The 59352-nt window shown below is 38.0% G+C and overlaps 1 protein-coding gene across 2 annotated transcripts; it reads right to left on the bottom strand.

Moving 5' to 3' along the window:
* Positions 1-23099: 23099 nt before the first annotated feature.
* On the bottom strand, positions 23100-43540 carry CNR1 (cannabinoid receptor 1). 2 transcript variants are annotated; one of them, XM_087943651.1, is made up of 2 exons: positions 42124-43540; positions 23100-27220 (listed from the first exon to the last, which is right to left on the bottom strand). In XM_087943651.1, the coding sequence occupies exon 2, from the start codon at positions 27170-27172 to the stop codon at positions 25751-25753; it is 1422 nt and encodes a 473-aa protein (XP_087799777.1). In that variant the 5' UTR covers positions 27173-27220; positions 42124-43540; the 3' UTR covers positions 23100-25750. The 2 variants fall into 2 exon arrangements, with proteins under 2 accessions (XP_087799777.1, XP_087799788.1); XM_087943662.1 differs by lacking the exon at positions 42124-43540 and adding an exon at positions 41898-42087.
* Between the last annotated feature and the right edge of the window lie 15812 nt (positions 43541-59352).

Raw genomic sequence — 59352 nt, 5'->3', positions numbered from 1 at the left:
AAGATCTCCTGGATTAGATCTGCTTTCAGCCCATATATCAAGGCCCAAATTACTTCCAAGAAGCCCCACAAACTGGTTCTCCTTTCTCTGCAACTGAAGGAAAACTGTGTCACAAAACTTATTTCCTCTCACGAAAGATGTTCAGCAACTTGGCCACGATATTAAAAGTGCAGAATATGGACCAGTGTTGAAGACGTTACATCTTTTTCTCAAAGCGATCTGGTGGCCAAGATGATAAGGAGACAGTCAGAAAATAACTGCAACAGTTTTAAGCTGAAGAGGAGAAGCAAAATATCAGATGAAACACTGACTGGATCAAGGGAATTAAGTAGGGATGCCTTACTTCTTTATTTCTGATGTGTTTCAATATCATATTATAGAACAAATCTTACAGCTGCCTCTAAAACATAATAAAAAAAGGACTAATAATTCTCCTAAGAGTTAACTCAGATATTTAGATAGTTTTCCCTGTCAGCGAAACAAAAACCTGCCAATCACTCTCCCTAATGTAGGATGGGACTAGGGAGGAGCTGAATTATGACAGATGGTTAGAATAGTGGGCTGCTGTCTGTCAGAACCTATTCCAAAAAGCAGTGGGATGTTTTTCATTCCTGCTTTGTCAGGAAACCCCCGTTAGCCTGTGGATCAGCTGCTAGGAAATTTACAATAAAGAAAGAGAGGCTTCCCTGTCCTGCTTTATAGAGAAGCCGTACCATCCCCTGGCAGCCACCGGGCTCTTGTGGATTTGGTGATGCATAGGGTGAGAAAGTTCTCCCTGGCAGACCTTGAATCTGTGGGGTGCATTTGCTGCTGGCAGCTCACACAGTGCACAAAGTGCCCCATGGATCAAGCTGCCTATCAGTCAAGGCTTTTATTTCGACATAGGTTGGCTTGTATAGGAGAAGAAAAAATATGTCCTACCTCAGGGCAGTTCAAGTTTCCTGCACTTTGCCTGCTGTGCAACATGACTGAAGTGGTCACACACATTGCTGGGCAGATCCCAGTCTATCCTGGATCACTGACACCGTTGCTGCCCAAGCAAGGTTTGTAGCAGTAAAAGAGAGAAGATGCCCCTTTCAAAGTGGAAAAGAAAATTCCAGTTGGGTGGCTTCTGCCATGGGCCAAGGATGAGAGGAAGGAAGGTCTCATGATGGTGTGACCTTAAACAATGGTTTGGGAAACAACCTCAACCTTATCCCAAAGGTGCTTTTTCAAGAGGGAACTGGACTTCCTGGTTTTTCTTTGAAGATGTTTCACTTCTCATCCAAGAAGCTTCTTTCATTCTGCTCAGCTCAGTAAAAACAGGAAGTCCGGTTGCCTCTTGAAAAAGCACCTTGGGGACAACCATGACCTGGATGACTGAGAATCTCCATAGTCATTTAGCTATGGACTTTGGGATGAAAACCTCAACCTTAGTTAAAGGGAGGTGTGATTGTGCCATAAACTGAGAAGACAGTGGCCAGAATGTTCCTCAGCAAAGTTGGAAATACGGGTGACATAATAAAGGTCAGCAATAGTGTTGTTAACCATTGTTATTTCTGTTGCCATCCTCACCACCACCACCTGTTTGCTTTAATTAAATCCTGACTCCTAATTAGCAGCAAAACATTTTGCAACAAGTTAAACCAGCATCGCAATAGCATATTTAAGAAGGCATAATGGAACAGTTGCTGGGGATAAAACCTCAGGAAGATTACCTCAGGGCTACGGGTTTCATCTTGTTGTCACATAGGCCAACAACAGAACTTACGTTTTTGTTCATTTCTGTCAGCCTAACTACAGCAGCAGCCAATGAACACCTGTATAAACAAGAATGGACACTGGAGGGCTGCAGCGGTGCCACAAACCATCCAGGGAGCCGTGAAAGGTTGAAAGAAACGGATGGAAATTTTTTAGCAAGAGAGTAGGTGATTGAAGATAAAATGGGCAGAAGAAAAGGGGGAAAGGGGAAAAAAAAGCCAATCATCTTTTGCATGTGTCTGGGTAGTAATAAGCAAAGATTTAAAATGTCTTCAGCTATTGAAGCACCAATAATTGGTATAATAATATCTTGAATTTCTTTTCTTGTCAATTTTCTCTTTCTTTTCCTGCCTCCCAAACATTCCATTCTATTTATTATCATCCATCAAGAGATTCCCACTGGGGAACTCCTTCCTTCTAGATTTATTTGTTAATAGACTCATGACAGCCGATGATGGCTCTCTATTTTTGTGAGATTATTAATTACTAATGCCGTTTTATCACTGCAATCACAGAGTTGCCAAACATGTATTCACTTCTTCTGGAAAGCTCCAGGCTAAATTACAGCTTCATCATCCACGTTTCCATGGGGATAGAGAATACCAATATAATCAATGGGAAATAATAGAAGGCCATAAATTTAAGTATTGTGTTTCATCCATTTGGATGAGTCTGATCTCCTCATTTGGACCAGTTCTCTATTTTCCTTGGACATTTGCACTCTCACTGCTCCTTGCCTTAGATTTATGAAAATAAGGCTATGCATTTGGATCAAATTCTATGTTATCATTTTAAGCCTATTAACTTAAAAAACAACAACCCAGTCTCTTATTGTTTTACTCAAGAAAAGCTGAAAAACAGTGCACATTTCAAACCTCATGGCCTAAATATACCTCTACTGTAGTGTGTTTATCTCAATGGATTTTAATCCACCACTAATATTATGGGACAGGATTTGTGAGGGTTGTTGCATTACAGTTGTTGTGTCTCTCCCTCTCTTTTCTCTATGTGTTTATATCCTGGATGCCCTTTGTATTTCAGTGGCAACTGGAGGAAGTGTGAGTTATTGCTTTAAGCCTAGAGATGTATGCAAACAGAAATCGAGATATTTCTATCAATGGGGCTGTTCTTTCCTTTCAACAATATACACAAGAGCCCTGAGCTCAGTCAGTTTCTATCTAATTATATGTTGTGTTTTAACATCTTGAGGCATACATACTGTGGATTTCATTATAGTTTAATAGTTTTAGAGTAACACTTTATTTAATTGGTTAATTGATCACATGCTTAGCTTTAAATACATAAGCTGCCCTACAGGGAACACTTAGAATGATCTTAATGGCTTCATATTGGTCACATACTGTACCTATTAAACTTTCTAGTTTTCTCTTGCTCTTGGTTCTATCCCAGTTCCTCCTCTTTCCTTCTCTCCCAATACATGGACCACCTCATTCTGAATACCTATAAAGCCAAACCATGCTTATGATAGTAGTAAAATGATAACGCTTCTGTTCTCATTAGAAATACAAGGGATACATCCAAGAACATTTATCTTCAGTGCAACTTCTGCAAGCAGTCATTTTCCAGTTGCCCCAAACTAGCTAGTGAATTCTCTTCCTGGATTCTGTTGAATGCCTCTTACTCCTCTGAAAGGCACCTCCTCCCTCCTGAGCATCCACCCACTCACTACATTCCATCACATTAGCAAAGCAATGTGTTTCCAGTAAATGTGCGATATCCTATTTAAATGTATTGGTTAAATCGGCCTCAAGATCAATCATTGGAAATATTTTCCTCCTTACTCTTTCCCCGAAATCCCACCGATTTTCCTGCAATTTTTGCTGCTCAGTGAAGTTGTGCCCTGCCTCAGCCCACATCCCAATCCTGATGTCAAAGAGAGTGATGATGTTCTTGGCTCACTGATGCTGTAGGATGGAGATTCCCCACTTGCTCTTGTCTTGGTTTCCTAATCCATTTTAGTCTTCTGTTTTGGATATGCAATTCAAAAATTTAACACGCTGGAAAGTTATGTTAATCCTGATTCTGACTTTTGTCCTTGTAGGGAATATTCTCTCCCTGGATGTTGGCTTTGCCAAAGTGGTGTACACTTTAGAATAACAGAGACATTGAGAACAAAAGGGTCAGTTTGTGCTAACCAAAAATTTCTGAGAATGCTGTGGATGTAGTCTAAGCAAGCATTCAATGCCGCTGAAAGACTTTCTTTTAAAAACCCTTCATTGATTTCTATGAAATCTGGATTCTTCATCTTGTTTGGGAGAAAAACAAACACATATTATAGTAGATTCCTTTATACTCAGGGAGCAGAAGTGTGATAACCAAAACCCTTATACTAATTTCTAGGAAATTCATCAAATTTTATTCACTCATAACTGTCTAGCATTCCTGCCAGTTTTGGCCAATTCAGACAGCAGAATTATAAATGCTGTTTGGCTTTTTTGGTGTTTTCCAGGCTTGGTAATGAGAAGGCTGAGCTCCACTTGTACTGTGAATAAATTTGGATGAGTTACTACCATGCCCAATGCAAGGTTAGTTGGAGTGCTTCTGAGATGAGGATCCATATGCAGAGCAAACTGACTCCTTGTTTCAGCCTAATTTTAGCTAATTCTCTTATCATATTCTAAAGCTCATGTCGGAGTACACTTTCTGTATTGCTTCATTGAGATAATTCCTTCTTTTGCTTAATTGCTGATATCACAAAGCTCTAGCCCTAAAAAGGGCTTTCTAATCTGATGATGGACCACATGTTTGGATAATATCAGTAAGAAAACACTTGTTATCACCTGCTCAGAACAAGCCCCTTTGACAGCTTAATTCTGCCTGTCCATCACTTGAAAAACAAAAGCCATGACATTCGTGCACTTCATGTTACGTTTGAGTCATTCTTATTATCTAGGCTTTCATTACTGAAAGATGATTGCAGGCTTCTTACTGCTGGTTCAAGGCCAGACTCTAAAAGTAGTGAAGGCAAGACCTCTTCAGGGTGGGGAGCTATGGTTGAGGGTCAAATGTGAATCTCAAGCTTCTGTGTACTTAAGGAACCCGTTTTGTTTCATAATCAGTCTTTCAAATTCTACAAAATGCAAAAAGGAAAAAAAAACACCAACATCTTTTACTCTGGAGGCTGTTGAAGGGATGTAGATGGGATATATGCAATTCCTAGGCCATACCTTTTGCACTGCTACTTTTCTAGGAAGTACTTTTCTAGGAGGTTCCGGAAACTGCTATTTTTTCCCCTTTCAGAGTTGCCCTAGAGAGAGTATGAAGCATTCTTTAGAAGATAAATTCATTCTTCCTAACTAAGTAATCTTCAAATGTAGATATAGCTCTTATCACTGTCTTTCACTTTCACTTAGACATTCTCCTAACCATGGAGAACTAGTAATCAATGAGTTACAATACAGTTCTGGCTTTCCAATCCACTGCTGGTTTCCAGTGGCTGAATTCACACATTCTACTAATCCATGGTTTGTTTATTTCTTAAATGAGCCCTGCTTAATTGGGTTCACATATTATGCCGAGTCAGACCCAAACAAGCCATTTTATAGCTCAGTATAGTGTATGAGATTAGTGTTTGGACAAAATGGGGTATGCAGATAAAATCTTTCTTTTTCAACAAGGAATTTAAAAGTATATGAATGTGAGAAAGAAAAATATGTTTATTTTTATGGGTCAATATTTTATCAATACATGTTTGTTGAATAGGTTTAAATGATGGATTGTATTACACAGATGTGGATATGAGAATTAGTTACAGAATGTGATAAGAGCAATATGGGTAGGAAGTAAAGCACATATAAGAATAAATGGAATGCTTAGTTAATAGCTCATAACATGCAATAAAACAAAGATATCTAATGTTGCTATTGTTTAATGTATTAATAAATAAACATTTAAGATATGCTTATGTTCCATGTATAGTATGTGGGTTGTAGACATGAAGATATATGTAGTTCTATATGCACATGTTGTCATTTTCTTGGCTGAAACCTGAAAATTTTCAGTGAATTTTAAATAAGAGTATTTGAAATAAAAAAGACACAGTACTGATTTGAAAATTAATGCATCATATACCAAGATAGGCATATTTGACAGGTTAATGATTACAAGATAAAGTGATATAGAAAAATGTTGAAAATTTATACCAAATAGTTTTGTACCTTAAGAGAATGTTTAACAAAGATGGAAAACGAAGAAATATCAAGACCTGTTAACTGTAGTAGAGAAGTAGTGGAAAGTGCCAATTGGTAGAACAATGGGATAATTTGCCACTGCCATCTCTCTGTGTCCAATTCGCCTCAGCCATTTCACCACAACCAATTTGTCACAGGAAAAACTTGCCACAACAGTTTCACATGGGATAATTCGATATGATATTATCCACCACTGTTTCTTCAACATTATTTCTATTTTTGTCAAAGAAACAGTGGCAGATAACATTTATTGCTTTGAGTTATCCTGTGTAGAACTGTCTGCAACGAGTTGTCCCATAGTGAGTTGGCTGTAGCGAGATGACCGTGGTGAGTTGGCTGAGGTAAGTTGTCCTAGACAAACACCCATGATCCACAGATGCATCATGTTTATTCCTGGCATAAGTGGAAGGCTGTCTTTTTAATCAAGGGAAAAGATAATTTACTCCTCAAATTTAGTTTTTGTTAAATTTTCTGCAGATTCAAAAGAACAACAACAACCCAACCCTCTAATAATGCAGGCATCTATGGGATAAACACTTAACAAATTTAACAGAAGTAAAATTTGGAACACAGTGTCTGCAGCCTCCTCCACAAATACACGTTGAGAAAAGTCACCCTACTTCTGAAGCCCATCACTAGAAACTATGATTATCTGCTAAACTCGTTTTAAGCCAAAACCTATCACCATGTGCCATTTGCATTTTCTCCTCATAACAGGGAAGCTGTATCATTTCCAAGTTGTATTTATGTACAAGAAGTGTCTTTCATTGTGACAATCTCAGAAGTTTAAATGTGACATCTACTAACAAAGCTAAGAGTGTTATTCCAAGAATGGAATCACACAGCTAATTTCTCACACCATATGGTGATTTTTTTTCCCCCAGTCACTCCATGCTGATTGACTGTACATTGCCCAGTTACACATGAAACCAAAGGCAGCTGCAATATGAAATAAACTTACTTGGAACTAAATTCCACTAAAATAATGAGGCTTGCTTCCCAGATAAATATGAATAGCAAAAGGGTAAAAGTCTCCATGTCTTCACAGATGACATAGGTTTAAATTCTTTGTTTGGGTTTTACTTTAGGTGTTGCTCCCATTATTTTGTTATTGTTGTTAGTGCTGCTACTGCCTTTGGTTACTTTATGGTATTTTTAATGATAGACTTAATCCAAGCATATATAGGAATGTATTCTAAAAAGGTATGTCAAGTCCATGTCTTTTTCTCACTGCTAAGGGATTTTCTAAAAAAAAGAAAGATAATAATTCCAGAAAGCTGCCTCAAGGATACTTCCAAGCATGGAGGCTGACCTGGGAAAATGAAGGCTTATTCATGATAGTCCAGTGGTGGGATTCAAATTTTTTTACCACAGATTCTGTGGGCGTGGCTTGGTGGGCGTGGCAGGGAAAGGATACTGTAAAATCTCCAGTCAGAGGTAGTATTTGCCGGTTTTCTGAACTACTCAAAATTTGCACTACCGGTTCTCCAGAACTGGTCAGAACCTGCTGAATAGCACCTCTGTGATAGTCTGTACATACAGAGATGGTGGTTTAAAATGAGGAGCCACAAAACCAAAACTGTAGGATTTTTACTCTCAAAATAAAGTAACTTTATCTTCTCCGCAGCATTTTACACTATGCCCTGAAAATTATGCTGGCTTGAATATGCTTCTTAGAAAGTATAAATGTTCCTGAACCTTTTAATGCTTCAAGGCATCCAAAACAAGACAATGCAATACTCAAAGGACTGCTTCTTAGGATGATCAGAAGCTGTCCACTGAAAACATCAGATGGCATTACTGGATAGAGGAAAAGGCCTTCCCTCCTCTAACTACCATTTTCTAGGACAACTATTTAACTCTATCCAGGGCAATGGAAGATTTTTGTTTGTTTCAACAAAAAGTTGACTTGGAATACTTGGAATATGGTCATGGGTTTATTCTTTTATCTTCAACAGAAGAAGATGCTCTTCTTAACCTCTCATAGATACTATCGAACGTGGGCTAACCCTTTTGGGCCAACTTAGGGAGTTAGGGATGGGTGGCATAGTTCTGTGCTGGCTCATCTCCTCTCTTGGAGGTTGGTCCCCATCAGTATTGATAGGGAGTAAAAGGTCCAGCTCTCGGCCCCTGATTTGCAGGGTGCCATACGGATTGGTGGTCTCTTCTGTCTTTTTAACATCTACATGAAACCACTGGGTAAGATCATCTAGTACGCTAATTATATTCAGTTATATATCTCCATTCCAGGTGACATGAGTGATGCAATGGGTGTTCTTTTGTGGTACCTGGAAACTGTAGGGGTCTGAACGGAGAACAGCAGGCTTCAGCTGAAACAGATGATACTGTTTTATACTTTAACAGTTTATTGCATACTGCCCAGAGTCCCATTTTGAAGAAGACGGGTGGTAGAGAAATGTGAAAAATAAATGAATATAATAAATAACTAACTCCTGTTGAAATGGCCACATGATTTTCTAGGATAACAGAATGTTGACCATTTGTTCTAAGGAGATTGTATATCCTTATTATTGTCATGCAAAGTATTCTGCAGAACTTTGTAGGGTGTAGAATGCTGTGTAGTCTTTATACTGTTTGTCTGATTCTGAGCATTGGGGAATTTGAGCAATTTGTGGCTTCATACTGAGAATGTTTTGTTGCAAGCTCAGCCATTATAGCTTTGGGCAGATGGAGTACTTCCTCTTGTTTCCTAGTCTAATTTCCTAAGTCCTCCTACTCTACAAGGTATCAGTAGTTCTCTTCAATAATATGAAGATGAATAATTAATATCCAAAAATACATTGTTGTCAGGGGTTGCAAGCTCAGTATAGACAATATGTTTAGCCAAGGAATAGGTCATGTTCTACATCCCCACACATTTTGGTGGCAGGTTGCTTTCAAATAGCGCACTTTGCTGAGAGAAAAAAAATTGTAAACAGGAAAGCAGATGGAGATGGAAGAGGAGAAGGAAGAGGAGGAAGAAGTTGGAAAGGAGCAGCACAAAAGTGGTCGCTCAGACTGGGAAATGAAATGCTGTTTGTAGAAGTTGGTGGTCAGTTTGTTTACTTTCTGCAGAGTTTGTTGTAATGTGCAAAGACCCAAGGAACACATTTCATTTTGCATATCTTTTGGGGCACATCCAGCTTGTCAGTTTGCCTCATTGTGAGTCTTGGTCATCAACAGGTTCTGGTTTTAATTATAAATTATATTTTATCTTCTCATGCTCTAGTTTCCATATATTGTATATAAATCTTGTTTTAAAATCTTAATCCAGGATATTGCCAAGCTAATCCTTTGCTTTCATTAATTACTAAAAATAAGTTATAATTAGAAACAGGCTTTTTGAGCGTAAGATTGGACATCAGCAGTACTCATCATTCATAATCAGCAAGGTCTGAAAGACTAGGAATTAAAAGGGACAGCACATGAAGGTGAAGACTAGTGATGCCTTTCTCTCCATTCAGTTTTATATACACTTACATGCACACACAAGATTAGGCATAGAAATTCAGCTTCCTAGTCTGCATGATTGTTAGAGGAAACTCTAGAAACCTCTAATATTGAGGTTAATAAAGGCCTTCCACCTGTGAAATGCTGATACTTTGTACCTTTATGTTCCATTTAAATGAACTCAGACTTGAAGACTGAACATTTTTTATTGGTAAAAATAAATACTAAAACAGAAGCTGATTCTTAGTCTGTATCCATGATGGCGAACCTATGGCACGCATGCCAGAAGTGGCACGCAGAGCCAGCACACGAGAGGTCGCCCAGAAGAGCCCCACTGCGTATGCACCCTTGCTGCCCGCCAGCTGATTGTTGGGTATCTGGCGCACATGCACGGGGTGCAGGGGTGCGCAGGAGATGCGTGTGCATGCGCAGAGATGTGTGGGGCATGGGGGGGTCTCTCACGCATGCGCAGGGGGCGTGGGGGGCCCTGTGCACATTGCCTTCTGGGTGCTGGCAAGGGAGTGTGCATGCGTGTGCAATTTTCAGCACGGGAGCCCAAAAAGGTTAGCCACCACTGGTCTATATAAAGATTAAAGGAACAATGCCATTTCTATTTTTCAGTCTGCCTTTCTTCTTCTTGGCAATAATAATCATTCTCACTGTTCTGAGCCAATATAGTTTCTTTAACCATGAAATGTTGAAGTTGAGTTGGGTTGGGTTGAATGTTGAGCCAACTGCTATTCGCAGACCAATCTATTTCATAGAGAAGGCAAAAGGAAGAGAGAGACTCCCTTATGTATATGGTCTTGAACTTCTTGAGGGAATGCAAGTTATAAATATAATAATAATAGCAATAGAAACAACAAGTATTGATTGAACTGCAGAAAATGTATTTCCTTAGAATAAACCTTCCATTATCTCTTGGGTCATGGGTTCACAAGGGAAGTTTTTTAAAACAGCCTTCACCAAGCTTGGATTTTCCTGGCATTTTGGACTGTAGTTTTGAGAATTCCCAGCCATCCAAGTCATTATGCTAGACTGAAATTCTTGTTGTCCAACAAATCAGAGATACAGCATGCTGGACTGGAGACACATCCTTAGGACCCTTCACTTCCTAAAATGGTTGCATCCATTTTTTCCAGAAACGATGGCTATGTGGCATATTTGGAGCTCCTTACTGGTGTTAAAACAAAATCTCTATATGTTTAAGAGACATCCCATTCAAATATCTTCTACTCAATAGCAGTATTAGCAGAATGCAGGTCAGCTCTAAGAAGGAAGTACCTTGGAGAAATGACAGGTTGGAGAAAATCAGATCAGTAATGAAAATGATGCAAGCAAACTGAGCCTAAATGATCAATAGATAATATGCAAACTTTATTGCTGTGGTCCTTCATGGTAAGCTAGCATCTTCTCTATAGTACTAATAAGTCTTAGGACTTACCAAGATGTAATATTGGCAGGCTTGCACTTTAAACATGCATTTGTCACATTGGAAAGCAGTGAAGTGAGCTATAATTTAAAGGTTGCAAAAGGGGACCTAGACAAAAATTAAACAGTCTCTTCAGGGGTGGGATTCCAACTGGATAACAACTAGTTTGGTGATCGCACGCTTTGCGTGCGCATTCTGCATTTGAAAAAGCCCATACTTACCTTCAACTGCAGCATCTGTGAATAAAACAACCGAGGCACGGCAAGCTGCTCTGCCACACGAATCAGCTGTGCTCTAAACGAAGGAAATAAAGGACAGGAAAGAGCAGGGGCGGGCAGGCAGGCCCACACGCTTGTTGCAGCAAACCGTTTCGGAGCCAGCTGATCATCGGAACAAGGGATTCGCCCGATCTGGTAGAATCCCCCCCCCCGAGTCTCTTCTGGTGCTTTTTCTCCCTACATTCCCTGTTCCAAATGGGATTACTCCTTATACAGTAACCAAACTGATAGAAAGTTACCTTTGTAGGTAACTAGAGACAAGAGTGGAAAAGTAGTGGGAGAGAGTCCATACCACACAAACACAATATGGCTCAGTGGTTTGGACTGACATGGGAAAAACCCCAGTGCAAGTCTGCCATCAACCATGGAAGCTGGTTAGGTGACCTTTAGCCAGTCTCTCACTCTATCTCAACCCAACCTATCTCCAAGAGTTTTTATTTTCAGGAATAAAAAGAATGTCTTGAGTTCCTGAAGAAAAGGCAGGATGTAAAGCTGATAAAGTACAAAAATAAACAAACAAATACCTATTTATAGATCTTCATAACTTATAGGTAATTAACCTGCAGTTAAATTTATCCCATTGGAGGGAAATTGGCCTTTAGATTGAGGCAGAGAGCAAAGGCTTATCACTACCTTTAGATTTTCAGAAATTGAGTTCAATGTGAAAATTACTGTGCTGTAGAATAGATGACTAAACATGGTTACACAGGATTTGTTTTAATCACTGCTGATAGTTTCATATTTGAGAGGGTGTTTATTTTTCTCTCCGCATTGCATTTGCAAATATATTTGTTTTATGGATTTAGAAGAAGCACAATTTCAGTGGTAGTACAGATTCATTAACACCTGTCTTGCTTTCTTTTTAACTGAAAAGATAAACTCTTGTTTCCATGGTCCCAGTTTTAACTTTCTTTATTGATCTAACATGCATAAGAATACAAGATGTCTTTGTTAGCTTTACTCACTGTCTCTTGGTGCAGTATGTCTTATTTTCTTTTACTTTCTTAGAAGAGGATACTGGGTTTTCAGAATTTGGTATCAAGCTAATTTGCTCTGCCTTCTACCTTTATAAACATTTGAAAATAATGTACAGAGAGCATTTTGTACAAAGGAAGCGACTTTCTAACAGATCAATTGCCCTTCGATTGTCATACCGTATTATGTAGTCTACTTCAGAGGTCCCCACCCCCCAGCCTCTGGACCGGCACTGGGCTGCAGAAAACAGGCTGCGCAAACAAGGGAAGCTCCATCCATGGGATGCAAGCAGCATATGAAACCACTCCAGAGGTGGGTATTCAGCAGTTTCTGACCAGTTCTGGAGAACTGGTAGCGGAAATTTTGAGTAGTTCGGAGAACCGGCAAATCCCACCTCTGACTGGCCCCACCCCCATCTATTCACTGCCTCCCGAGTCCCAGCTGATTAGCTGGGTCTTCTTTTGTTGCCCTGCACAGGAGAACGGAGCTGGAAAGCAGGTTAGCGGGGTGGGGAGGGAATGGGATTTTGCAGTTTCCTTCCCCTGCCACGCCCACCAAGCCACGCTCAAAGAACCGGTAGTAAAAAAAAAATTGAATCCCACCCCTGAACTCCCCCTCCAGTCTGCATAATAACCTCTCTCCATAGACCTGGTCCCTGGTGCAAAAATGTTGAGGGCTGCTGGTCTACTTGCAATTTTCTGGAGTCCTAGCTAGAAGGGTTGCCCATCTCTGCTTTAAGCTTCCCATCTCTTGTGACCAGGTGCACTGAAGATACCAGTTATAAAATTTGGGCTCTTCTGAATGCCCTTCCTATGGCCCACATGGTATCAGTTCTGGATATCTCATCACATCCTATTCTATGGTAGAAATGCTATCCTAGGAACCATCTGCAATACAGCTACATTTGCATCCACTATATTAGAAAAGGGAGAGCTGTATTTTTAATTTTAAAATCATCTTTTCACAAAAGGGTTTGTATTTTTGCCTGTATATGAGCTACAAAGCACTCTCAGTACAGAATTATGTGTAAGTGCATATGTCAGAGAAATTCTTTGGCTCTCTATCTTCTTGCATAATCTTTTTATTTGTGACATTTCCTACATCTGTCATGGCACGTTGTCTGTCACTTGTATGACTTGATGCTGCAAGTTGGTTAAGTAACTTTCCTTATATGACTGACCAGGGAATTTTAAAACTTTGCTTTAAAACCAATATAGTTTTTTGTTTTTTTTTAGAAAACTACACTAATTCAGACCCATGCAAGACCCACTTTCAATGCCTTAAGGTCAGATCTCTGCCCAGATGCAGTTCATGGGATTGCCACCTGGCAAATTACCCAATGACCTTTTCGGATTAAACATTTTTCTGTGATCCAGAAGGTGTAATATGGAGAAGAAGTATTGCATTAGAATTGAAGCTTGAAAGCTAAATTAGGCTGTCACAAGTGGATTTCTGACTTGGAGGGCAAAAGGTTGGCCTGTTTAAACTCTCCCCAGCCCCTTGAGAGAAAAAGGGATCCCCATCCTGTAGGCTGAAAAAACAGAATATTGCAATGCTTTTGTGGGAACAATTCTGAAAAAGCAAAATGTTACGGGGAGAGAGACTGCCTGACTTCAATGTTCTGCTTAAGGCCACATTTTGTTTTTCATTTATAAATATGAGAAGATTATCTATGTATCTAGGTCAGGGGTCTTCAAACTTGACAGCTTTAAGATTTGTGGACTTCAACTCCCAGAATTCCTCCTCCAGTCATGTTAGCTCAGGAATTCTGGGAGTTGAAGTCCACCAGTCTTAAACTTGCCAAGTTTGAAGATGCTTGATCTAGGCCTAGGATAGGACTGTCAAACTCGATTTTGTTGAGGGTTGTATTTGACCTCGGGGGCCGGGTGTGTGGCTGTGGGGTGGCTGGGGGCATGGCCAGCTCGACATCACTCGTGTTGGGGGACACCTGCAAAAGGGGAAACATTTCTCCTTTTGTTTTGTTTTGTTTTAAGTTTGTTTTGCTAGCCCTCTGCCAGCAAAAATGGAGCTGGGGGGCGTGTTATTGGCTGTGATGACCTCCTGCAGCCCCCTGCCAGCAAAAATGGAGCTTGGAGGCCTCCTCAAGCTCCGTTTTTGCTGGCAGAGCCACCATGGGTCAATCTTTCACTGTTTCCAGAGAGGCCCCATGGGCCTGATTTAAGCACTTAGCCTTGAGTTTGACACCCCTGGCCTAGCATCAGAAGTTTGTAGGTGTCCTTTTTACAGCACTATTAAAAAGAAAGGAAGACAGAAAGACAGAAAGACAGACAGACAGAAAGAAAGAAAGAAAGAAAGAAAGAAAGAAAGAAAGAAAGAAAGAAAGAAAGAAAGAAAGAAAGAAAGAAAGAAAGAAAGAAAGAAAGAAAGAAAGAAAGAAAGAAAAGAAACCCAATGCAGTTTCTCAGTGAAATAATAACAATAATTCTAAATATTTTGCCTCCCTCATAATCCAGGGAAAACATCTGAAAATTCCATCCTTGCCTATGTAGATGATATGGCCCTATCAACTCTGCAGCACTTCCCAGACTGTCTGGCATTCACCTCTAGCGACTATAAAGATTGGATATCTGTACATTAACTGGAAATTACTGGAATTACCAGGATTATCATTCAGACTTTGTCCAAAAAGTTTGTCTGTTTCATTCTGTCTGTATACAAACCACTAAAAATTATTTCACTAAGCTTTCTCTATGTTGCAACCCATTATGACTGTATTAATAATCTGTACTTATTATAAACGAATTCTCTCATTTTTTTTCTTTTTATTCAAAAATAGTGATTGAAACTTTAACTGATCAATGCAATTAATTACTAATTAATATAATCTCATTAACTGGTGGAATTATGCCAGGATCATAGAGATACTTGGATAAGCAGCTGGAAAAAAATTATGGAATTTTGTTATTTTGTATGAACAGCTGCAGCAAGACTATTATATGCACAAAGGTGGAAAGATTTGACTTTATCCAGATTAGAGGCATGGATAGCAAAGATTAAGGAATTTGTTGAAATGCTCATTTTGACAGCTTTAATTAAAGATAGATCAGAACACTGTTTAAATTTAAAGATGATTGGAAACATCTTATTGATTTTTTGCAGGAAACAGAAAAAATATACTATATATATATATATGGATCTGAGGATTAGACTAAAAATAATATAATATAGAGAAAATGTAGACAAAGCTGCAACCTAAAAGTATGAGGTTATTTTATATTTATAATTATAATTGCTGTAAAAATATCAGAAATCACTTCTCTATTATTCGTTTATTCTTTTATTTTGCACCTTTGTCTTTGCTCTTTTCTTTTTTCTTCATTCTAAATAGTTCTTGTTTAGTTTTTATTCTGCATTATTTTTTAAATAGAAATTATTTTTAAAAAGAAGATCAGAGAGCTATATGAACTTCCTCTTTATATCATCAGATTAGATGAGGAAGAACGGTAGGAATATTATCTATTAATTCAATAACAAAAGGACATAGAAGGAAAACAATGTTTTTGCAGATTCCCCTTTCCCTTTAATATGTAGCAGCCCAACAATGGGATCTTATAAGATTATTTAAAAGGAGATATTCTGTCAGTTCAATATTTATAATGAACATCATCTTAGTGTACTCAATAGTCTTGCTTATGACATACCTATAACATATCCCCAATAATAGTTGCTTTTAGGAAACACATTGTACACACATTTTGCCATGGGTCTTTGGAAGACTCCCTCAAAAGACTTTTTACATGAGAGTGTTTCCAGAAAACCTTGGATAAGTTGATAATCAAGCTAATTCAGGAGAACAAATAAACAGAACTCTCTACAAGTTTTTAAATAATATGAAATTACTGATCTTCAAATCAAAACGTTAGACCTGCCTCCATACCAGAAAGCAGACCAGTGGCCATTCTTCAAAACTGATATGGGTAGAACTCAGAAAAACTAAAAAATGGCTAAAAAAAGGCATTTGACAATCACCAAAATTCTTTGGTAAACATACTAATCATAGGATATATAATCGAAGAGGCTCTTTTCAGGTAACAGATTAAAGAACACAAAGAACTGAACAAATGATTGCTATTATAGGGAAATGGGAGAAAAAACCCTTGAGCTACAGCAAGGATTTGGATTAGGATTGTTGATTTTAACTTGTACATAAATTCTTCTTTCTAGCATTATTCCTGTGCTTAGCAGGGTCCGCTTGTCGGCAGGGCCATTTCCATTTGGGTTGATCCAAGGGATCTTCAGGGGCGACATCCACATATTTCATTAACCCGCCATCCTGGGCCCAATATTTGGGAAGGTTCTGACTGTCACAAGCGAGGACAAAGGGTGAGGGAGGAGGAGTAATACCTCTTTTTAAAAAACTTGGTGCAGATCAGGGGTCTCCAACCTTGGCCACTTTTAAGACTTGTGGACTTCAACTCCCTTCAACTTTGCTGGCTGAGGAATTCTGGGAGTTGAAGTCCACAAGTCTTTAAGTCCAGATGACCCAGCTGGTAGCACCTTGTAAGGGCCCCTTCCTAGGGTTGCAGGACTACTAATACCTGCCGGTAGGTATAAATTGCTTTCAACAGCAGATGGAGTGATGCATCAGTTTGACTTTGAACTTGTGCATAAATTATTATAGTTAATTTAATAATTTTGAGTTCTAAAAGATTCTGAGTAAAATGAAGAACAGCCAGTGAATGATAAATAAGATTAAGTGTAATGCACATTTGGTCAAAATATAGTTACAGTTACATTGATGGGAGTCTGAGCAGGTAAATATGAAAAAGTCAAAATAATTTTTGCTGCTAATAAATATTCTTTCAGTTCTGTTGAAGCTTCTTGTGAAAAAGGCAAATTTTATGGCTGGGGATGGTTAGGAAAAAAAACTGGAAAGAAAACAGCCAATATTGTTCAGCTTTTAGAGAAAACAATGGTATTACATTTGAATTCTGTTTTAGTCACAATAAGCTAAAGAAAGATGACTGTAAAACTGAAAACATGTAGGATGGAGAAGCCAAAACTATCAAGCTGGGGTGATTCTATTATGACTTGGGGTGTTTTAAATATAGATAAAAAGCAAGTAAAAAAGATATATGGATATAAATTCTGCATAATACAAGGGAAATGAATAGGAATAGGTTTTTATTCCTCTCTCATTATCATCAAACTTAGGATCGTCCAATGAAGTTGGATGGCAGATAAGCAGAGAAACCTCACAGACTTCAGATGCTATGACATTCTGGTGTAAAAAAAAAAAGACATTTGTATTATTTTAGTACATGTTGCTTTCTTCTAATGAGACATTGCTCTGAGGGAGAGGGAGGGAAATCAAGTACCTCGTTCTGGAATGACCTTACCTTTGTTCTTTCCACTTTCTAGAAGCAAGTCCTACTTAAATTAATGAATCATCAGGATGATGATCAAAATGGAGAGTCTTTTCATGCATCCATAAAAATATATCTTGCATCTGTAGAAGTAATGTATTTCCCAACAGTTACTTTGTAGTTGCAGCAATGCAAAACAGAGATGTATTGTCCAAAATATTACATAAACAATTGCACAGACAGGAAAGTAGTATCAAGCTGGTTATTAACTGGATTGGGAACTATGACAAGCATTAATTACATTGCAGAAAACAAAATTATTTGTTGGCTTTTGCTCTGAATGTGGAATATGTCGGGCATGATTTAGACCAGATAAATGGGCAATAGACAGCTGGACTTTCAATTAGGAACTTTTCACACTTAGGATAAATACGAGCCTTTAGTGCACAATCAGGAAAAGAGTCCAAAAGACTGGATATAGAGATCCAGCCATACTTTTAGTTTGGACAATCTCCAACCTTGGGAATGTTGTAATAAATGATGTGGCCATAAAGCATAATTTCACATGACCACGCCAATTTACGATGGTAGTTGCAACAATGTTGTTGTTAGGCAAATCTTGTGCAGTTGCAGAATCCCATAGTCACACGATCTGTTTGCAACGTCCTGCCAGGTTCACCATTGATTTTACTTGTCAGAAGCCAGCAATGAAAGTCACAAATGGTGATAACATGACACAGGAAGCTGCAGGGATGTAACTGCGAGCTGGTTGCCAGACATCTAATTTAATTATGTCTGTGGGGATGTTGTAACAGCCACAACTATGAGGAACGGATGTAAGTCCCATCATGCAACACTGTGATAACTTCTGTTGCCGAACAAATACTTGTTGCAGAATACCTTATGCCACCAGACTTGAAATTCTAGACCTAGAAAACCTTGAATTACGCTGTCTTCGGTCTGATCTAAGTATGGTATATAAAATCATACATTGCAACGTCCTACCTGTAAATGAATACTTCAGCTTCAGCCATAACAATACAAGAGCACACAATAGATACAAACTCAAGGTTAATCACACCAAACTTGATTGCAGGAAATACGACTTCAGCAACAGAGTGGTCAATGTCTGGAATACTCTACCTGACTCTGTGGTTTCTTCCCCAAACCCCAAAAACTTTAACCTTAGACTGTCTACTATTGACCTCACCCCTTTCCTAAGAGGTCTGTAGGGGGCGTGCATAAGTGCACCAACGTGCCTACCGTCCCTGTCCTATTGTTTCTTTTATTTTTTTAAATTTATTTTTCTTATATGTATCCATGTATTCATAACTATGTTTTTACTTATACCTATTATCTTGTAAGCAATTGACAAAAATAAATAAAATAAAATAAAATAAAAGGGCTACCTGCATGCCTAAAACAAAGAGAAAGAGGGGGCAACTTTCTACACGACAAAAGTCTCGTTTGTTGTTACAGTAAAACATTTCTTTCAGAACCTTGAAATTTCCTCATGGCTAACCCAGTACAAAGCGAGAAAATGCACACAAAATCATTTCACATTCAGATAAACGAATAGTTGATTTCAAATAAATAAGTTTAATTACATTGGAGAAATAAAATATGGCATGGTAGTAACACATTTGTAACATTATATACTATTCCGCTATAGGTAGTTTAATGGCAGAAGCTACTTTTCATGACAATCTTAGCAGGACTCATGTACAAAGTAATATACAAATCGCCAACGGAAACATATCGCAGCAGTTGCAAGGGGTGCTACCAGCTCAAACAAACATCTAAACAACACAGTGTACTTTAAGGAGATTATAATGTTGGATTTACAGACATTGTGAGTTTTAGGCTCTTTACTTGGAAACAATGAAAATAAAAAGCTACAGAAAACCAACTTAGCTATTACAAGGAAAAACTTCCTCTGACATTGCATCCCTGGAACTTTTCAGAAGTCATAGTAACTTGATTACTCAGTTTAGCTGTGACAGATATCCCCCTTTTCAGGCCACTGCTTGTATAACTGACATTTTAAATGTTTTTATTTAATTTTATTTACATACATTCACCACAGGAAGAAGTTTATTTATTATACAAGAGGCATTTTCATCAGTGCAAGAAAAGGAAATTCAGAGTGATTGCACAGCGTTGAATAAGAAATATACAAATGTACATCAAGATGAGGGGACAATCTAATTTCTACATAACACTGATGGTTTCTGGTACAGGTATACACAACATTTAAAGTTTATACACATACTTTTTAGTCATGAAACCACTCGCTTTGTGAGAGTGGGCCGGCAACTATGAAGAAATGAAGGTTAAGCTGCTAGGCCATCAGCAGGGAATGCGAGCATTTTGGGGAGAATATTTTCCAAAGGAAGGTGTCTTCTCCTAGCAGACCTTCTTAAAACAAGGCTTCTGCTTCCCCAGCTGCGTTAAAGCAGGAGAATTGATTGGCTGGATTAGACTACTAGAGCCTATCTGGTCTAAATGCTTTGTTTTTCTGACAACGGCTGGCTAAATGGCTTATCCTGGAGGATCACAAGCAGGTTATCAAAGGATACTGCAACTCCCGTTTCCCAGCCTCTATCAAGGTGACATATGGTGCCTCTGGGAATGGAAATATTCCATTTAGGCAGGGACGCTTGGTGAAATATATAGAAAGCAATTAGTGACTAAGATGGATTGGAAGGGGCATGCCATTTGAGGCACTCCATAAGGAACCACACAGTAAGGGCTTGCCTAGCACCAGGTGGCTGAATGATCAACAATGTGATCAATCCATTGCCATACTGAGAACAGTTGGCCATTCATTGCCTAATGCTACCCAAACTACCATGCTGGAAGTGCAGCTTTATTCAGCTGCCCTGAGCCTCACCTGCCTCCTTCAGGTACATTTGGCGATGAAAGTGGAACTCTCCGTTACTGCTTTCTAGGACTCTTGTGGTCCCTTGCACAGGAATAAGAACTAATGCAACAGAAACTGCAGGAAAGACCACAACCTTGAAAAGTAGATAAGAAATGTATAAAATGCAATCAATGAACCTCTTCATTCACAGTATATTGCCTTAGGTATGAAAACTGTCTTGCGTGCATGCATACGCATACATTCACACATCCTACTCTATAGATTCCTCAACAGGAGTATGTATTTTTCAGGACATATGCAACGAACAAATACACCTGAAAACAATATCCAGTCTTGGAATCAAGGACCTTATTTGCAAAGCTCTGTTAATGTATGTACTGAAGCATATGAAGCTCTGGTCTGGGGCAAATGGACAATGTTTGCATTTTTCCTCACCCACTAATGTTTAAATCCCTAATTTAGACTCATATGAAATCTAGCATTCCTCAGAATGACTAGCTATGGAGAAGAATCATAAGAGCCTGAAGTTCCCAGTGCAGAATGTTTCCCTTCTCAAGCGTTTTGAGAATAGCTGCCTTAAGAGCAGCTAATCTTAGTAAAGTAGCAACAGTTATGTTTAGCATTCATTTGTAGGGACTTCATAGCCAGCTCAGTTGCAAAATGGTGTTACTATAATGTACATAGTTTAAAAAGAGCTTTTTAAAGGAAAAAATACTTATTTACTTAAATGGAATATATTGATGAGGACATAGTATTTCACAGGAAGTTGTTTCTTTATCAATAAGCACCATGGTAAGTGCCATGAAAGCCCCATTGTCCCAAAGTTTATTTTAATCACAAAAGATAGCAACTTGAATACATAAAACAGAAATCCACACAACTTTGCATTAAAGTCACAAGAATTAAGTTTAAAAATGGCTCTTGAAACACTTTTGCATTTTATACTTTGGGTATTTTTTTTGCTTCTAAATGTTCAGATTGAAAACTGTTCCTATTGATTTAGAAAACATTCACTTCAAATTACACCAGTTTCTACCCAGTCAGCAATGGCTACAGCGCATATAGGCAACAAATTTTCCCTCTCTATTTAGTGTATGTTCAGACCTCATATTAATGGTTTATTATGGGGACTTGAATTCTTGAATGAGCATTGCTTTACCAAAGAGCTATTATCAGTTTCTTTCCCTCTTTCCCTCTCTCTGTGAACGTAAGCATTTCCAGCGGATATTTGGAAGAAATTCATCTGCAATTGTCCCTTTTACATCTCTCAAATTCAAACAACTTTTTTTATCCTCAGCCCAACATTAATGTGGTATCAACCAATACTCCTACATTTTTTGTTGCTCATCAGAATGAAATTCTTATTTACCTTATAGTGACCCAGCTAATTAATAAGATTGAATTAACCTACGTTTAGATCACCAGTCTTGGATTCTTCTCTATTCAGGTACAATTTACTAATATTGTAAATACAATATATTAGCTTTCTTCTTATCTCTTCCCTCAGGGTATATTGGATTACAACTATATGAATTCCTGTCACTGTAAGCAGTTTATATACAGCTATTATCTACATTAATTACTATGCAGAGACAACAAAACTAATGTTAATTTTCATGATTATTTCATTCTGGCAAAGAACGAGTGTGATTAAAAAAAAATAAGGCACCATCAATGTAATCATAACCTCTTTCATTAGCTAGGTCCCGTCATGAAAACAGGAGCAGCCCAAGGAAACATCAAGGGTAATGTATGCTTCTTCCATTTTCTGCATCTTTTCTTGAATAAAACAGAAGCCTCACTATTCAAAGCTTTCAAAAATCCTAGTTTGCAACAAGGCTCATCTTCATACCAAACCATGATTTGTTTAATTGGCTGGATTCACATAACATAAAATAAAAATGAAATAAAAGTGTTCTAGGACCAAGTATCTTCATACTCTACATAAATGACCTCTGTGATCATATTAAGAGCAACTGCGTTCTCTTTGCTGATGATGTAAAATATTCAACAACACAGACAATACTGCTACCCTTCAAAAAGATCTTGACTATGTATCAGAATGGTCAAACAAATGGCAACTTCAAATCTCCACAAATAAATGCTCTGTCTTACATATTGGCAAAAAAAATTAGAAAATAAAATATAGGCTGAATAGTCAAGACCTTGCTGATTATCCAAACTCTGTCAAGGACCTTGGAGTACTCATCTCAAATGATCTAAGTGCTAGAGCCCACCGTAACTACATAGCCAAAAAGGCATTAAGAGTTGTTAACCTAATCTTACGTAGCTTTTTCTCTGGTAATATCACACGACTAACTAGAGCATACAAAACATTTGCTAGACCAATACTCGAATACAGCTCATCAGTCTGGAACCCACATTACGTAACTGATATTAACACAGTTGAGAAAATCCAGAAATATTTCACAAGAAGAGTTCTCCACTCCTCTACTCGTTGCAGAATACCTTATGCCACCAGACTCGAAATTCTAGACCTAGAAAACCTAGAACTACGCCGCCTTCGGTCCAATCTAAGTATAGTATATAAAATCATACATTGCAATGTCCTACCTGTCAATCAGCTTCAACCATAACAATACAAGAGCAAACAATAGATACAAACTCAAGGTTAACTGCACCAAACTTGATTACAGGAAATACGACTTTAGCAACAGAGAGGTCAATGTCTGGAATACTCTACCTGACTGTGGTTTCTTCCCCAAACCCCAAAAAACTTTAACCTTAGACTGTCTACTAGAGGTCTGTAGGGGGCGTGCATAAGCACACCAACGTGCCTACCATCCCTGTCCTATTGTTTCTTTTATTTTTCTTATATGTATCCATGTATTCATAACTATATTTTACTTATACCTATTAACTTGTAAGCAATTGACAAACCAAATAAAATAAAAATAAATAAAAATAAACATGCAAAAACATGAATCCTGAGTTGAAAGCCAGAATTGTTGGGTTCATATACTATAATAAAACAAGCCACATTATGGCTTCTTTTTAAAATAAAGTATGTATCCAGCCTATGCGTGACTATAATTTTCAAATGGGGGAGAAGACATTTCTTATAACTGATCTTGCTCTTTAAAAAGCAGAAATTCCTGACAATGAACATGAATAGAGTAGGCTGGTGTTTTCCTTCTCATGAGAGGAGGTTCTTCTGGGTCACCTTCCTAAGGATTTAATCTATCACAACAATAATGGAAGGAAGGAAGGGGAGAAGGGGAAGAGAATGGAAGATCAAGCAGAGATGCCAACCATATCAGGACTATAGATGGAAATGAAATTGAACCCATTCCTTTTCTATATTACTGGAAAAAAATCTTATTTGCAAACAGCGTAAGAAAAAAGGTCCTACTGTATTAGTATTCTGGAACCTGGGTATCACTGGTTAAGTGCTACCTTTGAATTTAGCACTTTATTTTGCTTATCAATGAAATTAAATTTGTTTATTTATTCCTGGTTTCTAATATTTTAGGTTTCAGTTTATCTACTGTTGACGAATCATCTTTTCATATGGCAGTTGTAAGAACTGTTCTATATAAGGATCTGAATTTATACGCCTACTAGGTTGACATCGGATAAAACTGGGTTTAGTGTCCTGCCATATAAATGTCCTGCCTCTAGATTTCTGATACTATGGATAGGTTCCAAACCACCAATAAAGATTCCGGAAAGGGAAACTGTCCATGTAACATCTTCCTCTGCATATATAACCTGGTCAATAAGAGGAGCATGAAGATCTGCTTCCACGTATAAGTCATCTTGGCTAGATCATGGTGATCTGGAGAATCCTACTTTGTTGTGATCAGGAATTTAAGTGTTTCACTTTGTTTTTTAAGGTTTGGCATTTAAATTTTTATCTCTGCATTTTAAACTCTGGCAGAGATTATGAAGATTTGGAGATTTTCAAACAGATTTCTCCTGCATTTTGTTGCTGTTGTGGCTTAATTCTGACACTTGCAAGTGTCTATTTTAAGCTTTCTATATTTGTTCATAGTGATAGTCTGCTTTTTCAATCATTTTTATAGTTATTCTGACTAAATAACAAACCAATCAGTCTTAAAGTGTAATAGCACTTTTGTCTTCTTAGCAAGGCTATCTTGTTAATACCAGAATATTATTTTTCTTTAGGTATCAGATTGGATTTTTTCCAATACGATGCTGAATTTTTTTATGGATTTGGCTGGAAGAACTCACTTTTAAAAACAGAATTCATGTGCAAAGAATGCAACAACAAATGTAAGAAAACATTTGGTCACAATTTCTTATCTTAACAATATTAATGTAACCTACAGTTATTTAGAATTCACATACAATTTACACAAATACATAGATAGTAATTAGATATCCACATATTTTAAGAAGTACGAGCAACATTTTATCCATGTGTGACCAAAAATTAGAGTTTGGCATCTCAGCTTTCAAAATGCATTGAAACCAGGGACTTAGGAATGCAACACATTTCAAGTATATATCACAGTGATAACTTTGTACACTGGTCACATGTTGTCTTTGGAGATCCTTTGCTAGCAACTGACCAGAAGAAATAATTTCCAGTTAAATAAGCCAATGCCTGATATCTTGCCTTTTACAACATAAACCTTTTCTAACAAAAAGCCAATGATCTGTTAAAAACTACTTTTTGCAGTTTGAGCAATATAATTTTCTTCTGCAAAGAAAAACTTGTTATAGTTTGTTGTTGCTGCTATTCCCATGTATAGGAATTTCAGGCTTTGTAATGATTTCAAATGTGAAGAGAACCAATGTAAAGCCTTTCCCTTTAAGTTCACTAAAAACACTAAGAACATAAAATTTTCAGTATACCTCACAGAAATTCTTCAAAGTACAGGAAGTATTTTCATAATAGGGTGAAAAGATTACATCATCACATACTTTACATTACATCTACATAAATCTACTTAATCACTTTGAATAAACGAATATCAGTAACATACAGTAAACATTGTACATTTCACAAGACATAATACAAAATGTTTACAGTCCAGTACTGCTGCATTTGGAGAAGATGGTATGAACACTTACTTATCATACATGTATTTCATACCGATATTAAATGCAATTATAAAATTAGTATTGGATCTGATTATAGTATTGTGCATGTTTCAACTCAGCATCTAATATGCTTCCCTTAGCGCATAGACAGACGTCTCTCATTGATTGATGTTTTGTACATAATAATAGGGTTAAGCAATTATTAATCAATTTACATTTTGCCAATTGAGAAATCTATTTCTAAAAACAAATTCTGAGTCCTTGTTTATAGAACCTGGGGAAAGGGCTACTACTTAATTTTTTAAAAAATCATTTAAAAAGAGTAAAATTTAAAATGGTACAATTGAGGAAAAATACATTTTTGAAGTCATGATTTTTCTCCTGCTTTCTCTCACTTTCTTCTCCCAAATGTTGTCTTTGTTTTATAATGCCTCTGCAGTAGTGTCTGAAGAGACTGACATAGTCACTTTAGCAATCTTAACTGTATTTTTAATGCATTTTTCAGCAGCCTTATGGACATTGCCTGGATTGTTAGCATGTCTGTGCTGGTAGTCAGACTCCAGACTATTATCAAGAGGCTGTGCGGTCCCTTCACAAGATGGAAACATGCTTCTGAAAGCATGTCTCAGGTCCTTGCTCCTCAGAGCATAGATAATTGGATTCACCGTAGAATTCATCAGACACAGCATACTACAGAAGGCAAAGATAGTCTTGACAAGCTTGTTCATTTTCCCAAAGACGTCATACAACATAATAGCAAGTAGGGGACCCCAGCAGATGATCAGAACCACAAGAATGAGGACTAAAGTTTTGGCTAGCCTAATGTCCATACGTGTTTGTTCTGGCCTAGTGATCTGCTGCACTTTACCATCCGCAGAAGTATGAATTATTATGCTCTTTTGAGTCCCACGATGAAGCATCCTAACAGCATGGCTATGAGCTTTCCAGAGTATATACATATAGGCATAAACAATAAAAAGCAAGAGTACAGTGGTGACCCCAATCCAGAACAATAGGTAATTTTCATCAATTAGGGGGAATATATCTGAGCAAACAGAATTGAGCTTTTTGCAGTTCCAACCAAGCAAAGGGAGAACAGCTATTACAATAGCTATTGTCCACATCACACAGAACGCTACAACCGCCTTTGACCTGGTAACAATCCTTTTGTAGGAGAGGGGCCTGTGTATAGATATGTATCTGTCTATTGCTGTGAGGAAAAGACTTCCAACTGAAGCAGTGAACGAGGCTGTAACTCCACCCAATTTGAAAAGGAACACATTAGGGCTATCTTTCCGATGGAAAACATGGAAATCAACGAAACTGTAGACAAAGATCACGCTGCCGAGGAGATCAGCTACTGCCAGGCTGCTAATGAAATGGTAAGAAGGCCTGCAGCGAAGGCTTCGAGACTGCAGGATGACAATTAAAACCAGAAGGTTTTCCAGAACAGTAAAGGTGCCCAGGGTGAGGGAGAGGACTGCAATGGCCAGCTGCTGACTGGGGTTCAGAATCATGAAGCATTCCATGTCCATAAAGTTATCACCACACTGTATGTTCTCCTCATTCTCCTTAAAGGGAGACAAGGTTTTGTTGTAAAAATCTGTAATATTGATTTGATCCGATGGGTGCGCACCTAAAGAGGCATCTTCTCCTGCAGTCATTTTGGGATGGAAGTCACCTCGAAAAGAAGACAGAGGAAATTTCTGTGGGTAGTATCCTAATTTGGAGGCCATGTCACTTTTAAAGTCTTCGTACTGGATGTCGTTAGAACCCATATAAAGGAGGTCTGTTGTAATTGTTCTGAAGGTTGTATCTGCAAGGCCATCTAGGACTGACTTCATAACCCCAGATGACCGTTATGCAGAGTTGGAAAAAAATCTGAGGCAGTCCTGTCGGGGAGAAAACCAAACTTAAATAAATATATGCAAAACTGGAACAGAAGTAAGAAATAAAAAAGCAACTTAACTGAGTAGAACCCTTAGCCCTACTGAATATTGAATCAGTTTCTCATATATACAGCAGATGAATATTAATTAAATTGCAGCATATTTAGAATATTTTTCTATGCAGTGAAATGATTAAAAACTTAGGGCAGAAATATTACAATACACATTTGTTTTGATTAAAGTATTCTATCGCTATTATGTATCTTTTAAAATGTTTTCCCATTTCTATTTCATAAGCCAGTGACTTCTGTTTTTTTTAAAAATATGATAATACCAATGGTTGTTGCAGAATACTGAAACAAGAGCAGGTTTTCAGTTATACTCTTTCCATATGGACACGTGTACAGTGTCAATGCCTTTTTTCCCCCTTTTCCCCTTCTATGTCATGCTCCCTCTTCTTCTCCTTTTATTCCCCCTAGTTTTCTATTATTTTTATTTTCTTTAATTCTGATAAACTAATACAGCATATGATGAGCTGTTTTTAGAAAAGCTTAAAAAGCTGTACATTATTTAGATCATTTTACTGAATATTCCATAGAATTTATTGTTCAATTACTGTCATTAGGCTCCTCTCTGATCCAATCATATTGCAATATATTGAAAAAGAAAAGTACAGTGAAACCTATTATTCATGTATAATCATGGCAGAAATTAAATCACTTTGATAAATACTCGTTCTCTCAGTTACAAGAGTCAAAATTTTATGAACACTTTCAGCAGAAATTTAAGTCCTTGTCCATCTTGGATCAATATAATCAGATTCAAAATAAATCAATTCAGGGTTGCTGGATAATATTAATTCTTAACTATTTACCTCATACAGTATCTGATCTTAAAATAGGTAATATTTTTAAAACAAATCTAAGCATGCAAACCTAGTGAAAAAAATATCCTATTCCATATAATACTTTCTATAATAAATAGGAACAGAAAATGACTATGCAAGGTTAAAAACTGTTTAAGAAGAATTACTTCAGACCCCATAGGAGTATAACCAGGGGTGGGATTCAAATTTTTTAACCGGTTCTGTGGTCATGGCTTAGTTGGTGGTCATGGCTTGGTGGTCATGTGACTGGCTGGGTGTGGCCACCTCAACATCACTCACATCAAGGCACACATCCTCTCGCCTGGCCTCTCATGACTGTGGAGATGCTGCTACAGTCGTAAGTGTGAAAAAGGGTCATAAGTCACTTTTTTCAGTGCCATTGTAACTTTGAACAGTCACTCCACACAAGCAAAGTACCAGCAAAGGAGGAAAAAACAACTCCAGAGAAGTTCCTGAGACAGGAAGTCTAGTCCTGTCAAGAATATAATAAGGGTTAACAGAGAGGCGGTTTCTGTAAGCAACACCAGAATGTTTCCTTCCTGCCTTCCTTACAGGATTAGGCCAGTAATTTATTCTAACAACCGGTTCTCCGAATTGCTTAGAATGTTAACAACCGGTTCTAGCGAATAGGTGGGAACCTGTAGAATCCCACCCGAGTATAACATTTTTCTCCTATCCATTGAAGAAACCTGATTTTTTTCCCCAGGTTTCTCTATCCTATTAAAAAAAGTTGCTTTAATAAAGGAACCATTCATTCAAGGTTCTTAAAGGAATGACACCTTTTCTCAGGTATATATTTAGTATTCAGGGAACATATTAATCTTCATGATCCAGATCACAGAGTGAGAACAGGCTGTACCTTGGAATAACTTTTTTAACATCCCAACTTATTTATTTTATTCTTTGAATTCAAAATATGGGAAGCAGGCATGCTGAAAAATAAAATCCTGGCCTCTAGCATGATTTTATTTAAAAGAATGTCTTGTCTCCACAGGAACCCTTTAACTTAGAAAATAAAAATAATAGGTAGTAAAATTTCCTACACATCTATTCAACACTTCTCTGCATAAATTAATCAGTTCTTTAACTTGGTTCAACTTAATTTTAACAGTTAAAATAATTATTTAAGTTAAAACAAATAGTTAATTAACTTCTTTAACTTTACCCTCATCTCAAAGGGGACTGTATAGATTTATTTATTAAATAATTTCAATGTGTTCTTCTGAACCAGTGATTGTTTTTAAGATTACCTTTGTGAACTTAAGTTAAATATCCCAAAGTACCAGTTTCAAGAAAGGTCTTTCCTCAAAGCCAAGGAAAGTGCAAAGAGAAAATAGAAGGGCTAAACTGAGATGCTTCTTGCTACACCAATTAATGGTTTCCCCAATTTATTATTTGTATTACTTTACATTTAAAAGCCTGAACAGCTGGTATTTACTTAAAAAAAAACTTTCATCTGTCAAGTATGATATATTCATTTACTTTCATCTGTCAAGTATGATATATTCATTCAATGTCCTATTTAAACGTAATTATAGCATCTAAGTTAAATATCTTACATGACACACGGTTTTTTATTTCTCCCTCTCCCTCTCTCCCACTCCCCTCCCTCTCTCAAATGAACTATCATTTATTTGTCTTCTGTAAAGCTTAATGTAAGGCACACATAAAATTACATGCTTTAATAAGAAGTTTTCAGTCACAGAATTATCAAGCTGGTTCAAAATCATCAACTGGGTTCACAATTATATTATGTAATTTTGTTTAACTCCGGTCTAAGGAAACTACAATTTTTAGATTCACATAAACTCAGCTATAAACCATGATTTATCAACTATATTGGTTAGAGACATCCCTAAGCCACAACCAAACCAATGTTCTTATTGGTTTGCCAGCATAGCATTATGTGTGAATCTAACCAATATGTGAAAGTCAGACGTAATAGGCCATACAAATCTTTTTACATATTTCATTTTTAATGTTTTCCACCTTTATTCTCCTTTAATAAACTTGTCTCTTAAATTTCTGAGAACATGGCTTCCTGACTTATTTTTCCCCTTGGAACCTACTTAATGCTTTTCTATTTATAGCTAAAATGGCAACTTCTCCATTTATTAAAGTTGCAGTTCAAACATTACGTTCCATGAATTAAATATCACTAAGGACTATCTAGGTAGAAACCAATTTTAATCAATTGAAAAATAACTGACTTCAATGAGAATTTTTAAAAATCAGGGTAAAAATCAGTAGGTGCTGACGATGTACAATACAGAAGAAAACTCTGCTTATATTATTAGAATACATTGTTATATACATACAATCATTATATAAATAACTGTTAACATTATTACACTAACTGTTGTTTTATTTTACCACTATCATATTGTTGCTTCTTATAGTAATATAAGTGGAAGAAACTTCCCAATGAACTGATTTAAAATATGTAATGATGAATTTTTAATTAAATTATCATAACACAGAATTAAATGTAATTGCTTTGCAACATATACTGGTAGCTAACTCTAAAACATACTAATTATTGGAACAAAATAAAGAAATCCTTAACAAAAATCAGTGTATCTCATTACATAAAAAAAGGAAAATTTCTGAGTTGTGTATAACAAAAAGATTTTTTTTTTCTGTAACATCTTTTCAATTAGCTATATAAGATTTATAAAGAAGATTATTCATATTGTATTAACGTCATTTCATTTCATATTTTATGAAGCTAAACAATTTATGACAAAGCTGCAATGAACAATTTGCCAGCCAACTCTTCCTTACAACTTTTCCTATCTTAAAAGTGCAAAAAAATATTCAGATAGTAACTTGATTTAAAGTACATATAAACATAGACATTTTTTAAAAAATCCACAAATTGCTGCTTTGTATATGTTTACTATTCAAGCACTATGATCAACCATATCATGACAAGCAAATCCCACCATGATGTCCCATTTCCCCCATATTTTTACATTTAGATTATCACAGTAATTTTCAAGTTACCGTATTTTGCAAATACAAATTTCTTTTAGAGTACAAGGGAGCTCATTAGTAAAAGAGTTTAGTCTTTTGGGAATGCAGCTGGATTCTCTTCTGTTTGGTTCTTTGTTTGCTTTTGAGAATATAATAATTGCAAATCACAGGCAATGTGTACTTGCACCTATTAAAACCCTGAAAACTACATTAAAGCTAAGCTAAAACAACTAATTCAATTCCCATTAAATCCATTTTCTTAAAATTTATTTGTATAAATTTAATGCATATACGTGCAACTATATGAAGTTTGATGCTAAATACAGCTTCAACAATTCAAAACAAACAAAAAACCCCAAATCTTCAAGGATTTGAGAAAAGGCAGGAGGAGGAGACTGGATCCTACTACATCAATAGAAAGACTCTTCTATAAATGTTTCCAATATAGAATCTGGTAGCATTCTTTCACAAGAAAAAGACAGTCTTTTCATTTAATTTTTTTTTTTAGGCTAACTTTAAGAATGCACTGTTCAAGATAGTAAACATAATGAAGCAATGCAATAAAACAACAAACACCCCCCCAAAAAAACCCAGCATTAAATCATTAACCTTTAAATACACTAAAATCACCCCCCCTCCCCCCAAAAATCAAGAAAAAACAATTGGAAGAAATGGTTCTTTGGACTTGTCCTGAATATTTCCAAAGAAGATGTCTAGAAACTCATTTCAGAAATGCATCATGACTACTAAAACATATTCTGTCTTGCATTAGCTAATCAATGCCTTTTACAACAGGCAAGTGAGAAAAGAATATTTCAGACTGGTACAAATGAAAACAATCTTTTATTATTTGTTTAAATCTTTGAAGCAGGAAGGGGCAGCTTCAGGTTTCATAGCCAATAGCAAGGCTTTATATTCCCCAAATCTGATTTAAAACTCAAAATCAGTGCTTTAAATTGTACTGACAAGCACCAGTATCTAAAGGTAGCTTGGCCAGTCCAGGTATGTTCAATCAGTTGCATTCTGCATGATGGGCACAGCCTAATCTATCTTTTTTAAGAATTCCAGTTTTTTCCCCAATCTGGCTGACATCATTGCACAAATAACCATTTAAAAGGCCTGGTTACAATTTCACACGATTTACTTATCTAGCCCAGCACCGTCTGAAAATTCATATTTAACAGTGAGATCATAAAGACTCCTAAAGTATAAACTTGATTATTTGATGTAATTGCACTTCTATCTTCAAGTTGCCTCCTCTGCCAATCTATTAGCTAGAAAAGAATTTTTGTATCATAAATTGTGCATTTGAAAATGCATCTTCTGGCACTTCCAGTAGCTCCTTGGAAGCACTGGAACAGCTTTGGTACCTGCATGAACACATAGAAACCTTTTCTAGCTAGTGGGCCTGCTAGAAGAAGCAGGCATGAAGCAATATGGCAGCTTTATTTCACTCTTTAGAAAGGAGGAAGTGCATTGTTTTGTGGAGTTTTCACTATTTTGTGTGAAAGAGACATTCAAATCTATCCTTCAAACCTTTCCACTATATACTCTCTAGTTTCTTCAAGGCTAGTCTAGTCATGCAAACACATCTCTTCAAAATGGGGCGAGAAATGAGAAAGCCCAATGGAATGTATACTTAATGGAAGACAACTAAATGTTCTAGAAAAGAATGGAACAATCTTTTCGTGTTTATGGTTAAATCAATAATTTAAGAAATTAGAAAAGAGTAGTTAAATATGAACATGAGGATAAAATTGAGGTGGCCAGATAAATTCTGTTGAAACTGAAAATTGCGACTGAGGAAAGACAACATGAACTCAATGAACAATAGAGTTGATGCCTTCAGACTGGAAGACATTAACAGCCCATCCATCTCTAGACTCATGAATGACATCAGTAAAATGTTCTTCTGCTATGCCCACTATATTTGGGTTGTCTTTCATTATTAGACAAATCAATCAATCCATCTTTTGCACTTTTTCAAATCTTTTTGACTTGACTCATTTGTAGTCTGTGCTCCTTTTGACGTAGCTTTCTCCTAAAACCCAATCTATTTAAGATACAATGATATCTTAAATGATATTTGTTTGATTGGAAGCAAATCTCCCTGAACTCAGTGGAACTTGACTTCTGAACAGATGTAGGATTATATTGTTAGGAGTTAAGTCCAGAATTGGATCTTCCTTGAGTAAATTTTGCATCAGACTGAATAAAGTAACTAATTCATGAATTAAACTTTAATCAACTTGCGAGTGAGACAGTTGTTAAATGAATTTTGCCCATTTTATGACATTTCTTGCCAGTTGTTAAGGGAATCACTGCAGTTGTTAAATTAAGAATTCCCTACCTCAATTCCTTACAATCTGAAAAAACATTTTTTATATTTATCAATTCATTTAATGACATCATTTTAATATGGTTTCAGGACGAAAAAAAACCTCTTAAGAAAACACATATAAAAAACCCATAAAATGCAATTTGAAGTCAACCAAATTAATATTACATGCATAAAACAGGAATCTGAAGCACTTGCTAATGCATCCTAGTAAATCCACTAAAGTAATGTAAAACAGGAAAGGCAGCAGTGTAAACAATTAAAAATCCATTGCAGCATCTTTAGCTAAAAACCAGAATGATTTCTTTATGCCCTCTGTTGACACTGAATGTCAAGTACTGACAAACATGCTGCTTACTATTATTTACTCTTGAAGTAAGTTTCACTCCTCAGGTGACAAAAAAATAACAAATTACATAGAAAAATATGAAACAGTTATATTTCTAAAAAGTTAATAATGACTTGGAAGTTGAACTATTCAAGGTAGAGTAAAAGTTGCATTCGATCATAATAAAATTGATCAAGAGATAAGGATTAGGAAATGAACATTTAATTAAAAGTGAGAACTGTTCACATTCATAAACTTTTATCTTGAAAGCAAGTTCATTTACAGGCCTGACCATCCATTTCTAACTTGCATTTTAAACTTATCTATATTAAAATATATCATATGAAAGCTTAACTGCATCAATCCTGTACAACATAAAACACAGATTCCGTAATTGTTTCTTTTATACAGTTTATTTAAGCAGGCTATGCAGGTTGGGGCTGGGCGGCACAGTTTTGTGCTGGTTTAGTTCCTTTCTCCAAGGTCGGTCCCAATCGGTGTTGATAGGGAGTGATAGATCCAGGCACTGATTACTCATTTGCAGTGTCATCCTGCAAGGCTCGTTATTGTCTCCTCTCCTGGTTAATACCTACAAGAAGCCTTTGGTTGAGATCATCTGTCACTATCGGTTGAGGTATCATTAATATGCTGAATGATACTCAGTTCTACATCTCTACGATTCTACATCTTGACCCAAGTGATGCTATCTCTGCCTTCTCACGATGGGTGGAGACTGTAGGGACCTGGATGGAGGACCTGTAGGAACCTGAATGGGATTTCACTTCCCATTAATATTGGGGTTCTCCTGGATTCATGCCTGAAGAGCAGGTGGCAGGTGTGACTAGGAGACCAAGTTCTGATTTGTGCACCAGCTGCAAACTTTCTGGAATCATGACTCCCTGTGCTGTAGTTATCTCTTATCTGGACTACTGTAATATGCTCTACATGGGACTACCCTTGAAATCCATATGGAAGCTACAGCTACTACAAAGTATGGCAGCGAGAGCAGCGTTTGTAGCGTCTAGGATGGCCCATATTACACTTCTGCCCTGAAAACTTCACTAGCTTCGGGTCTGCTACTGAGTGCAGCTTAAGATTTGGCTGTGGCCTTTAATGGCATAGGCCTAGGGTACTTAATGGCTAATTAAGTAACACTGAATTGATGGCAAATTCTACCTCCCCTCCTTGTTCTTAGCTCTGCACCAATCCATCTTTTTGTTATCATATTTATGTTTTCTTGTTTTCTTTTTCTCTGTTTATTTTACTGTATTATTATTTTACTTCTGTTTTGTTTATACTTTTTTTATATCTTCCTTTTTATTGTTGTAAGGGGTCTAGAGTAGCCTCACAGTGAGACAGGCAGCAAATAAATTTAACAAAGAAATAAATCAAAGTTTTGTTTCTAGAGTTTTCCAGACCAAAAGCCTTTTTAAGGCAACTCACAAGCAAACCCAAAAACATATAATGCGATTTAAAACTAATTTATGACAGCTAAAGTTTCTAAAAATACTTTCATATTTAATATTGACTCTGGTTACTGGAAATAAAATATTTACAAAACCTATGTCCAAATGAACTGTTAAACTTGAGCTATTTGTTTACATGTATGTATGTGTTTGTGTAACTGTATATGTTTATATGTGTGTATGTGTGTGTATACACACACACACACACACACACATATGGATCAGTTTGAATGTCTATTACTCTGCTTTGAATTCTCCACTATGGCCAATTAAATTTTGAGGAAGACATGGCCACTATACTATCAACTCCATCATGTTTTCCAGCAGCTGATATATCACAGCTTACTGCCCCTAATGCTGGCAGTCAAATATGCCCATTGGCTCAGATAAATTGGAACCATTGTTTATGATTACTGGCTGTGAATCTTATAGTTAACTAGTGTTTGAGGGAATACTTCCAATTATTTTTCCTGAATATCAACCATTTGTAAGAGATACAAAGTTATATGTAATTATTTCTGTTTTTATAAACTAATACGATAATTATAATTATTATTTTCCCATTCTGATTTAGCATAGAAGATTGACATGCATTTGTATTTTGGCCTTTCCTATAGACTATTTTAATAAATGTTGATTTGTATAGTTAGAAAAAGGAATCTCATGCAAAAGCCCGAAGAAGCTGCAAAAGTGTTAATACATTTGAGAAAAGGAAGGAAGGAATAATCTGGGGGAAAAGACCAGAATAATTAATACTTAGTGGCAAACTACTGTCAAGGTATAGTTTAGAAAGTAATTCAAAAGCATGAAGTTAAATGTTTATAGCAATGAACAATATAAAAGTATATACAATTTTATATTTGAGAAATAAGTACATGAAGAAAAGACAATTTCCACATATAATTACAGAATTAGGAAAAGACAGAACGGTAGTATTGCCTAGCATACTCTTCTACATACTTTAATGAAGTTTCAGCAAGTTAACATAGATACAACCTTCTTCACACATCTTTTACTTATGCCACTAAATATCTTAATCGTATCTCTTAGCAGGTGGATTTGGCTAATAAACAAATTGATAAACCACTACAGAGCATGGCAAATATTCAACCTAACTTGCGGTGGTTTGCAATTGTACACTGATACGGTATATAAACTACAGTGCATTATTGCAACTGGATGGACCCTGCCTTTAAGAAGGAAAACAACCAACTCCTACTAAATGTGATATCTACACGTAAGGGCAAACATGAGAGACCCTTTCACAAACGAGTGTATATCTATCTTTAACCAATGTAAAGCTAACACGTGTGAGTGTGTATATACTCTTATTGAAGGAAAACAGATTCCATCATGTACTTTAATGTGTTATATCATTTTTCCAAGATATTCTCCTTGAATCACCATTGTGCAAATGGTTTTGCTTAAATAAAAAGAAACTAATGAGTTGAATAAACTACTCTATTTAACAATAATCAAATTTCAGCTGTTTGAAACAGCCTTCTGTATCAAAATCAATTCATTTTTTTTACTTAAAACAATCATATTTTATTTTATCTACCCTTAACCTAAATACGGCCTCCCCACTAGTGCTTTTAGCTTGAAATTAACTCAAAAAAAAAAAAACCAAAAAAATAAAAAAACAAAAACACCCCCCCCAAAAAAAAAAAAAAAAAAAAAAAAAAACAAAAAAAAAAAAACATACTGGATCAGTGAAAAAAGCTTACAAGTATTACAAGCATCTAAAGATTTAAACTATCATGTCCTCCAATACCCTTTAACTCCTGCACCAAAACCAGTTGCGGAACACTTTGCAAGCTACCACTGGTGGTTTAGTTCACACTGTGTGGGCATCAATAGAATTTCTCAAGGTTAGCATCAGTTTTTTAATCTCTCTAGTCTTTTGTCAGAAATAGTGGAAGACATTCCTGTTTACCTATGTACTTATGGGATAAAAACTAATCCAGGACCAGAGTATATTTTCTGACTTTTTAAAAGAGAATTTTGTTTTTAATATTTGTACTTTTTATTTTTAAACAATGTTGCTTTATTGATATGTTTTTAAGACCTGTAAACTTTTCTAAGCTCCTTTCAGAAGAATAATACTTAATTAATAAAATATATTAATAAACAAATCATCTTTAGATTTTTCTTTTAGTACCCTGGAAATAAACTTCATATTATTTTTTTAGATGATCAATATAGTAGAGTCATCCCATTGACATTCTATGCTAAAAACAGGCTGATGTGGCTAAAAATAACAATTCCTTAGTAATTTCACAGAGTCACCAAGGGAAGGAAAATTTTACCAGCTTTCCTAAAATGCAGGTGTGAAAATTTACTCCATCTGACTAAAATAGATTTTTAGTGTGTTTCTTAATCAGTATCTTCTACTCCAGCCTTTATAATGAATATGACTAACTCAGTAACCATGACTGCTAAAGACATCAAGTGATTTCCAGATCATGAAAAGCTTGAGAGACAAATATTTAATATATAAATCTTTAGTAATGTCCTTTTACTATTTAATTGTGACAGTATAGAATTAATTTTAAATGTAAGTGTTTAATTTATTTGTTAGTGATATACTAGCAGGCCAGAGATTTCAAAAGAAGAAGGAATTTAAGCAAGCACAGCTTTGTTCATCCTGGTTATTACTTGGCTACCTATGATAGCATAGTGGTAATTCCATAAACAGCTACTTTAGGAGGGATAGCTTGTTCCTTATTGTAGCTAGCTACATTATAACAATGCCATTATAACAATGTATTGAACAAGTATACATTTGGTCCTGCTTGTATTCAGGAATGGACACAGTAAGAACACTTGAGTGTCTAACAACATGAATGTTTGTACGTACAAAATGTACTCTGTCTTAAAAGTCTAACTGTACTGTGTCTTAAAAACAAAACAAACATAGGTTATTTTAGCTGTATTTTTTGTCCCAGTGAGGAAAAGTGTTTACAAAACATTCCTCAGGTATAAAGAATCTTAAACTTTGGGATGAAATAATGACCAGAATTTTTCCTTAAATTAGAAGGTTCAGATATTGCTATTATAAGTAATTATCATAGTTTGCAAATGTTAATCCTGTAAGATCTTATTAACATAACTATAAACACCATAACAACTCCAAATAAACACCTGCATGTTCAGTGTACTGGGCAATAAATATGCTTATATTAGTCAACACAGTATAGGAATAAAGCAAAATTTCATTCACACTGAAACATAATGCCAATTAAAGTTGTCTTGGCATGTTTGAAAAAAATGCTTTTAATAGAAAGACTTGGCACATAGACTATTACAAATAGGAGAACAAGAATAGAGAAAGGATCTATTTCTTTCTAGCTTTTGTTTTCACTTATACAGTCACACTTGTAACCATACACTGGGATTGCTGGCCATAAACCTTTTAAATTAGCAATTAGCTGGACAATGTAGCTGTTGCTAATAACAACATCCAAATATTCAAGTTTCCTGATTCATGGATACAGGGCAGGTCCACGTTTTTCTTCTTTTTCTTTTTTGCCACTAATATAACTAATAATAGAGGCATGATCAAAGAGGATAAAAACAGCTCATGGGGACAAAAAAGAATTCCTAATTTGCTGGAAGTATGAATGGTTTGCTAGAAAAATTTATGAAATAATTATTTCTGAAATAGACATAATTTTTTTAAGATTCTTTTTAACTTTGCACATAAATTAGTAGGATGTAGGAAAGTAGATGCAATAGTCTTGTATACTCGGAATGAAACTCCTCTGGAAAAACACAGTATTAATATGGTTGAGATTTTTGCTCACATTTTAACATCTTACAAATCTTTAAGTATTAATTAGAATCCAAACTTTTAAGAAACTGGCAACATTAACTAGATTTTCTTAAACAATATTATGTCATAATATGAAATTTAGGAAGATTTATATATCTTTTTAAAATTCAGTTGGTTAATTTTCCAAGTTCAACAATGTAAGGAAGGTTTTACTTAGGACACATTACCCATGCAACTGAAGTAACTTTATGATTAAAAGAACTTAAGAAGTTCAAAGGCAAGGAACAATGAAATCTTGACAGAAGATCCCATTCAAATTTGATCTCATGAGATTGTGCTTAAATTTCTCAAATATTGGACTTTGTCCAGCTTTGGTAAAATTATTTACTTATTATATTATTTTCCAATATATTTGAGATATTACTAGAGACTTTATATGCACATTGATAGAAAACACTCTTCTATACTTAGATGTTTTTAATTTTTTTCAAATGCTCATTAGCATTAAATGAAATTGTTTATGAATATAACATGTGTATTCTCTTTCCAGTATAGTTAAGATCATCCTCTGCATTTCTTACATAGCTCCTCTCAAGTTAATGTGATTTAACATGTGTAAATTTGGCTTTAAACTAATTAGATGCTCATGCCTTTTCTCCTATAGTTAATTTACACCCACTGCAGAATATGAGCTGTCATCACACTAATGAGTTTTTTCTCTTCTTGTAAAAAGGCAAACGTATATCATTCCAACTATGTGTAATCTGTGAAAAATAATATTCTCAGCTAATTGTTCCACTGCTAACCATTTTCTTATTTTGATATCATTCGATGTAAACATGCTACTTTGATCAAGTTCCTAGGTCAAACAACTGCAGTAATACAAGGAGCAAACATACATGTTCTGTAAAGCAAAGAACAATGACATCATAAAAAGATACAAGAAGAGTAAGGAAAACACACTACAATACCTCAGCTGTTAGAAATAAATACATTTGTGTGCACAATGTGCATTTATTTCTTAACTTGTTGAAACAATTTCCATCGAGAGATGAACAAATCTAGTTCACTATTTTTTAATAATCTCTTTATGTGCTTTGGAATACTTTGACCTAGACAATAGGTCCAAGTAGCAACGTTTCCTTAAAGTACAATGAACTGTAGCTTTATATTAAAAACTAGAATATTCATCCTCTTAATATTATTTCAAATACAGAATAATGACAGAAGCCACTATTCCATTCAAGAAATCTGCCTATCTTCTCTTTAGATTTGTTACATACTAGCATGTACGTCTTAGAGATTCTAAAAAGAATTCTGTCAAAATACCTGATGCTTAACATTAGAATTTAACCTTATTTTACCGTATTTTGAATGCTAGTTTGGAAATAAAGATTCTGAAATATTTTTCCAATATTGGGTTCTCAATATATTGGGTTTGTTTTGGTCTTTCAATCCCTCACAAACATTTCTTCATCCAGGATGATCAGAGAGCAAAAACTATTGTGATATTTTTCTCCTATTTAAAGTCTTCATTGTTGGGAGTTTGGTAGTGAAGGGAGAACAGAGGAAATACAGGAAAAATCAATAACAATATCTTCCATTATTAATCACCAAAGGCTTAGGATTAAAGATGAAACCCTCTATGTCTGACAAAGTCCTAGGGGAACCTAGAAGGTGACTGCTCTGCATGGAGAAAAATGAACACATATTGTTAACCACAAAACTACCAGTCTACAAGACTGGCTCTTGTCATATCTTGTATTTTCTCCTCTCTACTAAATCATGCCCATTAAACAAAACAATTAAAATTTGAGGAAATAAAATGTTATCTACTCAGTCTTGTCTACTTTTATAAACACATTGGCTTGATCTTATCGGAGTAGCATCACTTATACTTCAATATAAAGGGAAGAAAGGAACAGTATACAGTTAATCATAAAGGTGAACAATTGTTATTAAGACTTATAATGAAAAAACTGATTGCATTTCAATATTTTTTTATTTGGAAGTTTAGCCTATTGCAGCAAATAAATCCCAATAATTATTTTACATATTAATAATAAATAGGCATACTGAAACCTAGCTAATTTGAATAAATATCCCTTGCTATTTTCTTTAATATACGAAGTACACTAAAGCCTATAAACCCAAGACACGGTATCAAGAGAAGGCTTTTTCTATTAATCAATAACTATTTCTCTGTTCATTGAGACACCCTTCTGTCTGTTTCTGGCTAATTCAAGAAATCTCAAATATCTTAACAAAGGTCATTGTCATGGGGATTCAGATTATAAAGCTGCAAAAAAAAAAAAAAAAAGAAACCATCAACTTTTCACGATTCAGCAGGTATTGGGAGATTTAAAGATTAAAGCAGCAATGCATTATTCTGAATGCCAGTTGCAAATTATTGTTTAATGCCCAACTGATGGTTCCTATGGATTCTTTGTGGCATAACTGATGAGTTTCCAAATAGTTGATACCATGCTAAAATTTTCCAAAATATCTATGGCAGATGATCCTCAAACCACCTAGAAGCAGCTTAATAGGTAAAGTGTACGCATTTAAGTAACCAGATGGATTGATAATGCATATACACACAATGAGCTCGCTACAGTAGATGCACACATAAGCTGTCTGGGCAACCCCAAAGGAACACTTTACACATATATTTATATAAATAAATTGGGAAATAAAACATCCATGACTTAATTCACTGATAACCCGAGACCATCACTTGCCAGCAAGTTCTACCGATTCGGAAGCTTAGGATCGGAGTTCAAAGACACCGTGCACAGAGACAATTAAATCAATGGAAGCTCGGTCTTCCAACCGTGTGTGGGCTGAACTCTCAAGTGTTGTTGTTGTTGTTTAATCTGCTGCGGAGAGCAGAACCATTAACTCGCATTACCTTTCGGATGATCCAGTGAGTTTGTCCCCTTTAGAGGAACTGAGCCACGGCTGACTCGATGGCACGGAATGAAATGGGTGGATGCGCCCTCTCCCCTAACGGGGCTTGGAACCAGGACGCCAAGAGTGGGCTCTCCTCGCAGCGCTCGCTCCTTCTACCGTGAACCGGCTTGCTCCCTAGAGCCGAAGCAAAGAAGGAAACCCAGGCAAAACACCCCTTTCCTTACCTTCCTCCACATTCACATGGCACCGTCTCTTCCCCAAACCCGAGGCTTGAAGAGAGAGAGAGAGAGAGAGAGAAAGCCGGAGGGCGCTGGTCTTCGCTGAACGGCTGCCGGTGCCGCGTGCTCTCTTTTGACGGCACCTCACGCCCAGCCCAAGAGAGGTCGCTGAAGCGGTGGCCGGCGACGACCCTTCTCGCCCGTCAGTACTCAGGGGAGGAGGAGGTGGGCGGGGAAGGCGGGTGAGAGGCAAGGGGAGTTGCGTACGAGAAGCCGGCGGTGCGAGCCCAGGGAAGGCAGGTATGGACAACGGCTCGCTTTCCCTCTTCAGCTCGTCAGGAGGTGCGGCAGCCTCAGCTTGTCCGCGCCCCTCGCCATGTGCTTCTCCCGTGCTTCTCTTCCTTGCCGCTCCCCGAGGATAAGAAGCTGCGCCCACCGCCCCCTTCCCTTGCGCCCGAGCCGTTTCCACCTCCCGCCGTTGCTCCGACTATTGCGCCTCGCCCGACGTCCCCTTTCTTCTGAACGGTCTGTCTCTGCGCTCACACCCCTTCTTTGCCTCCTGGTCCCATTTATGAAGCGCCTTCGCCATCACGTGTTTAATGTGCCTTTGTCCTGTCGTTGGCAGCCTTGGGAGCAGAGCTCAACGACGGCGGCGGCGACGAGCGAGCGCGAGGGCGGGAGAAGCGGGGGAGGAACGGGGAAAGAGACCTGAGCGCCAAAAACTTCGCGCGTGTGGCAGAAGGGGCAGCGGCCGGCCCGGCAGCTGCTCGAGCAGTTTGCGGGGCAGCGCTTTTGAGAAAGCGGGAGTCAAACGGGCCAGCTTCGGCCTCAAAGGGAGCGTGGGGCTGGCTGGACGGGGACGGGGGCTACCAGGTTGGCCACCAGGAAAGGGGCATTGATGGAGGGCTGAGGGAGAGGAGTTTTCGGGGAACTTGTAGGGCAAGGAGAGGCTGCCCGTCATACAAGGTCGTGGTGAGGGGGGAAGCGGGTATCTCCGCGTTGTTTCTAGAGGACGAGCTAAAATGCGCGCCTTTGAGCTCTGAGGAGAGAAGCTCGTTGGAGAGCAGGACTATCACACGAGGCGTCGCACACCCGTTCCCGCCCAATTCTCTCAGCTTTTTTTTCCTAGGCGGCATAGCACTAGCGGCCCTGCAGTTCGGTGCCTTGAATTCACGAACACTGCCACAACGCCCATTTTAAAGGCCAAGGGGACGCAGGCGGGGCTGACGGAGAAAAACAGCACGTTCTTCGCGAAATGCGAGCTCGGTTTGCTCGTCCTTTGGGGGAAGCACCCGGGCCGTCCCGCATAAGTGGCGCGTTCGTTGTGGCCATCGTAGAAGCCCTGGAGCTTCGCAGGATGTGCCTAAGGCAGCCTTCCTCAACCTGACGTCCTCGAGATGCGTTAGGATCACGAGTCCCAAAATTCGCGGCGGGGCTGAAATCTGGCATCCCAAAGCATCTGGAAGGGTCAGATGACCGGAAGGCTGCACTTCTTCAGGGATGAGGTTGGCGTCCGATGGAGGCTTACGGAAAGTGGCGCTGCGGAAGGGCTTCTCTATGTATTAGTTATCTTCAAGATGCCTTTGAAAGGGAGCCTGGGTCAGCCCTCGCCCCGGGGAAGACGACTAATGAGCTAGCCTTGCCTCTTTCCCCTCCTTTCCGACAACTCCCCGTTTTGCAGAGAGGTTCTCCCCATCTAGTTGCGGGCTTTCAATTATTCACAAAGCACTAGCCCTTCTCCCTGAGATCTCTTTGGAACTGCGGAGATTTCTTTCTTTTTCTTGGCCACCCTTCTTTTTAAGCTAAGCGCCAACATTTTAACTTTTCGTGCGGCGGAGGCAGGAGAGGGTTCGCTTCTCGGTAAGGCCGGGCGGCTGAAGGTGTTTGTTGGCTGCCTGCGATTCTCTTCACCGCCATGAACCGCGCACCGCCGCACGTGGCGCCCTGCGCCATAGTCCGTAATTAACCCAAGGTTTATTGGTTGGTCCTGAGCTTAAATCTCCGGACGTTTCCTTTCCCGCCCTTTTGGACTCAACCAGGGGAAATCGGGAGGCCAGCGAAGTGTTGCAGTCGGCAGCAAAGTGAAATAAGAAGAGAACTAGACCCACGTCATCCGGGCCATATTTAGTTCAAAATGCACCAATTCGCTTTATGGGCTTTAGAAGCCACATGTGCTTTTTAAGGGTTAGGGATATGAGTATGAAGTGGGAGCAGAATGTTGTTAAAAATCGACGTTGTCCCTTTAATAGCTAGCTTAGGAGGTGATCGATGCTGCGAATACTTGCATGACTGAAATATCTCCCATCTGCCTGATTGTCTTCTTATCTATATTGTATTTAATATGATCTCAGTCTGGGAAACCTTGATAAATCATATGTATGCAGTTCTTGGTACTTCTTTGTAGTAGACTTCTGTTTAGAAGCCTAAATTGTTTTAGGCTTATGTTACAGGATGCTTAGTGAACAATGGACCACCAAGTGATATAAGCCAGCCCTCCCCACTGTTGAAGAAGCACCCCAAGCCACGTTATCCATGGGCACCTCGAATGCACTCAGATTTTCACATGCAAGTGGTACTATGTACCTGTTTTCCTGGATGTAATATTAATTTCCTCTCTTCGATATCACTGATTGTCAGGTAAGCCATAAATAGGACTGCTGTAAAACAAGGGTAATTTTTGTTCCTTATTGCCTTCCCCCTTTACATGTTTATTTCTTATTGTAAGCCTTCATATTTGTTTTACATAGTCCAAGATAATACATTTTATTATAACAAATATTGGATCCAAACCTAGGACTTCCACATTCAAATTTTTTCTATCAGTTCTTAATACAAATATTTCAGAGCTTCTAAAATGAAGACAATATGCAAAATGATGGAAACAAAACACTTTTTCAATGTAGGTTCTTAAGGATGGAAATACTACACCATTATTTAATGAAAAAATGTTGTCAATTTTTGTGCTAAATATTACAAGGTTAGTAGCTGCATTTCATAAAACCAAGTACTGGGATTGGCACTGATACCACTGGAATCTGGAACCAGGATTTTGTTTTCAGTCAATATTTCATGAATGCACATGAGCTGCACTGCCATGGAGGGAGCTAGAAACCAGCACACTCATAGTTCTTCACAAATCTCTGCTCTTGCTAAGAAAAATAAACTTTGTATCTGGCTTTTCAGAAAGTAAGTTTGGCTGATCAGAGAGAAGAATTTGTACTAGAGAGTCATAGCTCTAGAATTGCATAAGCAAATGCAATGGCAATGGCTGTGACCATTGAACCTATGAAACTGGTTAAATATTACTGAAGAGAAGATTAGAGTTCTATATGGGACATAGAATATTTTCAAAACTTAACAGTTGAAACAGTTGAAAATCTACAATTTATATCAAATATTCCTTACATCTATTGAGGCATGTGTTCTCGTACATAGAAGATAATAGTCACAAATAAAGTTGCACCTACAAAATCTTGTGTTTCAGTTACATCTTGACAATGGCCTTTCAGTCCATCCTGCTTAGAATGTCAATAATGCAAACTCTATAGATTTGCTGCAAGAATAAATAAGATATTTTGTTCATCGAGAAGACTGCAGATGAATGTATATTGGCAATATGTGAAAATAGAATTTCTTCAGAGAGTAACATCTTTAAACATAGAACTTGATGTTTGAAGTGAACCACTTGAAACACAGGGCTCCAGCAATTAATTTTAATGTACATTCTACGTAAAAAATGTAAAGGTTTCCTGAAATTGGGATTAACTCTTGTTCACTGCATCCATGTAGTTTTATTGTCTGTGTTACAGAAGTGGGTTGTCATTGCCTTCCAAAATGTTGCTTCTTCCTCTCTATTTAGCCATTAGTCCTAGAGTTCCAAGATGGTTATCCATTCAAGCATTAAGTAGGTCTGATCTTGTTTTCTTTTTTAGATCTGTCAGAATCTGCTAAATCAAGCCCCATCACACTTCAATTCGCCCAACATAATTTGGGTATAAAACTCACCAAACATAATTCTTCTGAGTTAATACACATTTGGATTGCACGTTCCACTGAGAAAAAATATTTAATTCCAATGGAATGTGCAACAGGATCCTGTCTATTGCCTCAGAATGAATGTTGATACTCTGAACTTTATACAGAACTGCAGTGCCAGCTATAACTTACTTTTGGAAAGTTGAATTAAGAGTATTAAAGATCAATTTCTTTGCATACAATATAATGTTTTGCCTGACGGTTAGATTAAAGGTAAAGGTTTTTCTGTCCTATTGTATCTGATTCTAGGGCACATTGCTCATCCTCATTTCCTGGCCGGTACCAGTGTCTGAAGACATTTCCTTGGTCATGTGACCAACAGGGCTCTATGCCAAAGGCGCATGGAACACTTCACTTCCCATTGAAGTGGTACCTATTTCTCTACTTGCATTTTCATGCTTTTGAAGTGCTAGATAGGCAGAAGCTGGGGTAAGGAATTAGAACTCACCCCTTTGTGTAGCGCTTGTGTCTTGAACCGGGACTGTCAACTTTCCAGCTGACATGTTCACGTCTTTAACCATTGAACCATTAATGGTGCCCTTTATGATGGTTAGGTTAATATCCCATTTTTTCCTCAAGCTGTTGCATTCAAAGTATACAATATTTCCTTATGTTCGATTCTTACAAGATCCTACTTTAGGCTAAGGAATATTAGTTCAAGGTTATACAGTATATAAACAGTTGAAGTGTCTATGGAGATTCTCAATCATCCAGGTCATGGTTGTCCCAAAGGTGTTGAAGAAGCTTCTTGGATGAGAAACAAAATGTTTTCAAGGAAAAACAAAGTCCAATTGCTTTTGGAAAAGCACCTTTGGGATAAGCGGTTTAAGGCAGGGATGTCAAAACTCGATTTTATTGAGGGCCGCATCAGAGTTGTATTTGGCCTCAGGGAGCCAGGGTGGACTTGGCCAGAGTAGACATGGCCAGCTCAATGTCACTTGTGTTTGGGCTCCTGTGGTGGTCCGAGTGCTTGTATCTGCCAGCGAAGATGGGCTCCCGAGCAGATATCCCGTGTTGTTGTTTTTTGCTGGCAGAAGCACCCTGGGTTGGTCCTTCACTGTTTCCAGGGTGGCCCAGTGGCCCAGATCTAAGCACCCCAGTGGCCAGATCTGGCATGTGGGCCTTGAGTTTGCAACCCCTGGTTTAAGGTAATGGTTGAGGTGGGCAATCTAAAGGCTCCAGCACTGCAGGTGTGTGACCTGGTAACTCTCACTTTGGATTATTTTCCTGCCTGCTTCAGCAGGACTTCCTGCAAAGGATGATCAACTTTATCAGAATGGTGAGCGTGGCTGGATGATCAAAGCTTGGACTTTTGTAAGCTATTTTGATGCATGTAATATACATATTGTATTAAAGAGGGTTGGGTTTCAATTGACCAGCATTTCACACCCAGCACTTTGGTGCCATTGATTTCTTTGGCTCATTTCCCTGCGCTCCAGCCTTCACCCTTCCTCCAAAAAGCAAAATAAAACCTGGCCACCCAGAGATGCCAACACCTGTCTTAATAATATCCATCGAGTAGTATATAACTTGATAAGCCTCAAAATAATTGTCCTACTGTGATTTATATTGAGATGGGACAAACTAAGGGAAAGATGATTTGGGTTCTCTGAATCCCAGCAGATTGATTCTGGAGCCTCAGAGTTACACTTATGTTAAATCAGCCCCCTCTAAAAATAATTATATTTCCGAGAAGAAAGATAACAGAATAGTCTTTTCTCTTTACTTGTTCCTTTTGCCATTTACATTTGAAACTGACAAAGCAAATCAGCAATAATACAGTACTAACGGATCTGAAGACTTCCTGCTACTAACTGAGGTTCTGATCTTGCTTTTTGGATCTGATTTTTTACAAGCATTTAATATCCTTAAGCTTTTTGCTGTTTGATGGTAATCCAGATAATAAATGTGCAATAAAGGATATTTATTTTGAGAATGGCTTTGCTACTTGGAGGAGAGAAGAAGTGTTCATGTTTGTGATAAGGAAGAGTGCTTGTATATCAGCAATTTTTCTAAGACTGATATGCAAGAAAGGATCTTATTTAACAATGCAGTAGATCATACTATATATCTGTGGTTTTATGTTCTTACAGGGACTCGTCATTCTTATTTGGCTCTTTTTCTTAAAAGAATCTGTCCGCAGTGTTTCTTGTTTGGTTTCGTTTTTTAATTTGAAGCCATTAGGAACTGTTTACCTCGTCAGGTTCCACCACTTTTTGCCTCCCTGGAGTAAAAGACCTTAACTGAATATCAGCAGACTAGAACCAGCCCATAGGGAGAGCTCAAGGACATGCTTTCTTTTCAGGGCTCATCCATCCTCCATGTTTACAGCTTGTTAAAAAGCTTCAGCCTGAACTGATAGGACAGATTTCAGCAGGATAATTATTTTCCCCTGTCTTGTTTTTAAATAGTGATCAAACTCAAAAGCCTTTTACTGCAAAAAGTATTGGTTCAGTAGTTCTTCCTTACACTGGTTTAATAGATAATAATCCATGAAAGGTAAAGCAAGAGAGTGCTGGAAGTGGTAGGTAGGCAGGTAAGTAGGTAGATTACACCAGGGTAACAGGAGAAAAGTTCATATAAAAGAATATTTCAGCAAGTATTAAAATAGTTTTAATATTTTGTCTTCCTGTTGATTCTAATCACCCTCCGAGGTGGACATTCAGCTTGTTTGCTTATTGATTGATAGATTGGTTGATTTGTGTGCCATCCATCTCATCTAGAAGTCACTCTGGGTGGCTTGCAAACATTAAAACCAGTAAACATTAAAAGGATAAAGCAAATCAATAATGATAATAATGAGTTATCGTTATAAGATGGAGGGGGGCAGAAGGGAGCATGAAGAACATGGGGGGATGTAGGGTTTCTCTAAATCAGATAGCCACCGCCAGAGTGATACACCCCCTCCCCGGGACCCCAGTCCAATTGGCAGAACCAGTCTAGTTTAGCAAGGTGGCTGAACTACATATCAACATAATGGTCACAAAGGCTTGGGCTGCTGAAAGATTATTAAGCAGCCTGTGGAGGTGCATTACTAGATATTGATTTAACAAGAATCTGATTATTATGGCTCCTTTCTAAGACTCAACATAGTTCTGCTACTTCTGTTACTTGGGTCAGATGAAAAACTATGGAAAAGCTGCAAACACAATAATATTTATGTATCAATTTATTCATGGTCCCTGAATACAGTGCAGTTCTGTGATACATGACTAGCATTGTACTATGCTAGTGTTAGTGCAACTAGCATTGTTCGGTATTAATACAAGTCTTTGTGCAATAATGTCAGGATATTCACAATGTTTAATGTAATTAGAATTACATTAGTGCAACAATAGCCCTGGTAGCTTAGCTTTTTCTAATCTATACCTTTTACTATACATTGGGGAATACTGTATCTGTGCTGCAGATATCTGCACAGTAACATCTGTTTGCTGTCATCCAGTAGTCATCCAGCAGCCCAGATATATAATTCCTGAATGTATATTGAATATTTTTTGCACTTTGGTAACATGCATGTTTTCTAGGATATCTATGGGTTTATTTTCATGAGTAATCATAAGATTATTACATAGTTAGATAGCTTGTGGTCTCCTACCGTGTTTCTCACAAAATAAGGCCGAGCCTTATTTTTTTTTGACCCCCGAAAAAATGGCTAGGCCATCTTTTCGGGGGTGACTTAATTCCCCCCCTTGCATCCTCAGGTGGGTGGGCAGCGACAGTTTGGATGTTGACCTCGGCGTTGGTGGGGCACTTCGTATCGGGAGACCTTCCGCCACCGTTGCTTTCCCTTCTCTCTTGCTGCCGCGGCATTTAGAGCAACGCTGTGGCGTTTGGCACAGCCACGTGCGGCCAGCCAGGGCTCCTCCCTGCAACCGGAGCCCGGCAGAGACACTCAGCTTCAGGTGCTCCTGTCGCCGCCTTCCCTTTGCCTTTGAAGGTCAAACCAATTATTTTAAAAACGACGCCCTACTACAACAAAGACTTCCCTGCCCGAGAGGGCAGCTCAACCCCACGTGGGGAGGCGAATCTCCCAGGGCCGCAGCACAGGATCGGCCCACCTCGGGAGAAGCGCCCAGCTGCCATCCCTGCCTGGTGCTGGGCAGAGAGTGAAGAGCTTCGCCTGGGGCGCCCAGCGCAGCTGACAGGCGGGTCCTTCTTCCTGGCAGCAGAGCTCTCATCAAGGCAGCGAGCGCCTCATCCCACCAGGGCTGCGCCGGAGCCGTGCGGGCTGGGCAGAGCCAGGAAAGCGAGCCGCAGGTGCGTGCCCGCCTACCAAGCAAAAGAGCCGGGCCGACCTGAGCTTGGCTTCCTTCCCAAGTCCCTCCAGCATGAACCTGAAGGGGCCACCAGGAGAGGCTGCCTGAGGCAGTGATAGCGCCCACCCGTCCCCGGACAGGGAGGCGAGGTGATGGCAGCGCTGCTTCCCTGGCCGGCGGAGAGAGCCCGAAGCCGCCCGTCCTTTCCACCTCTCACCCAGCCCATCCCCGTCCCCATGCATCTCCAAATGCACCAGCAACTCCAACCGCTGCAGTGGAACGGGCATCAGGCCGAGGCGCTGACTCGGCAGGGCTCAGCTCGGAGGAGGACGCGGCGCAGGCCTTCGCCTTGCCTCCCTGTCCACGGATGGTTGGGTGCTATCACTGCCTCGAGCGGCCTCTCCCAGTGGCCCCTTCGGGTTCGGGCTGGAGGGACTTAGGAAGGAAGCCAAGCTTGGGTCGGCCCAGCTCTTTTGCTTAGCAGACGGACGCACACCCGCGGCTCGGTTTCCCGGCTCTGCCCAGCCCGCACGGCTCTGGCACGGCCCTGACGGGATGAGCAGAGGGTCCAGTGGGGAGGTGCTCGCTGCCTTGGTGAGAGCTCCGCCGCTGGGCAGGAGGGCCCACCTGTCAGCTGCACTGGGCGCCCCAGGCGAAGCTCTTCGCACTCTGCCTGGTGCCAGGCAGGGATGGTGGCTAGGTGCTTCTCCCGGGGTAGCCCGATCCTGCGCTGTGGCCCCGGGAGATTCGCCTCCCCACGTGGGGTTGGGCTGCCCTCTCAGGCAGGGGAGGCTTTGTCGTACCGGTAGTAGGGCATCGTTTTTAAAAGAATTGGCTTTGCCTTTGAAGGCGAAGGGAATGCGGCGACAGGAGTGGCTGAACCCGAGTGTCTCCGCCGGGCTCCAGTTGCAGGGAAGAGCCCTGGCTGGCTGCGCGTGGCTGCACCCAACGCCACGGCAGCAAGGGAGAAGGGAAAGCAACGGTGGAGGAAGGTCTCCTGAAACGAAGTGCCCCACCAACACCAAAGTCAACGCAGGCAGCACCATATTCAGGTATGCAACAAAACTACTTCCTAACGGCAAGCCCCCCTGCCATTCCCCCCCCCATTTCGCATGTTTAATATAAGTTAATTTGGGGGGAGGGGCTTAATTTGATTTTATGCCGATAAAACATGCTGGGCCTTCCTATTGGTGGAGGCCGTATTGTTGGAGAAACACGGTATATATTGCTGAGTTAAACTGTCCATATTCGAGGAAGCCAGGACAGTTATAGTTCAACAAATGCGTTGTCACAAAGTACACTTTTTGGCATCTTCTGCCTAGTTCATTTAAGACTTGATTTCACTTTCAAGGGTGTGTCAATGCTGCAACTCAGCTTTCCACAATCTAATATTCTTCAGACGTGATGAGTCTACAACTCCTAGAATTCCTGTCAAGCCTAACAGAATTATAGAGTTGTAGTCTAAGGCAGGGGTGTCAAACTCATGTCACGGTGGTGTCATGTGATGTATCAGGACTTTTCCCCCCTTCGCTAAAAACCGGGGGTGGGTGTGGCCAGCACGTGATGCATCCGGCCCATGGGTTGTGAGTTTGACACCCCTGTCCTAAGGCATTTGGGGAGCATGAGGTTGGGAAAGATCTGTATAGCTCTCATACTCATAAAACATAACATGCTCTTCTAGATATTGCTAAGCTACAATTCCTAGCCCACATGATCAGCAGTGAAGGACAGAAGAAGATGATCTGGATAAATATACACTGTGGACTCATACGAATATTCACTCCCAAAAATCCACTTTCCAAAGCCTTCATTGTTTGCTGATGAAGTATGTGAATTACAGTGAAAGACCTGTTAGAACAGAGCAATTCTATTATCCATTTTAAAAGAGGTTATTTTTCTAGACTTCACAGACCAGCAGACAAAAATCTGTTGAATTTAAACAGAAAACGGGCTCTGGAATGAAATGGCCAACAATTCATTAAACAATGACTATTAGTTACACTTTCTGGGTTGGCTACTGCAAATGTCATGGCAACAGATGGAAAAAACGCAATTTGTAAGGTACTCTTCATTTTAAGTCTACTTTTTTTAACCAATGGCCTTTCTCAACTGAATTAATGTACGAATACTGTGTGCCTCATGTACCATTTTGTTTCAAGCTGGCTTCCTCTTGAACTAGTTACCAGAAAACAGACTAGAAGTGTCTGCACCCCATTACACTTAGAATATCGCAAATCAAATCTTTTGTTAAAAACCCATCAGGTTCACAATAAGCAAGGTTTTATCCTTGAGATGTACCCAACAGCTTTATATTTTCCATGTTCATAATCATATTGCAAATCCTATCTTGAATTTGTTGCTGTGCTGAGAATTTGTCCCGAACTATAGTTCTAAACAGACAGACAGGACTCTGGGATTTTTTTTTCATGATTCTGGTTAAGTTTTCAGAGTTACTTGTACATCATTTCTGGAAACAAGAATGACATATTCTTTACCAGTCGAGCCCATGTTTAGACTCTGGGGTCTTTATTACTTGTTTCTATTTGCAGTTATTCTTGTTTGGAACCCTGTCTCCACTGACTATTTACCACTCAGTTTTCTGTGCTCCTTTTTTATGTAACTCCTCTGTGTAGCCAAATTTGGAGCCAGGTTCAAACTGGCTCCAATTTGTTTCCAGTAAAATTGAGGAGAGCTCAGCGAATCCCTAGTATATTTGGAAAAGCAGAGGGGTACCCAGAAAATAATGAGGGAAGTTGAACTTTTTTTGTAGCATTTGACACTTCCCTATATTTGTAACTTTCACTCTCTAACCCTCCATAGAATTAAGACTTGTAGCTCAGCAGCTGCTCATGTTCGGTTCTACTTCATGGGACTACATTCATGGCAGTTCTATCTCCCTCCTCTTTGGGGTTGTTTCTGCTTTAATGTCTGCCTTACTGGGGGGGAAAGTCAACCTGCCTCTAATGACTAGTACACTCACAAACAATGAAGGCAGGATTAAAAAAAGAACACTAAAAATTGGGACACAATTCAGTAGTGATTCAGAACAAATGCAACCAAGGCAGGAAAATGACTGTTAATAGGAGCAGCAAATTGAATGCCAGCATTGATTTCTGAATGGATGAATGGATAGCATTTTAAATCAATAGTGGAGTAAAGTTTTAGGTGCAATATTATGAATTATTCTTGCAATAGAAATATGCAGAGCAAAATTATTCTTACAATAGAAATATGGAGAGCGTGCATACACACACACACACACACACACACATTCATTCAGAGCTATCTGTGCTGTGATTATTGTTCCAGAAGTGCACGCATATAAACATGCACATGCAAGTGCACACGCACCACACACACAAAATGAATTAACAACATCCAAGATCTGCCTTGATGAATAATTTAATTGCATAAAAAGCTAAAAAATAAGAAACCATTTGCATTTTGTAAAGTGCTTTAAAATTCCCCTTTCTATCTTCTAAGTTAAATTTTTGTGGAAAGTGCTCCCTTAATTACTTTAGTGCTTGTGAATTGTCACAAACTTCTAACCAGGGTTTCAGATGGCTTTGCCATACCATTCTGGGCTATCAGTCCTGTTCAGATTGGGGCTGGGGAGGAATGCAGAGAAGAGTGCAATCCCCACAGGGTTGCTATTATGCAGGTTAGATTTTCTTCGCGTTCAGCAGAACTGGAACCACAACAGCATGCACAATGTTAGATTGAATTCACTGGCTATACATTAAGCTGGATATCAATGTATTAGGATAAAGACTGAGACCGTAAACTCCCAGAAAAAGGAATAGCTATCATATGTTAATGACTTCCTGCCATTACTGACCTGAAACAAATTAAAACTACTGATGCAGGCATTAAAGCTTCTCTTTCCCATCATTAACAATAGCCTGAAGCTATCCCGTCCCCCAGTACTCCACTCCTATCTTGTCTTTTTGCTTTGTCCTTTTAAATTGGACCTGAGTGATAGTAGACCAAATTAGCCATCATTCTTGATCATTTGGGTTGTGTACCGGTGATAACAGAAGACATTTTTTTCTTGGCAGAACTGTTAGATTGTTCCAAGTGCTCTTAAAAGTAATCATTTACCTTTTAAAAAAAAGTCTTGAGTATTTGTACGTGGTATTAGTGTGTATTAATTTTCTGCTATTTTGATCATACTGAGTGATGATATGCTCTTTTTATTACCACTCCCCTCTCGTGACTCATTCTTACATAGTTGGGAAAATAATCTCTTATCTGAAAATAAAACATTCAAAGAAAAGAGGTTACAGGACTTGTCCATTTCTTCTCTGTTGTTTTTTTTTTTAAAGAGAAAGAGAAAGCTTGTGAAATGATACATCTGGAACTTTGGGCTTTCCTCCTCTTAATTTCTTTCTATTTACATTTGATTGAATTGTGTTAGAAGAAAAGAACAGTGCAAACTCAGTACTGTATCAAATTTACGATATATACAATAAGACCATTTTATAATGTGCAAGAGGATATATTTATTTTATTCTTTCCCAGATATTTTTCTTTTTCTTTTTGTTGGTTGGTTGGTTAGTTAATGAGTTGGTTTATTTTATTTTTTGTAACTTGAAAGGGCATTTACTTACAGTCCTAGCCAATCATACAGTGAACATGCAATGTTATGTCACTGTGTAACTTGTCTAGTTGTGTGAACTTCAGTCCCCAGAATTCTCAGCAGTAGTGCTGCAGATTAAAGAATGATAAAAAATCCTTTAGGCTGGGAGCTTTTTCAGCCAGCCCCAGAGACGAGAGGGAGTCCTCTCAGCAGGCAACAGCAGCTTGTAAACCTTCCCTGCAGTCTTCCCTATTGACTTTCTGGGGAAGCCATCAGTGATGCTTGGCAATTAGTTCTAAGTGCAAATGGGTTGTCTGCTCAGATCACAATCGTGATCTGAGGAGCACTGCAAAGGATGTAACTTTGGGCACAGATTATACGTCAGTTCATTCGGCTCCATAATAACTTTATAAGAGCTCAAGTTCAATTTGAATTTTATTTCTGTTTCTATTATTTACTGATTTATTCAAATTTATTAAAGTTGCCCAACTCCAATGAACTCTGTTTTCTGCAGTATTTGCTATCCTGCTTAATTCTATGTCTCCTGAAAAATTGTTAAGTATTATTTCTTCTAAATTATTGATAAAAATGTTGAAAAGTATAGGACCCAGGACTGATGCTTATTGCACCGCCTTCCATTTAGTTGAGGAACCATTGATAAACATTCTAAGTATAATTTTCAAGCCAGTTCCACATCCCTTTAATAATGTCATTCAGCACACATTTTCTTCTAGAAAATATGTCTCTTGCATTGTGTTTTTGAGCAACAGGTAACTGAACTTTTCATCCTGAAGTTAAGACTGGGTTCACACATTGTCCTAAGTCTATTTTAAGTGTATTTTGTTAAGTAATACTATTTGCAAATTGAGAAATCATATAAAGTATTTAAATAATTTTAAAAAATTATGATAGTATTAGATCTTCAAATCGGAATTCTAATTTGGGTATTTTGTCCTCTAGGATTTTGGACCACTTACTAACAGTTCAGAAGCAAATCCATTAACACTTATTTTTAACTGTCCCTTCAGGTCAGTTTTTCATAATTTTTATTTTATTAAAGAGTTTTATGTAGGTAAAAGATAAACAAGAAATTGTATAGATTAAAATTAAGGGGAAAGAAAAATAATGAATAAAAGTAGTAATAGAAAAAACAGTGCAGATAGAGAACGGAATAAAAACACATGTTAAAAAGTGGCTTCCAATCTTATTTATAACAGCTACAAACAAATTTATTATCTTTCCTACATCTTTAAAATCACAACATGGTTCTCTTTTCCTATATTCAACCCTTGGCCAATAAAGAATTCTATTCTATTTTTAATCAGCAAATTCTTATATCACCACTTCATTTTTTCTATTTTCAGCAAATGTCCATAAGGATTTCCAGTCTTTTATAAAAGTAATTTGTTGTCTTGTCTTATCTCTGATCTAACAGGTCAATTTCACAATTTATGCAAGTTTTGCCATTTTCACAATCTACTTCTCCATTGTGGGTATTTCAATACTTCCTTAAGTTTGTGTATGTAATATATACACAAATATATACAAACTCAATCTTCCATAAGTCTTATCTAATTGACTATCCATAAGTCCTAATAAGAAAAGTTCTTATATTCATTTTCACCTCAATATTGGTCTTTAAAATTCTTTGTATCATAGTTTGTTTGTATCTTGTTTGTTTGTTTATTTTATTCATTTACATTTTACTTTCTCACAAGTCCTTCATACATGGTAAATGTCCCCTCATGTATTTTTACATTCCCAGTATTATTTAGAAGTGTCTTTATATATCCTTTGTACTTTTTGTGGAGTCATATACATCATCTTATAAAACATCTTTCTTAAATTGTAACACAATGTGAATTTTAGTTCTTTTATTCACATTCTCTCTCAATGTTCTGTCTTTAGGTTACAAGCAACATTCCTAGTCTATTTCATTACTCTTTGACCTACTCCTTTTCTGTTTCATACCTCAGCCAAACTAATACATTTTAGCAATAACATGTTCATCCTTTGTACATAATTCAGTGTCAAATTCTACCTTAAACAACACCAAGTATCTTTTATCCATATTAAATCTTTATATTAACTGTATATATGAAAACCATTGAAAACTGATTCTATCATTATGTCTCCGATCTCTCTTCAAAACTTCAAGAGTTAGAATGAATAACAGCAAAGAGAACAGGCATCCTTTTCTGTATCTTACAGGGTTTTGTCAATTCCATCAAGTCAGCTTTGACTCCTGATGACTGCAGTTCTCTTGGCAAGGTTTTGGGGAAATGATTTGCCATTGCCTTTTTCCTAGGGCTGAGAGTCTGTGGCTGGCCCAAAGTCCCTCAGCTGGCTTCATGCCTAAAATGGGACTAGAACTTACAGTGCCCAGTTTCTAGCCTGGTGTCTTAACTGCTATACCAAATTTCATACACATTCTTAGGGCATTAAATCAGAAGCATTCATGGAGTTTTGTTGGGACATCATGACACAAATTCCATCCCTTATGTATTTCTAGGCATTATCTGCAAGTACAAAAGAGCAGAGCAGAGCACAGCACACATTTTGTCATGTTGGCATCACTGTGATTAGGAATAGGTGTTTATGCACTAAATAAACAAGAGGGGTAAGATAATTAAGTCCGTTTCGGTTTTATTCTAATAGATTCAAACTTAATGGGGATGAAGATTACATAACATACATAACTCTTTCTGCTGCACCACAAGTGAGGCTTTTGTGAACTTGAAGGTGAAGGTTTCAGACCTAATGTGTGCAGCTTCCTAACAGAGAAGAAGTTCCTAGAGCTCTTAAGTGGTGTTCCAGTGCAGAGGAGCACCCTCATTAGTTTTCTTCACCTTCTCACCTGTTTTCATTAGAAGCACATTTTATACCATTCCACCTGAACATCAGGGAACATTATGATCTGACTGAAAGGCATTTCCTTTGTTAACATGCTTTCCCCCCCATCACCGAGCGCTAGAAGAATAATGGTTTTATATCATCTTTTCATCATAAACCTGCAGAGCAAAATATTATTTCTTTGTTTTTAAGTTGCTTTTCAATAAATAGGCAAAGTCACTAGAGACTGAAGAAATCACAGAAAAAGAAATAAGACGAAAGAGGGTGTGTTTTTTTCTTCTTCCCCCAAATGTATATAAATTGCATTGTGAGTACAGAGACATCAAAGTCAGGAAGTTCCCCAAATGGCTTTGGGGAGCAGCGAATGCTTCCTTTTCTGAACCTTAAGCCTTAAGGGCCAACTCAAGCATTAATTCAGCTATGTAATATATGTCTCTCCCACAACATCATGACAACGAATATACATCCCGAAGCTGAGAAAATCCTAATGTAGATTGATTTTGTAATTGAAATGCACTGTTTGTTTTCTTTTTGCAGATTATTCTCTACAAGTGTTGCCTTGTTGATGTGCAGAAAAAATATTATCAAATTTTAGAGGGAAAATGTATCTCAGTAAAGACATCAATCCAGAGTTACTTTGCAAAACAGTAATACCTGATAATTGTATTTTCTCTAATATTCCAGGTTGCTTGCAATGTTAATTGTCTCCAGTTTGAATGTCATTAATGAATTAAAGCAATGAACAAACAATGAAGGCATTTCAAAAGTTGACAAAAAAACAACATATCCAAGAGAAAAGATGGACCCTGTGTCTTCTACCATCAACCAAGGCTACTCTCTGTATCACAACATGTGGAAGACCCTTTGTCCAAATGATAAAGACAGCAGATTTTGAAATGCAGGTACTGGTCTTATGCTTATACCTAGGGATTTCCTAAAGACCATGTTGTATTGCAATTGTGAGTTAGAAGGTCAAGGACTAAGAGCTTGCAGTTCCATTCTTATACTTTCAAATTTTGAGATGCTATGTCCATTGTTTCTAAGAAAGGACACAGTAGCAAAGGTGGGACATTCCCAGAGTTGAAAGAAAAGAAGAAAGGAGGAAGAAAGAAGAGCGATTGGTAATCTTCCACCATCTCTCCCTCCATTTGGTTCCCGTACAGTCAATTTATCCTTAGGCTTAGCCTTATCCTCAGGCTTATGTAATGACAAAACAGAACATGGACAATATGATTTCAATTGGCTTGAGATGTGGAAGGAACGATGGGATGCAAATGCAGCAAGTAAAGCAAACATTCTCTCTTCTATTCCTAGTATTCCACATGATATTCCATTTTTAGCATCCCATGGTAACCTCTGGTCACTGGATATAGCCAGCCCCTGTCAAATCGCTTGAACAACTAATCTTTTTCTGAATGATTCTGCTGTCCTTGTTCAAGTCTGAAATTACACCACCCTACGAAACGTGTGTTTGTGTGTGAGAGAAAGAGGGAGAGGGAGAGAGAGAAG

Source organism: Notechis scutatus, chromosome 1 (assembly GCF_049901735.1).
Source record: "Notechis scutatus isolate UNSWTSFEM ecotype Mainland chromosome 1, rNotScu1.2, whole genome shotgun sequence".
NCBI classification, from domain to species: Eukaryota; Metazoa; Chordata; class Lepidosauria; order Squamata; family Elapidae; genus Notechis; species Notechis scutatus.
This window is presented reverse-complemented; position numbering and strand designations above follow the sequence as displayed.

Excerpts from the sequence above, each read along its gene's own strand:
- CNR1 (XM_087943651.1), bottom strand. The coding sequence starts at position 27,172 with ATGAAGTCAGTCCTAGATGGCCTTGCAGATACAACCTTCAGAACAATT.